The sequence below is a fragment of the Charadrius vociferus genome, unplaced genomic scaffold, assembly GCF_000708025.1.
Source record: "Charadrius vociferus isolate BGI_N301 unplaced genomic scaffold, ASM70802v2 scaffold102, whole genome shotgun sequence".
Classification (NCBI taxonomy): Eukaryota; Metazoa; Chordata; class Aves; order Charadriiformes; family Charadriidae; genus Charadrius; species Charadrius vociferus.
The window spans coordinates 2,362,920-2,428,034 of record NW_009647212.1 but is presented as its reverse complement, the minus strand read 5'-3'; the positions used below and the strand labels follow the sequence as shown (position 1 = coordinate 2,428,034).

The window sequence follows — 65,115 nt, the reverse complement described above, 5'->3', positions numbered from 1 at the left end:
TTAGGGGGTTCTTTTCCAGTAGAGAAAAATATTAGTTTCAAAGTTTGTATCCATATTTCCTCTCAAGTTCAGGGATGTTTGTCTAGATCCATTTCTAGTTTTAAACTGTAGGATGACTTACCATCTAAAAAAAGCCTTACATTTGGGCAATGTGTCTCAAGTCCTTTTCAAATAATTCAGCTTGCAGCTTCCAGAAGCTCAGCCACCTAGGATTTGCTCCATGTGCTGTTAGTAACTGGCAGTGTGTAAGGGAATAGAAGTATTATATGAAATCCTGGTAATGGCTGAATCATGCCTGCCAGCTTTAATAACTTTTTAAAAAAAAAAAAAAAGTTACTCAAGCCTAGCAAATCTGGTGGAATTCCAAAGCTGGAAAGGATCCAAATTTACCTTCTGCCCCATGTTTAAAGCCACTATTTGAGGCCATCTGAAATAATAATAAGAAAATTAGACAACACACTGGTGTTGGAGAGGACTTAAGTTCTATTGCCCCCACTAGACACAACACAGAAAAGCTGCCACCACCACGGCACACCCCCCAGATGTAAAAGATATGTAAAAGATACATCTGGTTTGTTAGACACATAGGAAAACCATGTGGGATGTTTAGCTTTGTAATATAAGGACCTAAGCGTGCTTCCTGCAAGGCAATGTTGAGTGTCCTAAAGAGCTAAGATTATGCAACTATACTTGCAACTCAGCTGAACACATTTTAATTCCAGGATTTTTCTTATGATGTTCCATCTCAATTTTCCTTTGCTTACATTCATCCTGCCTACCATCCTAAATACTTCCTTTCCCCTGCCCCCTCTCTAACAGTTTTTCAGACTGTTATATCTTTCTATTTCAGCATTCCTAAACTGAACCAGATTTAGAATCTTCTCACATAAATCAAACCAAACATGACAAACCCAACACATCTCTCAAAGGTGGGTCCTCTCTGAGAGCTGAACTTGAGAAATTGTAAACCCCGCAGCCTTGGTCTTCCCAAATTAGGTGGAACAACTGTAATGGACAATCTGAGCTGTGCATTTCCTGCCTGTTTCCTCATGAAAACATACATTGATAAACCAATGCTGAGAATCTCCAAAAAGCAGATCACATAGTTTAGCGAGCTAAAGAAAAGGCAGAAGCCTCAATTTAAACACACAAATCTGAAAGTGTTTTTACCCTCTGACTTCTTTTACTTCTTTTGGAGAACAGAGAAAAAAAAAATCCCTTCTCTATTACAGATGTGTGATACTATAAAAATTTGCTGCTCTGCGAGTGTGAAAACACTATGGCATAAGGGGAAGGTGGGAGGTTTCTTTGCATGTTCTAACCTGCTATAGCATATTTATCACATAGACTCTTGGGGTTAAGAAGCTGGCATGTCTTAAACATATCCTACTTGTTTGAGTATCGCAGTATTGGAAAGAGGCATCCAGTGCTCCAGGGTTCTTCTGTACTACAATTAGTTGTAAACCACGCAGGGAGACCAATTACTTCGCCCCAGAGCTATTTGGGTCTCCAGGCTAAACAATCACTAACTGCCTGAGAGCAACTACAGAAATCAAACACACAGCTGGCTCTTTGTGGGTCTTGACTCTAGGCTGGAAAACAGTATGTCCACCCTTGAGCTTTCAAGGAGATATGTGGGAAAACAGTGTGGCAGAATAAAGGAGAGGCATGGGAGTTATTTTGCAAAGCAGTATGATTCTCTAATTGCCCAGGAATTAAGAGGCGAGATGTAATCAATCACTGCAACTAATTCATTGTTTAAGCTTGACAAAGTCCCCAGTGATTGATTCTGTGCACATATTGGGAATATTAGCTAATGCAAAGCAAGAGTCACCCAGATTTTTGAAGGCCTTTCAGGAACTCTCTAAAGCCAAAAGCCAGACAATCTCACAGAGTATCTCACTTACAACTCATTATGTAATGGGTAAAGCAGTCATTTAACTGTAGCCACATTACTGGGTCTCCTCACGATTTCCAAACTTAAGTACCAGTTGCAAAGAAGTCATACCCCAGATCTGAGAGCCCTTCCCACCATCTCATTGTCCCTGCACAGCACAACTGTTGCAATAACCCCGAGGACAAAGCCAGGAAGTCTGTGATACACCCCAGGCCCTGACCATCACAGCTTTAAGCTGAAGAATTTTGAGGGCAGTCAGCCTGGAGCATAAGGATGATAAGTGACTATCATCTTTGTTGTGGGGTATTTGAGTCTATTCAGGATTGAATGCCCAATGTTCTTTTAAAGACTGTTATTTTAGCTCCTTTTACAGTGCAGAAGGGATCATCAACACAGAAAATACCAACACACTTGAGCCAGAGGCTAAAAAAAAAATGCTTCTGCTACAGAATGCAGTAGAAATATGCTAGGAGACATGCATACAAAGAGAGGTAAAAGCACCTACCCTCTTTAAATTTCTTGGTCCCAGCCAGCACATTGGTATATCTGGAATTGATCTGATATAAGCAATATGTTTTTTCAGATTTTGGAAGAAACCATAAGCCTAACAGATATTCACTACTGCACCCTTCCCCTTAAATGTTAGCCCAAGCCTTTGCTAAGAGCACATACCTTGCACTGCATCCAGAACCTGTGTGTAAGAAGATACTAAAAAATAAAACCACTTCTTGTATGCCTCTGCAGAGGCAACTCCACAACTAAACTCTCAGCTACACTGTACTGGAAGCACTAGCATAGGAATCAGAGTCCTTTTTTGCCTTCTGTGTCAGGGGCAGTGTAAACTTACACCTGCCTCAGGTTTAATTTAGCAATTAGCAATTACTTGGTAAATTAAGGAAGGCAGTAGTTTCCTCTCAAATAAGGCTATTATTAAACAAGAGAAAAGCTGAGCACTAGATGAACCGAGCATGTTATTTCTGTCCTTGCAGAATGCCAAACAGACTAGGGTAGGTTTGTAGAGTTTTAGAGTTTAAATTTACAAAGGCATCTTAGTGTCTTCCATTTTCAACTTTGCTAATGTTGTTGTTGACATTTTGCTGTGCAAATCCACATTCTTTCAAAACTTTTCTTCTGCCTTGAAAAATCATAGCTGGCCCAGCCACCAGCACTATTCAATGATCCAGTCTTTTTTCTGCTTAAATACAAAGCTGGCTGGCAACAAGAAGCATGTGTCCCTCCACGGTGAACTGCACAGCTCTGCCCAATCTAACAAAAATAACCCTATAGCACTAATACCTGAGGATGTCTCATTTGTTTGAAGTAATGCACACACATGTCTTTTACTTAGCAAAACCAGTAGAAGACAGTGAGATCACGTTCTGGTTAATACAAGCAAGTACGTTCTGTTGGCAATGCGTAAGCTTCACCTTATCCCTTCAGTGAAAAAAAAAAACAAACAAAAAACAACCAAAACTTTTCTGCCCTAAACGAGGCATTCAATTGTCATGGGGAGAACTCAAAGGCAGGGGTATTCACTGAGTAACAACCCCACAGGAAGGCAAGGATTTAGCATGTCTGATGGGATTTCCACATGTTCTAGGCTGCAGATTAGGAGAAACTCAAGAAACTCAAAGCCTGGCAGTGCATAAGCCAGAAAAGGGACAGGTCCAGAGCCTGCTGCTGTTCAAAGACAAGCAAGCAGCATTAGCACATATTAAGGAAGACAAGAATAGCCTTCTATGATGAAGTGACTGGATGGGTGGATGAGGGGAGGGCAGTGGATGTTGGCTACCTTGGCTTCAACCAGGCTTTCGACACTGTCTCCCACATCATCCTCGCAGGCAAGCTTAGGAAGTGTGGGTTAGATGAATGGACAGTGCCGTGGATTGAGAACTGGCTGACAGATAGAGCTCAGAGGGTTGTGGTTAGTGGTGCAGAGTCCAGTTGGAGGTCAATAATGAGCAGTGTCCCTCAGGGGTCAGTACTGGGTCCAGTCCTGTTCAACATATTCATTGATGACCTGGATGAAGGGATAGAGTGTACCATCAGCAAGTTTGCTGATGACACAAAACTGGGAGGAGTGGCTGACATGCCAGAGGGCTGTGCCAAGTTCAATAAGGGTAAGTGTAGGGTACTGCACCTGGGGAGGAATAACCCCATGCACCAGTACAGGTTGGGGGCTGACCTCCTGGAGAGCAGCTCTGTGGAAAGGGACCTGGGAGTCCTGGTGGACAACAGGATGACCATGAGCCAGCAATGTGCCCTGGCAGCCAAGAAGGCGAATGGCATCCTGGGGTGCGTGAAGAAGAGTGTGGCCAGCAGGTCGAGGGAGGTCATCCTCCCCCTCTACTCTGCCCTGGGAGGCCGCATCTGGAGTACTGCATCCAGTTCTGGGCTCCCCAGTTCAAGAAAGACAGGGCTCTGCTGGAGAGGGTCCAGCAAAGGGCTACAAAGATGACTAGGGGATTAGAACATCTCTCATACGAGGAAAGGCTGAGGGACTTGGTTCTCTTTAGTCCAGAGAAAGAAGACTGAGGGGGGATCTTATTAATGCTTACAAACAGTTAAAGGGAGGGTGCCAGGGGGATAGGAACAGTTTTTTTTCAGTGGTGCCCAGTGATAGAACAAGAGGTAATGGGCACAAGCTTGAACATAGGAAGTTCCATCTTAACATGAGGTTCCTCCTCATGTTAAGAGCTTCTTTACTTTGAGGGTAGTGGAGCACTGAGGGTAGTGGAGCACTGGAACAGGCTGCCCAGAGAGGTGGTGGAGTCTCCCGCTCTGGAGACATTCAAAACCCACCTGGACGCCGTCCTGTGCAACCTGTTGTAGGTGACCCTGCTCTGGCAGGAGGGTTGGACTAGATGATCTCCAGAGGTCCCTTCCAACCCTGACCATTCTGTTGTGATTCTGTAATAAGTCTAAAGAGTTTTCTTTAATGGCCATCACCTGAAACTCAGGTTGTTCTTACATGATTTCCAAATGCTTTTGATTGTGGCTTACAGAATCACAGAATCACATTCTTCGTGTCTCTTTGATGGAGCAACAAGCAAAGCTCTCAGATTCTGCATACTCGGAAAGCCCCCAAAATTCTAATGGCAGAATCTCAGTCCCACTTCCAGTTCAGAAAACCAGTGGGTCAGACTCTTCTGTGAATCTGGTAATTTATGAAGTTACCTGTATGGGAGCAGAATTCTTTAGAAAATCAGCCCCTTAACATGTGAAGGGCATGAGACATCTTTTGATGTATGGGTGTGCATGTGTGTTTGAGGGTAAGAAGTAAATGAATGTAACGTTTGAATACATTGTGCCCAGAATTTAAAAAAAAAAAAAAAGAAAAAAAGAAGCATTGTCAGTCAGTTTCACAAAAGTCAGTTAAAAATAACAAAATCTGTAGTCCTCACAAATGGAGGGCATACAAACAAACAGCAGTACTTCGATCAGTGTATGTGATCACAGGTCCTGGTAGTACTGTTTGTTTTTATGCTGTGGACTACATACTTGGTATGTCTTCTCTAGGTTGGCAACGGTTTTTGATGCACTATTTACCCAGGTTTGGGTCAGGGTTATGCCAATTCCACTTGCTCTGACCTTTCCTCCACATAGAGCTCAGCAGCCAGCGTGACACCCAGGCGGCACTCAGCACAGTATCATCGAACCAGCACTGAGAACCAGCTTATCAGCAGTTGTCCTCTAACCACCTGCTGCAGAAATGCAGCGAGAGCTGGCCCGTGCCCGAGCTTCACGTGAAAGCCCGGAGCGCCAGGACTGAACTTGTCATAAGCAGGACTGAATCCCCCGCCTAGCGAGAACTGGTCGAATGCAAGGAAGGAAAAGGGACTTGCGCAAACTCATATTTTGAAAGAGAGTGGGGAAATACCATTACTCTTGTGCAAGCTTAACAGAAATTCAGTAGTGCCCAGGGTCATCGAGGCCTGCCTGGCAGCGGCCTCCAGACTTGTGTTAGAGGATCTCTAGTGCAATATCAGTTCGGAGAGCACTGTTGGGCAATGAGTATTTACTATACAATATTCTGTCTGAATTACCAGTTTCCTCCAAAAACCTAGAGTGGCAACTTTAACACATCTTGGTTTTTCTTACTTTAAACAGAGTATAAGCTAGCGCAAAGCACATGCTTGTATGTATCCCAAGCAAAATTTGGATGAGCAAAATCTGTATTATATTTGCAAATGGCTCCTGGATTTATAAAAGACCAAGACAGAATGTTGGCTATTGATTTTCATACCTGGGATTTTCAAAATCCTAGGACCACTCTAAACCTTATTTATACATAAGTGATTTTTTAAATAGATTTTGGACTAGGCAGTGTGGTCTAAGGTTTAAAGCAAAGGGCTGAGAAACAGGAAACTTGGCAGAATTGGGTTGGATGACAGCCTGGATAAATGCATGTGGTTTGTTTGCATGATTTTCAGTTAATAACAAAGAAGATCAGATGTCTCAGAAAATTCAGAAAAGGGAAGCAAAGCTTTATCCTGCCAGTTAGAAAAAAAAAAATCCCCAAACCTTCATATGAAGGTAACTGAACTTCTAAATTGTAATGGAAAGTAGTTAAGTGTCTTGCCACTTAAAATGGGAATGGAGAAATTAATAGGCAATGTGCTGCAGGGGACAATCCTGTGCCAGTGTGCAACAGGACATCTAGAAGGGTTGGACCAGTGACTGCAGAAGTGTTGGGACACCATGAACAAAAACAAACCAGTGATCAGCTGAGTGTTCCTGTCCCCTCACTGATACCAACCAGTGATTCAGAACAAGCTGAACAAAATCCCTTTAATGCATTATGGAAACAGTGAAAACCGTTCTTTAGCTGTTTTCCCAAACCTGCTCTTCCATATGGAATAGAATCTAAAGGCATATGAGGTCTAATATGTCTTGTAATTGTTATCCTACCGAGGACAAGTTCAGATATTGAGGGGGGTGGGGGGGTGGGGTGGGGTGTGTGTGCACATGCAGAGCTCTGATCTTTTGAAGAAATCTTGGAGAGCTACCCAAGAGGTTAATTAAAGGCAATGATTTCTTATTAAAGGAAACACTCCAAAGACTCACAAATAAATCTGCAGGAATAAGACATTGAATTATTTGAGAAGAAAGGGCTAATTTCGTAGGTATTCTACTGTTTCACTGTTGTTTCCAAGGCTCTCTCTTCTTTGATCTTCTCTGATGCTCACCCCACTCCTAAACTGCAGATCAACACAAACTCCAAGGGGCTGTAGGCAAGAACAAGGCAAGTGAAGCTCTGACCTTGTGATAAGTGCTGCAGATTTCTTCTTTTTTCTTACCTTTTTATTCTGATATTAGTCCTGTGCTTATGTTTTCATAACAACTTCCCAGTTAAAAAAAACAACCCTGGAATTTTGTCAGTTTGCATGATTAAGCGTGTATAAGTGCACCTTCAGTGTGTCTTATTACTGCTTATTTTCCTTGAGGCTGGATTGCCAGATACTTTATTTACAACCTTAGGAACAAGGAAATCAAGAAGTTATTGCTCCTTGCTTGAGAAACTTTTTTTTTCAGTCAATAATCATAATTTTATATCACAGCAACCCCTTCTTACCTGAGAACCGTGAAGGTCAATCACACAACTTCATTATATGGAAAATATTACTGGGTCTACTTGCCGTCTGCAGAAACTATGCTAGCATTATAGCAGTGAGAAAATAATTTGCCAAACAACCTTTAATATTGGGTCTCTCATGGTTCAGGCTATACAGGCAAGGCTTGGTCTTAGAGGGAAGAGTGCTACCTCTGGAGTCAAACTGGTACCATGTGCTTAACTTAAATCTGATTCACCTAGTGCCTAAGTTCCACGTATTTTCACATGGTGAATTCAAGCCTTTAAATTAAATGTAAAATTTGTTTAAAGGTTGTTTAAAGGTTCAGCCAAACTTTTTTTGCAGGAAACCTTAACAAAAACAATAGAACTTGTTTACGTCACACTGAAATTCAACAGTTTAATGCCAGCTTACAAATCAGGCTTGTGAGTATTGTTGATTAATCACTAAAATATGATTGCTTAAGTATTATTGCTTAAATTTGAGACTTTCTTTTGAGATATCATTATCCTTATGAGAAGGCAATGTCACATGAGTTTCTTCTGAAAACTTTTTGCCTACCTCTCTTAACTTTCTGTCATAATTACCTGAATTTTTTCTTGATTAAAATGTCAACATCCAACATCCTCCTTGACTATTACACTTCGAGTGTGTAGAGTGTAAAAACACACTTCTCAAAGTATGTCCACTTTGGGCAACAACCTTGTTAGGCCATAGGGTTACTATACACCACTGCAGACAGCGCTCATGGATTCCCACCTTGAATCCTTCTCAGTTCCTGGAAGAAGACCTTCAGTTGTGGGATTTTCCTTTTCTTTCGCTTGTTCTTTCATATTCTGGCAACATTTCTGTTTCTCTGACATTATTTTCTAAAGTTACATGAGTTGTGATTTTCTAATCTATAAGAAATATCGACAGATGAAAACAGATGAGTTGAGCAGCTCATGTCCTCAGGTATGTATGCAGGAATGGGGGTGAGGTGTTCCTGGGACCTCATCTGTCCCTTTGTTCAACAGCCCTGGAAGCTCCTAGTGTTTGAGACCTGTCTTTCTTCCCGTCCAATCTATTGGATGAGGGAGAACATCTTATGTGGACTAAGAAGTATATTTGTTCTTTGGTGTCTTTGAATCTTTGATCTGTGTGTATGCTGTGCCTTATTAATACTTAGTGTGGTGAGGTCAATGGCAGCAGAGGAACAGCTAGGACATGAAATCTTGATACTGATGTGGAAGAAGAAAGAAAATGAAGGAAGTTATTCACATATTTCTGCAAGAAATATTTACCGGTGGCATTCTGGACAGAAAAGACCATATCCCCACTGTGGCCTAGGTCTGTCTACTTTCTGCACGTGTCCCAACAAGCACAACTGCAGACACAGCCAGAACATGTGCTTCAGAGTACACAGACCCTGTGTATGCTGGATGTGTTGGCATGTCCCCAGAAACACATGCACAGGCTTTCGCACTGAACAGATTACCTGTAAGGCAGCCATGCAGAATAAGGTGGATGGGAAAGGAAGCGCATGTGTCTCAAAAGGCTCACGAAAGAAGGTGCTTTTTCAGAGCAGTGCAATTACATTTGCCTATTTAGAGATGCAGGGAGACCACAGAATAAAGAAAAAAAAAAAGTTACTTTCAGCAAGACTCTACAGAAATAGCTGGCTAGTCATAACGAGCATTTGGCTGGCCAAGGGGCTGATTTTACCCATGGAAAGAAAAATCTCCTGAATATAGAGACACGCTGGATGGCATGTATTTTCCAGTAGTATTCCTTTAACATGCCCTGGCTTCTTTTGGAAAACTTGCTCTAAAGAAGTCATCCTCCATGTTCATCCAGGCCTTCATCTTTATGATTAGAAAACGGATAAAGTCCTAGCCTGTGGCAAGTACTATCACAGTTTGTATTATGTGGTTGTCTTCCTCAGAAAAACACTCATCTGCAAGTTTTCAACAGCTTACATGAGTATTATTTTTCCTGAAGATTCCTACTTAAGAGTTTTTATGTGGAACATATCAGGTGAAAAACATCGGTCATGCCTGGTATGGCCACCTCCTTCTGTTTAAGACCGATCGTGTCTTTTTCTTTCCATGGGAAAAATATGCATGTCTCTGTGTGGATGTATTTCTATTTACCACATTCTGAAATAGCAATGTAAAATGTCTTGAAATTTTCCACCAAAAAAAAAGCAATAGCAAGAAACCCAACAACCTTGGGATGAGTTCATGCCTGGAATGTTTCTAAAAAAAAAAAAAAATAATAAAAAAATCACAGAATATTATATTTCAAAAGAGAGTGATGAATAATGGAAAGTATGAACTGTGAAGTTCTATTATATCAGTTGTATTTAGGTTAACCACATTTAATTTTTTTAAGCTCATAAATCCTTAAGAAATGTTAATCACATGATGGACTTATTTGTAAATTTACATACTGCCCTGAAGGAGACACTGATTGTTGCATTCTGTGGTGACTCATGAGCATCTCTGGTTCAGGCTGCCAGGACCAAGAAAGCAAACTGAGTAGTATGATCTTGTATGAACTGTGATTAATTTTCCAGTAGAGTTATCCTCAGGACACTCCATAGCATTTTTTAACACACTAAGATACAAAAACTAAAAAAAAAAGGGTAATATAAAGCAGTCTTTAAGTTGAAACTTAGCATTTTTGTCTTTCATTCTGTTGAAACTCAAAATTATGCACTCTAAGCATACATACACACAAACAGGAATAGCCTATATTTTACTTGCCCACTGTATTCAAAATAGTTATTCCAACAAATGCACACAAAAAACCTTTCAAACTGTATGCCAAAGTCCTTTTCATTAATAGACACTATTACTTCTTAATTTCACTTCCAAATTCAAGTATCACCAACTTTACACAACAGTTCTTGTTCTCTAAATGCTACTCTAATCAGAAGTAAACCTGCATGCTTGCTAGATTTTAAGATGTATATATTTTTAAATTGAATTCTTTTTTGCATGTCAATGAAAAAATAAGCCTACAGTAAACTCAAAGCCCTATCAAGTGATGCCATCTGTTTTTTTCTTCTATTGACAAGACAAACAGATTTAGAATACATTTAATTAAAGTATTATCAATGATTAAACATATCATGAGTGAAAATGTATGGTAGTAGACACAATTAAAAAATAGTTAGTTGGGTTCCTATTTATCTGTCAAGTGAACTGATTTATCTGCTGTCCATAAAAGAACATCAGATGTAATCTAATGGCTTTTTAATAGAAAGAAGCTTGACAAAATACTGGCAGATGGTATTCTCGGTAATGATCCAGACTGCAATGATCTCAGTAATGACTTGTTGTATCTATTTACCTGGCCTCAAACAAAGGCAGGGAAAAAGCTAAAGTGATTCAACTAGCATAGGCTGCCCTGGCACTGTAAATGTTTAAATCACTGAAGCAGCCCATTCACTTCTGTAGCGGAAGAAAACATGAAATTGATTAAAACAGCATAAATGCAACAGGAAAATCTTCCTCCTCCGCAGCCACTTTGGGAATGGAAACTTACCTAGTTCTCATGATGCCTTTTTTTTTTTTTTCTTTCCTGTTGTTGCTCTGAAGTGGTCAGTTCAGAGGAAGTTCTGTCCTTTAAAGGAAAAAGACCTCGTAGCACCACTAGGCCACTCCAGCATGCCTCTTCTCAAGGAGTGATGATCCGCTTCCAGAACAGGGGCAATGAGAGTAAGGAAGGCTTTAGGAGTCATGAAGGACTGTTGTGTGCCCTGGAAATCTTGGTTTTGCCTCGCGTTGACATGGATCATGATACAGGGCTTACAATGACTGTTTTTCTGATTCCCTCTACAACTCACAGAAACAAATCCAAACAGATGTCATAAACCGCAAGGAGTGTCTCCTGACTTTGACACAGTTGCACAGTTTCCGAAACCTGAAAAAAATACTTGTGTCCTGTAAAATTCCACTTCAGATATTGAAGGTCCCATTGTTTGATGGTCTAGGTAAATATAAATGGAGGCCTCATGGAAATTTTCATACATACCTAAACATATAATAAGAGAACTCTTACAATTAACATTATATAGTAAGTATATTGGAACAGAAAAGGTCTGTTGAACTTTCTCTCCCAGCCTCAGTCACTGTGATACTTCCACTGCTGAAAACAGCGCTGGGAAACTTGTTGATCTACTGTCTCGGAAATATCCATCCCAATAATAAACAGGATGACTTGAACTTAAAATCAGCTCAGCACCAGTGTCACATGGTATAAATTAAGAGGTTATTGCAATCTGCTCCAGAGGAACTAGGTGTGATGCTGGGCAGTTTGCCATGGTATCGGACAACAGAGAAGCAACATTATACTGAGGTACACAGGTGTTGGTGACAGGAAAGAGAAATATCCTGGGAGAACAGCTAGGATGTTTATATGCACTTACAGTCAAGGCATCCGGCCTAGCTGTTGTCAAGTTAGTCTATAGTAGAGATGTACTTCTGGTTTTCAAGTACTTTGAGATGCCCTTCAAGCACAAGTGGCAAAGCTGTGCTATTTTCTATTAGGTGCGTTCAGTGTTTGGGCAAACTGCTGTGGACGGTTCTAGCACTGTGAAATCCTGAGCCCCCCACAGTGCCATTCCGTCCATCTGTAAAGATCCACAAGGATCACCTAGAGAGAACTTCTGCAACTAGTAAAATAGCTACTCCTTCTGTAGCAGCATCAGCTACAGGACTTGCTTTTCTCATGAAGCAAGTGCTTTTCATTTACAAGCACAGTCCACCAATTTCTGGTTTGGAAGGATTGGTCTAATTTCCTGTGAGTATATGAGAAAACCTCAGAAAGATTTGTCTCATAAGACATCTGGCCAGGTCTAGCGTGTGGCACTCCCAGTGCTCAGACCTTCACCCTGTATGAGGCTGGAGCGTTGGCTTCATGAGTTTTTATGAAGTGCTGACAGACATGAGGAGATACAAACTCTGGTAGCTAGAGCCGAGATTAAAATCTGTGTTTTCACTCCCTTTCAGTCCGCAGGAAGCTAAGCACTTGTTCGTGCTGTTATAAACTGCCCATAAAGCCAGTGTTTAGCTCTGCAGGCTGGCACGTGGCAAATTATGTTTGAAAACAAACCTGCATGCAGATGGTCTGCACTGAGGATACACAGATAAACAGAACAAAATGCTGTATTCTCCCATCTCTCCCTTGATGTTCTGACAACTGACATCCTTTTAAAAGTACTCATACTTGAAATTAAGTCTTCAGCTAGTCTGTAGCCTTAAGCAACCTCCACAAAACCAAAGGCTGAGATGGGGGAATCATCACCAAGGATATTACAGCTTGGAAAGAGCAAGAAATGGGAAAACAGGTGCAGGAAGGATATAAGGGAAAAAGAACAGGGTTAAAGGAAATCAAAGGCTGATTAATTCATAAGGAAGATAAGGCTTTGGAGAAAAATTCCCTTCCTATTACCTGCCCAACTAACAAACAAAGTCACAGTAGCTTTTGTTATGGATAACACAAATATATGCATGGAAATATGGGAAATACTGATTTACAAAGAGTTTCTTTTCCTGCTTGCTACTTCTTTATTTTTTTATAACAGGCACTATCTTGGAGAGAACTAAAACACTTGAGATATTCATATGTTTCATATATATGACCTAAAACGGGTGCTTCTTCTCTAGTCAAGTGACACAGTGAGGCTCACAAATCTTTAAGGCTTTAAGGATTTGAATAGGATGCTCACTCAACATGTTTCCACTTCGCATTAGCTCTGTAAGACACATTTAAGTCAGTGGATTCATTAACATGAACACTAGAAGCACATAGGTATATACAGTGAGTCAAATGATGCATCAAACCATGGAAGTGATATTCACTTTAGCTGAAGTTGATCTGTCTGCAATCAAAGTCTTTAACTAACATTTAGGTCCTTTGTTTGAAGTTTATATTTAGGAAAGGGGTTTTATGCCTCAGGAATACTCTTTGTCAGAAAGTGAGATCTTGAGCAGTAGTCAATCCTCTTGAGATACTGCTCTATAAATAATCCATTTTCTAATATTTTCTTTCCTTCTACGGTGGACACTATCTGTTCCAGAAAAAAATACTCTTACAAATATTTGGGGGTAGTCAGAGTCTAATTTTTGTAACAAGTTATTTATTAATGATCCTATTTTCTAATAAAACTGTTATTGCATCACATCTGCCTTCACCTGATTTATACAGCTGTGAAATAAGAAGCAAGTCCTGAAAGGTGTTTTTATTTCTTCCAGAATATGGAGTAGCTCCTTGTAGCAACAATTGATATAAAGGTCATAACCACTAACAGCCAGATTACAGGAATATTCACACAACTCAAAAGCTTCCTTTCAGCAGTTTTGGGGTTTATCCAGCATAGGCCTATCCAGCATATGGTAAGGAACCTTTCTGCTTGGGACACCTACATGTAACCTTTCCTATGACTTTCCTTTTGATGGGTTGTTTTGTTTTTTCTTGCCTATATTCACAAGCAGTTTTCAGATGCAGGGTCCTATAAAACTTAATGAAACAAAAGATGTCAAAGAAGAGTAAATTTCTAAAATACAACTAAGTCACAAAATGAGTTTGTTTAGGAAGTTGCCAGACATTCTTCCATTTAATTTTTTATTTCCCTGTAACAGCTATTCAGCTATGCTTTTAATTTTATTTTTCACCTTTTGCTTTTTGTGTGTTTGCATGTATAACTGATGCATTCACAACCAATTCATTCAGGTTTCATGTGGTACATACGTCTCGGCATGCTTTCTTCAATCACATAAATTTTTTGAACAGTGCAATTCTGTGCAGACTCAACTGCTCTCCTTGTAGCTCTCAGTTCCTCTCCCCCTTATCTTTCTTAAAAGTTGAGGAGTAGTCAGTTATTAAACTAATCCCACCATTTATAAAGCAGTTTCACATTGCTTAAGATCTAGGTGGAATAGGCTATTGTATTAAATACAGTTTTATGTTTCCTTGGTCTAATGTCAAGATTCCTCTGTGTATTAATAACCGATATTAGAATAAGAAGACACAGAAGAGACATATTTTCCTTTATTGTTTATTATAATACAAGAAAAACAAATCTAGAAAGCACATCTCATGGAGCACCATATTGTAACAAAATTTTGCTGGCTCTCCTACAAAGTGTATTTTTGACATTTAAACAATGACACACACATAGTCAGTACACATAGGCATCTACACCCCGGTGATCTTATTAACGGCCCCAAAGAGACCCCTCTTTCAAATACAGAAACACTAAGGTGCACAGAGGAATGCCAGTGTGAGGGCATCTGAACGCTAACTGAGTTAATTACTCTTTTGTTAGCGATCTTCATAAGCACACAAGCCTTCACTGTCTCACCCCAATCTCTCTTCTCTGAAGCCTCTGAAGGGGGCCCAAAGATCACTGAATATGGATCTGGCACAGATATGGTGTAGAGTTGAACAAAACTGGCCAATATTCCCTACCTGATACCTCTTATTACTTTGGTTATAGTACTGAATGAAGTCTTAAAAACTCTTAAACCTACACTCCACATCACAGAAAAGCCACTTTCACACATACAGAAATATCACCTCCCTCCCCACACACACCTGAACGCATAGCACTGATACCTTTTTGAGAAGCTTTATGGGTTTCCCCACCAAGATCACCTTCATAAAAATGATTGCATTTTGTTTTTCAAAGTGTTCAGAGACTTGTTCAACAGTATGTTTCATAATATGTTTCTTTCTTTTGAATAGGGCACGTTTTCCTGCTGCCTTAAATTTATGTCATTGTCTACACAAACAAGAGCAAAATGCTATCGTTTTCATCTGTACAAAATGTTTTACATTCATTTTATACAGTACTTAATAAATGATGCTAAGCACAAAACAATGTAGAATGATAGCCCGGAATAGCTTCTTACCTTGCTCAAAATGAAAAAGTACTGGAAGTTTCCCACACTAATGTTGAGACACAGTATTGGGGTCTCTATTATATACAGTAGCCTTCCAGAATACTTTCAGGCACCTATTTTGTGAGCTATTGCTTAATATGTATGTCACACTGAAGCACCTCAAGAAATATGGTTTAGCGCCCTCAAACAGTGCGAATAAGAGACAAAAGCAAATCCAGCCTCACAGCAGACTAGACCAATTGTGAAGTACAGTGCTAGCAGGGTAGCAACACTTCTGCCTGGACCCAAAACAACCACTGTTACAATAATTTTGGGTATCTGACATATGGTCACTTCTATCATTAACTGAGGACAATGCATGAAGTTTAATTTAAAACCATTTCTAGAAAATGTTTTAATTTTTTCAACAAAAAAAAAGAGAAGAGCTTGTGCTTCTATCAGCCACTTACAAAAGATATTTTTTTCCTTTAAGCCCATTTCTCTTTGAAATACTTCCCCTGCTTTCTGACCACAAATTTTCTGGGGAAATTTAAGGATTTGCAAAACATATTACAGTCTTTATAATCAGTGAGGCTGAACTATCTTTAAGTTTTGGGCAGAGCAACGCATTCATGTTGCCAAGAAAGAAATGAAGTTATTGTGTATTTTTTCTTGTGGAAAATCCTTGTGGGTTTCCCATTTACAGGAGCCAATTTTATAATTCCTTTATACTGTGTGATGAACAGGCATCTATGAATAACAAGACAAAATAATGGAAATTCAAAAGGAAAGAGAAAATGGCTTTGAAAAATAACTGTAACTTTAGATATGCAAAGGGGTATTAACTAACTGAATTACTAACTCAGACTCTCTCCTCTGAACTAAAGGTATGTTTCAACAGCTGTGCTAAACATTTGGCTAGCATTTCCCGGATAAACAGTTCAGACCTCAACTGTATTAGGGCAACCAAGATGATTGAGGGATTGGAGCATCTCCCTTACGAGGAAAGGCTGAGAGAGCTGGGACTCTTTAGCCTGGACAAGAGAAGGCTGAGGGGAGACCTTATTACTACTTACAAATATCTAAAGGGTGGGTTGAAGGAGGATGGAGCCACACTCTTCTCGGTGGTTCCCAGTGACAGGACGAGGGGCAATGGGTGCAAGTTGGAACACAGGAAGTTCTGTTCCAACACACGAAAAAACTACTTTACAGTTAGGGTGACAGAGCACTGGCACAGGCTGCCCAGGGAGGGTGTGGAGGCTCCTTCTCTGGAGATCTTCAAAACCCGCCTGGATGCAGTCCTGAGTAATGTGCTCTAGGCAATCCTGCTTTAGCAGGGGAGTTGGACTAGATGATCTTTAGAGGTCCATTCCAACTCTGAAAATTCTATGATTCTGTGATTCTGTATGATGGGGAAAAGAAGAAAGAAAGAAAAGACTTACTAGTTTAAGTTTTACAAAGGCTACGGAGTTGCTATGGATTAAGAAAGTTTCAGATGACTGAAGACTAGGATATAATAAGGAAAAGATGCTGTGCTGGGTATACCAATACATATTTTCACTTGGAGTAACATCTACAGCTTGATCACCTGAGTAAAAGGACAGTGTAGCAAAACCAGAAGAGATTCAGAGACAAGCAAAGAATATGAACCTTATAAGAATGTGAATTATTGTTTGGCTTAAGAAACAAACAAAAGCTATGTAAATTCCTATACAGAGTATATAATCACTGACATGCAGAAGAAAAAATAGGGATCACTCCTGTTTATACTGTTTTAGCATATAAGAGCAGGAGATGAGAATGACATTGAAAAGCAGCCAATTTAAATTAAAAAAAAACACATCTGTTTTTATTTGTTTTTCTTTGTTCTTAAACATGATGGCTTTTGATTTTAGTATTTCCCACCTCAAGAAATATTTAGGTCTCAAAACTCAGGATCAGCCTCTCATAAGGATGATAAGACATCAAAGATATCTCATTAGACAAAATAAAAATAGTAAGTGCTGAAGCTAATGAAGATTCCAGAACAAATTATTGCACCTTCCCCTGAAGCATTTGATACAGTCAGAGGTAGGACACCAGATTAAATAAACCACGTCATTTGGCTAAGTTACTGTTTCTATGATACTGGGTTTAAAAATTTCAGGTATATATATCCCAGTTAGTCATGACAATATATAACAATCTTCCACATTGAGCAATGAGTTACAGTAACATTAGTGAATGGGAAGACGGAATAATTATTATTGGTCTTAGACATACACACACACACACACACACACAGAGACACATGACTTCTGAGAAGTGGAGCTCACCAGAAGGTCTGAAGACCATTCTTTACACCCTTCTCTGATACACATTACCAAACTGTGTGTGTGTATGTGTATATGTTTAACAGTGTGTGGAGGAAAATGTGAGAAGGAAGGGAAGCATGAACCTGAATATGGGAGAAATCACTCATGTTACTGTCATTATTTCAGATCTGTGCTTGAAAATACATTTCCAAATTCCTTGTACATTGGCTAAGTTGACCAACAGCCAAGCAAGAGGAAATACACAATATTAAAGGGACATTGTGAAAATGAAAATATTTATGTATGTATTCTCTGTTCTTTCCTGTGTTAGTACTAATACATCATGTTCCTGACCACTGGCAAGAGGAGAAATTAAAAGAACTGATTTGATTTTTGCCACTTACCCTGTTTCATGTTTCATGTTTCTGCTAAAGTTGAGAGAAAACTTGGATAGGCCATCAACTTAAGAGTTTTCATTTATCAGGTGTAATGGGTTAGCTCATTGTAAACTTGCCTTTTCATGAGGCTTGATTAAATCATTTTAGTTTTACAATACCTAAACTTAATGTATACTCGTAAGTTGACAGTATCTCTTTAAACATAATTAGTAATTCCTCAAACCCATTCGTATGAAAATGCTGCCATCTTTTACATTTATTCACATTAATTCACACTATTTGTCTGCCCTGTTTCTCTGGGAAGGCTTTTGAGAACACAAGTGAAACAAACAGACTGTCACCTGATCTGATAGCAGAACTGCAGCTAATCAATTCTGAGGCTGCAAACAACCTAACTTCCAGACAAACTAACCTACCTATAAACCAGTTGCAGGTACTTAAGATAGCAAAAATCAGCATGACTACATTTAACGGGTAAATGACAGGATAGGTTTCCATTTAAATGAGGTAAAGTTGTGTATAAGTTCCCCCATCCCCAAAATATATCTGTAAGGTCATTATCTCAAATAAAAATAAAAGAGAGAAATAAGTTATTTTTTTAAAAAGCTAAAAATGAAATTACCTTTAAGCCTATTGCTAGACAGAAAGAGATCAAGGGCGTGTAAAGAAACAGAGAAGGGAACCAGAGAATATTGATGAATGTGTGTTGTCAGCTCTGAGAACTGAGGGTTGGTTAGCATCAGCTGTTTTGTCTCATGATGCACACTCTAGATGATTCTCGCTGTTTTGTTACAAATAGTCCAGGTTTTTTTTAGTTTTCAAATAGTAATGGGCTAATTTGATCACCTTTGTCTTTTTTGGTCCAACTCCATAGATTTAACATCTTTCTCAGCAGGGCACGGGCCTGCATACTGGATACAAACATACAGATAGGATTACATAGCTAATACGCTGTGCAGAGGCATCCATACAGAGTACAAATACCAACATACAATGTTTCGCCTTGATTTGAGCAGCCAGTCTGCACGAAGGATGCATTGTATGGTGGTTCCTGTAGTCTCTGAACAATAAAATCTGAGGACAATTGCCACACTTCACTGCATTTCTATGCAAAGTGATTGCAAGCCCCCTGGCTCCTCCCAGGTGGCTTGCATCGGCCACAGGAGGCTAAAGAAGCGGCTCTCATGAAAATGCATGGCATTGCCTTTCTGTGGATTGCATTCCAAGCAGAAAGGCTTCTGGGTCACCCCAGGGCCACATCATGAGACAGGTTCCTGGGAGACAGGTCTTATCTCACCGCTCTTTCTCTTCCTGATCGCCAGCAGCACCTTTTCACAGAAGCCTCTTCACCTCTTCTGTCCCATAGCGAGAGCAGGAGTGGTATTTTATTCATACAATAATGTTTCTGCGGAGTTAGTTTTTTGTTTGATTTTCTTTTGCTAGTTAATGTTCATTTGACCTTGCTATCAAATGTATTCTCCTGCAATCATCTGAAAGGCCCTATTCAAACCAGCATATGTTTTCTTTTTTTCCCTTTTACATCACCTTAAAGGGACACATCTGTTGACATAGCTTCTGTAGAGAATGGATTTCATCTTTTGCTGAAATTTTGTTCCAGCCAGAGCCGAACCTCCTGCAGATTGTAGAAAAAGGGGCCTTTGCCTCCCAGGTAGGCAATTTTTTGTCTCTGCACAATGCATACTCGCTCAAACGAAACCCCGTAGGCCACATTGGCATTGTTGTCCATGCAGTCAGCCACCACTTGGCACTGAGGTGGCAAGGAAAAGCGCTCCAGGAGCTGGTGAGCAGCTGCGCATCGGTCTTCCTGGTTCCTGTGTTTCTTAACTTCAAATGAAGAGGGAGAGATTCCAGGGGCAGCCCAGCCATCTGACGGGTGAGCCTCATCAATGTAGACCAACAGAAAGTCAGCCACACCAGAGAACTCCTCCACCAGCTTGCTGAAGGCCGACAGCTGGCTTGTGAACGGTGGTCAGGTAGCTGAACCGAAGTTGACCACTAGTGGCCGCTCGGAGTTGGCAAAATCCAGGAGGTGGCATTTGGTTCCACACTTGCCACCAACGTTTTTTTTTGCTGTTGTTGCTGCCATCACTGCCCTTGGCTATGTGGACTACACTGGAGTTTGGGGCTTCTCCTCCCAGTTTGACCTGACGGCAAAACAGATTAAAACATAGCAAGTTAGTGTGACTTGCTTGTCCAGTATCCTTATGACTACTCTCTTCAAATAAATAGTCACCTGTTCAAAGAGTACACCTAACTACCCGCATGGGCACTAGCATGGGGACATAGCACATCATCAAAAGCAGCATCTTCAAAAAGTTCATCTGGTCCATCTCCACTCACAGTACAGGAAAATGTAGCATTCCTGACAGGTATACTACTTCATTATTGCTAGAAAATTTCATCTGAGATCTGTCTTGTCCTCCCCACTACACACATAGTCCTGTCCACCCTTCTGTATTTGCAGACTCTTATTTGCTTTCAGACCGACTACCTCCAACTTCTAACTTTTCTCTGTGAGCCAAATTTTCTAGACATGATTTTTTTTGACTGCCATCCTCTGAGTTCTCTCCACTTGGTTCTCGTCTACTTTGAAGAGCAGTGTTCAAGACTTCAAAAGAATTTTTACTAATTCTCAGAATAATCAGACAATTACTTAATGTGTATCACAGACTACACCTGTTTATGCACTCCAGATGTTCGCTTTTTTTAAGAAATATCATGACAGCTTTGGAAAAACAGTAGAGTGTTGACTAGGGGTTAGCTAGTGAGAAGTTATGATGCCTAGGTCCCTTTTTCTGCCTTTCTAGTTGCTCCCCATAATGGATTTGGGTACTTCATCGGTCCAGCATGAATTTGATGCTTTGCACTTGGCCCCATTTAACTGCATCCTATGTTTCAAGTAATTTTTCCAATTCTCCAAAATCTTTCTGCATTGTATTCCTGATCTTCACAACACACGCAGTGCCTCTCAATTTTGAGAGGTTTACAGATTTCATACGTGTATATTCTCTTCCATCCTGCAGTCCAAGAATGAAAGTACTCAGAGTACCAAACACAAGAGATATCTCTGCAGATGCCCACTTAATGTATCTTTTTGTTTTGACAGTGGACCATCCAATACTGCACTCTCCAGAAGGTTTTCTAACCACTTTGCAGCAATTCCATCAGTGACTGAGCGACACATTTTTTTCGACTGCAATGTTTCTCAACGTTTCTCTCGAAGATGACTGGGTAAAAAGCAGCAGGAAAAGGGGAAAGTTTATACGATGGTTGAAGTAGGATGAAGTGAAAGCAAACTGTTCCCAGCTCTAACCTCAGATCTAACTCAGACCCAACAGGCAATTGTGGAAAAGTCATGTTGCCTGGCCATTTCTATTTCCCTGCCTATAGAAAAAAGACAGAATAGATGCATCTCGCAGAAGGGACTGCCAGAATAAGGTGGAGCCTGCAGAGGGCTCCAAGATCCTTAGCTGATAACTGCTATAGAACTGCAAAATATTATTACATAAGACAATTAGTTTTTAATGAGCTGTGCTACAGCAAGTTCTATGTATCTGCCTTCAACATCAAGCTCTAGTACAACAATGCAATTACCCTTTTATATTTCCCTGACACTTTCTATCTTTTTCTCCTGTCTATTTGGTTATGTTAAGAAGTGTTGCTTTGAAGGAAACATACAGGGCGAAATTCTGAAGTCTTTCGTATTTTCTTTCTTTCTGAAGCTACAGTCCAATTGAAGTCAATAGAAGTTAACGCGGAATACAAACTGTAAAAACTGAATAAATAACTGATTTTTGGTGCACTTCTATTCTACATTACATTATAGGGTATCCTGGTGAGTTAGATATAGTAAAAAGCTGAGTTAACAGCTGAGTACTTGACTAATGTAATTGTTGCTGCACACAGACCAGAGGCACGTATATTATAGAAACGGGGTCCTCCATTGCTCCCCGAGAAACCTGACTACCTTGAACATATCTACAGTTATTCATGACTCAGCATTATTTCATCAGAACAGCAATAGAAGCAAGAGTCTAACCAAAGCAAAATTTGTAAGACACTGCCCTGAAAGCTGCCAGACTTCACAGCTACATGAGAAGGTCTCACAGCATGTTGACACACGATATAAACATTTTCATTATTTTCTATGGGGCAAATTGAGGCATAACTGTGCCACCATTCACTCAGAGATCAGCAAGGAAGAGAGCCACAGAAAGAAAGACTGACAAAGACCCACAGATCTCTCCCAGCCAAACACAATTGCGATAATGCAACTGGGAGCGAGGGATGTGCAGCTGTAGCTGCACCAGAGGCAAGGGCAGCAAGTGATACCGCAGGAAAGCACAGACCCCTGTAGTCCCTCTCTCTATAAACCTGCATCTGCAGCATTAATATCTGCTACAGCCCTGGTAACAGTTAAAAAAAAAAAAAAAAAAAGCCTTGTGCTCATTTGCCTTTGAAAGCAAGTGAGGTTTGAAATAGCTGAGTTTAGGATCTGCTGCGTGAGTGGGCTGCCCATTGAACTCGAGGAAGGAAAAGAGCTGTATCGCAGCTTTTGAGAAGGAAGTATCTAACTCTCTTTGAGAGTGGCAGCCTCAGAGACTCAGGATGTAGCATTTAAGAAGTAGCATTAAGCATGTTTTAGCTTTTAAGAAGTGCTGCTACAGGCCACCTACACCTTAGCAGGTAATAGGTACTCTTCTGTGCAGCTGTTGAACATGTCATTTCTCTCTGCCATTCTATGCAGTACGATAGGGAAAGCTGGAGCGAGTAAGGTAAAGGGCCAGACTTGAGCAAAAAAGCCATAGGTCAAGATCATTTGGCAGCCATATAATCATCCTGAGGGCTGCATTCAACCCGTAAGCCAGCTAGACAGCTCAGCATTTTGTGATTGAGTTGGTAACTGCCAAAAAAGGGCACATCTCATGAAACAACATCTGCATATCTGCACAAACACTAGATCCCTCTTTACCTAGAAAGCTTAGCTGTTCTTGCACTACCAAGCAAATGCTTTTTCGGAGCTAGCTTGCCCAAAATGGGCCTTTTGGGCAAAGCCTGACATGTAAGGTATCTGTGCTGCACCCACTCCCTGGATGAATAATGGACCTCAGTATTTAGGAGTGTGTGCTCAGCCAGTCAAAGAAAAGAAGTAATAACACGTGATTTATCTCATAAATCACAATTAAGCAACACACTTTGAATTTCTGATGTTTGCTGGCACTCTTCAGAGGAGAAGAAAGGTAAAAAGGATAGAAGCAACTAAAACTCAGCAATGAACAGAGCTGCTCAGGAGATAAGAAACATCTGAGCAGCTGTTTCCCCTCATTCTTCCGGGTTTATTTTAACAAAACTATTATGACTGAAAATACTGTAACCAACACTTGAACTGGGAAACACTATCTGCTTCTTTCTGCTATTTAAGCAGAAAGAGAGGCTATATATTGTAATCTCCTCATTACCAACTCTCCACTCGGGTCTACCAAACACTGCGTTTCCTAGGCAAGTTTGCAAATCCTGAAGGAACAAACTAAGAAAACAACTCCCATCGAACACCAGCATGGGAATGCCCTTCAAGTACTAGTTAACATCGATACCAAGGCTGGCCATGTATTTCGCTGTTCTTCAACAATGCAAGTTTGCATCCTGTCTCTCATACTCCTTATTCACCAAAAAGTAGATGGATTTAGGAAATAAAGTACAAATATCTTCGACGCCACCTTACAGCAGTTTTTCTTCATTTCCCACAGCCATGAAGCAAATCTCATGGCCGCAGGTTACCTATCATTTTAATTTTTGTTTCTAGGAGTGCTTGTGGTGGGTTTTTTTCCCCTTAATGAGACATCCTTGCCAAGCAGGCATTCACGAGGCATTTTCTGCTCTTGTAGAGGAGTAATTAGGTCGGTGCCTTGTTCCATGCCAGTGTCAGGCACTCCAAAAAGCAGCCCTGCCCAGTCGTTAATGCTTAAACATAAGCAGCGGCATCTCCACTAATTGGTCTTGATGAAGCGCTGACGTTCCCATAGGGACTCTTTATTTCACCAGGCTCGGGAACCGATTGACACAGGATGACAATATCATCCTTGCTGATCATCCGCATTGTAGGCCTTGGCTGTCTTCTTTGTTGTTATTTATTGAAAGAAAAAATAGCTCTTGGAAAAGAAAATCAACGCAATGAGAAAACAAACAAAAAACCCCATGTATTCAGCCAAACCGCTTTTGAAATCCTACACAAAGGCAGGCAAAATATAAATTCTGAGAAACAAACTAGCAGAAATCCCCTCACACGCGATCCAGCATTTCTATAATCACGTACTTATGTGCGTGAATATTCGGGCATTCAGCGCCAGCCTTCCGGACGAGGTGCAAACCGGGCGGCGCGCAGGCACCCCCTCCCACGCAGCCTGCATGGGACACGCAAGGTAGGCCAACCAAATCCGTGAGCCAGCCTGGCCATCGGCAAGAGCAAGCACCAGCCCGACACCGAAGCCGTGACTTGCGTCATTTGTGCGAATTCTGTGTTTGCCTTGGTACTGCATCTCCTTCTCTGAGTCTGCACGCAGAGTGAAAAGGGAACAAGGTTGCTGATGCCTTAGCACGCAGACTGCAAAATGAAGGAGACTTAGGAGCAGGAAAGAAAGCCCTATTCATAAACTACAGGCTAGAAATAGCACATACTGCTAACTTTGTTGTACATTCTCCATGAGGACTAGGAAAAGCCCCATGGACAAAACATCGCCTCCTCATTTACCTTTTCTTTTTTCTCATTTTCCTTTTATCAGATTTAGCATAACCCTCCTGGGATCCTGTGCACTGAAATATGGCTTTCATTCCCTGCATGAGGGATTTTCAAACAGTTTGGCAGACTCATCAGGCTGTGTCAACCCCCTAAAGAAAATAGGTGCTGCCAGACAATTAGCAGTCTGTGATATTAGCCATTTAAATATGGACATGCTGTGTTCGGGACTGGAGTCCAGCGATTGGTAATGAACTCAATCCCTGGAGCTTTTTGCTCCTTTTCAAATTCTCTGCTTTGCTTTGATTCGATCCCATTCAGCTAAATATAGCCTCTGAGCAGCCCGATATTTCTCAGTGTTTCATCCAAATCATAATCCTCCTCTGGCTGGAGAATTATAGAAATCATTATTTTTTCTTTATTTACATGACCCAGAGTTGTGCAGTGGATAAAAGTCACAGGAGACCCTTGTCTAGAGTAGCGTACAGGAGTGGGAGCTCTTCGTTTGTCATGGGGAGGTGGCAACTTGCTTTACCAGACTCGATTACCCAAATTGGAGAGCAGAGACTGGAATTGCCTCGAGTTCTCCCAGAGTCCAGAGTCTTTATTTAGGATCAGGTGTGTGAAGCTGAGGGAGGGAAGTGGGAGACAAATTAAAAGGGCACAGTCTAGATAAAAATAACTAGTCAAATGCTGCTCTCTTTATTTAAAAACTGCCAGTCCCACAAATGAGCATGCATGGCAGAGGGAAAGCATAAAGGAGCCTTTTGCCTTGCACTCTTGTAAAAGAAAATGGATAATTTTAGTTCCTCTGATCAAGGAGCATACAGCAAGCTTCTTAAGGGCTTATGTTTCCCTCAAGATGGGAGCAAGGCCTACCACATCGTGGCCTCTGGGCTACTGGCTGCCCTTGTGGACTCTACCTACATGTGACAGAGGCCTTCAGCAGTCTTTGTTAGTCAGCACGTGGAGGACATTTGAAGTTAGTCTGGATGATGATTTTTTTATATTTTTTTTTTTAAACTCAGGTTTAGCACTGTCTGAATACCCAGTGGTGGTTTTGTTGGAGAGGCAGAGCTGGGCACAAGGACAGAGTATGACCCTTTTCGTGGGTGGTGCTCATTAGCTACTTTTCTGTGTCTACCACAGCCGAAGAGGTTTTTTACAAGGGTTTGACAAAAAGGCAAGCAGTCCTTTCAGTCAGCCTTTTGCACATAAGGGTGAAAACGGAAAACAGCAAAGAGGTGGTGTGGAAGAAGTGAAGTTAGATCCGCAAAATGAAAGGGGTAGGATGAGACCCCATGTGGGACAGAAGATGTCATCTTCCTTTTCCTACCCTTTGTCTGCCTTGAGCATTTGAACTGTAAGCTCTGTGGGACAAACTGTCTGCTCCTCTTGTTTAGGACGCTGGCTAGCACAATGGGTCCCTGGTCTAGGTTGGTCTTCAGACACTACTATAACAAACACAATTATATATTAATAATAATGACCATGTTTTAATAATTATGACAATGACAAGCCCAAATCCTGTTGAATTTATGTTCCAAACACTGCAGGAAAGGTTTTAATTGTGGTTTTGTTTTGTTTTTCTCACTTCTTTCATGATTGTTTTCATTTGAAAATGTCAATGAAAACAATTCTGCTAAGGCTGAACTTTGTAAAACCAATAAAATATTTTTAATGCCACACAATGTCTAGTTCTAAACCCCAAAACTATACAACATGCTCTCTTTTGGACAGCACTTATTTCACAAATTCCCTTTATCACTGTCAAATGCAGAGAGAGACATTTCCTTACCTTGCCAGATAAAATAAATACAAATAATAAGTATAGAGTTTATGTCTTTGTTCCAACCTTTAAAAGATTGCTCCAAAAAGCAAAGAGTTACTGGACAGCCGAACAACAGGTAAAGTATGTTGCCTTTACATTGCTTTCCCATATAGCTTTGTGGTAATGCTGTGCAACACGCACTTAACATGACAGTTTTCAGGCTGTCCTGCTTTGCATGCTGATTTTTTTTTTTAGGAATGAGCGATGTGCCTATCAAGCAGGCAGAAGTAGCCAGAAGTAATTTGATTGTGCCTCTCTGAAATCTCAGGAAAATCTCACTGGGTGTTTATTGAACCAGTCTACTTGCTGTTACATCCAGAGCTGGGCCTCTGCTGTGAAGTTAGGATCCTGTGCCAACTGTTCCCTCCATGCTGGGTCTGTCATGCCAGAGCTTGCTGCTGGCCCATTCTAAAGACAGTAAAAAGCTGCACAAGTACGTACACACACCCATCACCATCCATCGCTTGAGATACTGCCATCCTTCTGAGGGCTGCAACGTACGTTTACACACATGTGTGTATGTGCACACGTGCATGTTACCCCCACAGGTGCACCAAGGCATTCCTAAGCATTTGGCTGCTTCAGGGACAATGCCATCAAGGTCTTCCCCCTAAATCCCCAGCACTGAGGTGGAGACGAGGGAGGATTTCCCCTAGGATAATCTTACAGCTCTCTACTAGAGACCAGGAACGGTAGCTCTGCGTTGCTGAAACACAAAGCTCGTATCTGGCCCTGGAAAAGCTCTCAGCGCGAGGCCTCACCGCTGGGCACTGCTAATGGATGCAACCGTTTTGGTACCCATTTTAAAAGCATTTCAAGATAACAATTTCTCACCTTTGGAATCCTAGAAAGCTGATTCATCCCTGTCCTAAATAAAGCACAGAACTTAGCAGGTAAAAAAACCTTTTAGAAGTAAATACAATGTGTTTTTTAAAACTTTTCTCTGGATTTCTGTAAGACATGTGACACATTCAGTATACATGCCGTGGGCTAAAAGAAATGCCTCACTGGCATTTGTACAGATGGCCTATATAAATCATGCAGAAGGCACAGTAACACCCTCCCAAAAGTGTCTTTTGTTTTTTCTCTCTTATCAGTAAGTGCGGTTGCATCCATATCTATACATATGTATACATATACACAAATATATATGTGTACACATATACAGAGAAATGAGGGTGAACTGACTCCTGAAAGCAGATTATGTATGCTTACGTGTGTGTATTTTCGCATTTATACACATACACTTATATGTATGTAGACAGATACACACATGTATATATACAAACACATACGAAAGTGTAAATACCTACACACACATACATCATTTGCTCTTTGGGAGTCAATCTGCTCATTTCTGTACATAAACAGAGCACAGCAGTAAATTAGAAAAACAACATTTATATAAAATAGTTTCACTTTTCAATTATAAAGTTAATGTAACTTGACTACTAGCTCTATTTATCTCTGTTATGACAATTAATCTGGTTCTAAAGACTCCCTTGTTGCAATGTAAGACACGCTTGCCTCTCGGGAAAGAATAGGAGGAGGATGTTCTACAAATCACAAAGCTGGTGCAGTGTAGACAATATCAACAGTGAGCGTGTCAGATACTGAACTCAGAGCTAAGGAAGTAAAAAGAAATATATTAATCACTGATAAAATTTACATAAGAAAATAAAAATAAACAAAAGATCAATCATTTTGATTCCAGTGGGACTGTGAAATGTGGAGAAAACAAGTCATATAGAATCTACCAATAAAAAAAAAAACCACTAAATGTGTTCTACATACAATACAACAAACTGCATTACTTCCCCACTGAAGATGTTAAAATCTTCAATTGCGCTAGGTAATCTTGCGTATGAAATAATTGCCCTAATGAAAAAGTCGTGTGCAATAATACCTAATAACAACAAAAAGCAGAACAAAAGCAAGTTGAAATTTGGGTAAGACATTCAAAAATTTTTCTAGAAGGGAAAATGCATCAGAATAGCTATTTTCAAATGTACTCTACTTTAACTTTTCCAATATAATCTCTAGCACACACTAGTCTTGAAACAAAATCACTGAAAATCACAGTCTGTGTGCTTTCAAGGCAGAGCTCCTTTCCACAATACATTTACTTTAATCCAGAATCTAGTATCTACCCGCAGAGTTTTTCTGGAATGGCTTCCAGCGAATTTTTCTGTGAATAGAAATTTTAGATCAAGTACTTTTGTGAAAAATGCTATGAAATATACTCAGGAAGAGTACTGTGTAAGTGACACAAAACATAGTAAAACCAAGCATAGTTACTGCTCTAACCCAGTCCTCTGCTAACTAGCAGTCTAGCTTTGGTTTATCTCAGATATCTGCAATTCTGGTACTCTAGCTGAAAAATGGTGATTACCTTATAAATACTCCTCAATGGAATGAGCTTAAGCACCTGCTCAAGTTCTTTGCTAATATCTGGCATCACCTAGCAAATTGGAGCAATAAGCAATCACGGTTATGGTATTGACTGCACTTTGCCATGCTGTTTAGTACCCTGATTCCGTAATATTTTCATTTCCTACCCTCAGTAATTGGCTAAGATTAAGATATCACAACTGGGCGGTCCTATTAAGGATTTAGTAAAAGATAATTTAAGGCAAAAGTTGCTTTCTGGGACAGTCTTTAATATATTTTACTATTTCTCATCCTTTTTAAACATGCCACAAACGGGGTATATTTCAATTTTTTTCAACTCTACCAGTACAGCTTTCCACCTGAAACTTTTTTTCTTTCTCTTTCTTACTGAAGCAGCAGCAGATTCTCCTCTGTTGTGGAGGTGGTGACTCTTCTTCTCCTAATATTGCTCCTTGATCAATCCCTTCTATAATTTGATTTCTACACTTATCCACCTTTCTGTGACAATCAGTCAAGGGTTTCCAATGATCTTATGGCCCATTAAGAAAAACAGAGTCTTTCCATGAATTGTTGGTCAATTAGTTTCATCTTAATGATAGGTGGCATAAGTGGACTTTTTCCTCTTTTTGGAACAAGGTGATAAAATTTGGTTATGTTTACATGCATCTTTCTGCTGAATTCACTGAGGCCCAGAATTAATTCTAGGGACCTTAAAGCCTCATTAGCCTGAACAACCTACGTCATTTAATGGTGGTAAGGGAGAGTTTTTAATTACCAAAGTTTGTGGCATGTGTTTCATTGCCAACACCAAAAATAGCAGAGAGTCACCCTCCCAGTAGCTTCTATGGTTGACATCAACAGTCCTGAGGAATAGGCAAAGTATGACTTCAGAAAGTACAGAAGGGCATGTGACATCTTTATTTTAAATCATTTTGTGTTATTTAAGCAAAATGAGATTGAAAAATATCTGATGGATATAAGGTTCCTTACAGCTCCACACCTTCTCCAGACCACAGACCATACACAGGTAGCAAATGTGAGAACTGGAAACTTGTCTGTTTCAGAGCTGTGCCTGAAAACTGCCACTGGAGCCTTGACCAAGTCGTGTGTTAACTGTCCTGCCTTTCCTTGTCTGTAAAATGGGAACAATTGTGTTCACCAGCCCATTTAACAAGGCCACTGTAAAATTTACTTAATGTCTGTGAAGAGACTAAAAACAGAAACTAGAAGGGCTAGGAGAATAGAGAGCTTCATTCAGCATTACGTTATTTGGGTAGCCAGCTGGCTGATTCCTAGGGTGGTAGTAAGAGGTTGACCCATTTGGCAAAAGCTAATGTTATTTATATTTGTCTTACACTGAAAATTAATGTCCCCGTGGCTAGGGTCTGAGGCTAAGCAGCTTCTATTCCATATCACAAAGCCAGCAAACACCAACGCCACCAGCTCTTCACATGTCTAGGTAAGAGCAAATACAAAAGCCATTGGGGGGGAGCAAAAGGGGACTTAGGGGAAGATGATACAAAAAGAAACATTTCAGAAGATACAGAGCTATCGTTTGGATAGGACCCCTATGACCTCATGACATCACATGGGATATGTTAAATTAGATGGTCTAAATAAGACAACACATTAACAGACTTAGCACTGTTTTGGAAGCCACAGGGCTCTGAATCCAGTTTTTCTACTTACTAACTGGGTGGCCTGTGCAAGAAATTTCATGTTTTTGGGTCCACCTTTTCGATCTATAAAAGGGAACTATAACTACCTCATGAGACCTGGGCAGTACCACTGGGTAATGTTTGTAGAAAACTTAAGAGGGGGGAAAAAAAAGTACAAGTTGCATAACTGCTATTGGCTTTATTAACTTAAATCACCAGGCAGCTGTCCCTCAGCTAGTCAAGTTCATTTTTAATCTCTGACATGTCCCTCTGTCACTGCTTTCCTGAAGAAAAAAGGCTCACTGTTTCACTCCATGCACAGTTTTGCTATTACCTGGATGTTTCCTCCAATATAAAAATTAACATATGAGTAATAGAAAACGCCAGTGTAATGACAAAAGTTCATTTCTATCTTCTGCGCTAATTAAAACAATTCTATCTATGTTACATAGGCGACATCCATCTATGTGGAGCTCTATCTGAAGATGCTGTCTTCATACAATCTCCAAGGACCCCACATGCAAACAATTAAACAACAACGATGAAAACCTCTAGAGCATTTTACAATTATTCTTATACAAAGATCCTGAAATACTTTATAAACATGAAGCATATTACTGGTAGCGGTGGGGAAACTGAGGCACAGCTAAACTAGGTGACACGGCCATGGCTGCACAGAGTTAGTGGCAGAGCAGGGAGACAGCAGCTCCCGAATCTCCTGAACCCTTAAAAGAGGCTCTGGAGACTTAAAAAGTACTGCTCCTTTCCGCTCGTACCTCTCCCATCAAACTTAACATCAAATAGGAGGTAGCCCGCACGGCAGAGAGTCGTTCCGTTCCGTTCCCTTCTCTTCCCGTCCCTTCCCTTCCCCGCTGACAACAGAGATGTCCATCACAGCTGACCCACCACAGCCTGCCGGTCCCCATCCCCGCGTACCCACCTGCTTGTAGGCGTCCAGGAGGAAGCTGTTCCAGACGCAGCGCAGCCCCTCCGAGGTCAGCATCCTCCGCCACTCACCGCGCCCAGACTTAGACCGGCTCAGAAATAGCACCATGTGCTTCAGGAGGATCACAGAGTCATACAGCGCAAGGAAGAGGCAATTGGAGAAAAAGACCGGCAAGATCTGAAGCGTGATCAGCAAATCCACACTTAGCAGACCCATCTTCCTTGCTGCTTCTCTTCAGCCGGATGCCTTCAGCTCCCTTTTTTGCCCTGTACCCTCATTTAAAAAAGTAAAGTAAAAAGCATTTCAAAAGCCTCGTTACCCCTCTCTCAGCCTCTCTCTTTCAAATGAGCAGAGAGTTAAATATGAGCAGGCTGGTTAAAACCGTAACTGCATGATACTCATTCAACTCGGAGCTGCTGATTTTTCAGAAACTAAGATGTTAACGAAAATTCTTCCCTTAACCAGGAGACCTGATTTTGTTGAAGAGAGAGGCAGCTGTGTTTCCAGTTCCCTGCAGTTACAAAATTTAAGCTGAGACTGTTAATTGTTAACTTTCCCGCACTATCCCATTGTTTCTCAGCTATTTAAGCACTGAGCAGACCTCTCATTTCTGTGGCAGTAAAGCTAGCTACCAGGTGCAACAATACTTTTTTTTAAAAAAGGTTTATGTACATAAACTTTCTTCCCTCTCTCCCCCCCACCTCCCCCCGCCTCTCTCTGTTCCTGCCTTCCTCCTCTCGCCCTCTCTCTTGCTATCTGCCTATGGTGCAAAGTGCTTTCCCCTCTGGAGTCCTAGCTTGCTTCCCTGAAGCCTTTTATACATTCCCTAGCTAATTGCTGCAATAGAGAAATGAAACCCTAATCTCAGTAAAGATCTTGACGTCAATGTAAAAGAGGGCTTTACTTTGGCCAGGACTGCAGTGAATAGAAAAATGAAATTCTCAAAACTTTTTTTTTTTTTTTTTTTTTTTTTTGGGAGGGGGAGAAAAAAAAAAGAACAAGAAAGCGGTGGAACTTTGCTTTGCTTTGAAAAGGAAAAAGAAAAAAAAAAACAATATGCTTCTGACTGCTCTTAAGAAATGCTTTCAGATTTTGGAAAAGTATTTTCATATAACATGGAAGGTGACACAGCAACGCAGACTTCTGTTGTCAATGGGGTTTTTTTTCATGGCTGTTTTTTTTTTTTTTTTCCCCTTTGCCCTTTTGTCTTTTCCAGGAAGGTGTGTGAGTTGATGTGTCCCAAGAAAGGGCACATTTCTATATATTTTCCTCCCACCTCCATGGAGTATAGTGTTTAAATACCTTTTGTTGTCTTCTTGGTATTTAAGGAAACATAAGTAAACACTCAGCACTGACTTCATCTACTGATGTGTAAGAGGAGAAGATAAGGAAGAGAAAAAAAAAGTTTTTGAAGGATTTGGGGGTTTTAAAGTTCCCTGATTAAAAATAATATGCTACAGCCTTAAATGCTGTTAATTAATTGAGCTTCAAGGATTTTAATATTCTGCTATGATAACTATTTACATCCACTAGTCTAATAAGGTTAACTAACTTTTGGTTAAAAGCTTACAAAAAAAAAAAAAAGCCAGAAAGAAAGACGTTTCCTCTGGCAGAGCCATGTGTTCTTTAACAACCACAAGCATCCCCTGCAGCCCCATGCTGAAGGTTTTCTTTGTTCATTTGCACTTCTCTTTGTTTCACCTTTTTAGTCCAATATTTAGTCCTTTTTCCACATGATTTTTTTTTGGTACAGGAGTCACTTTTTTTTTTTTTAAAAGCATGGTTCTAACTTCCTTAGTAAATATTTCCTGTATCTGATGTTGTGGACATCCATAATCTTGATTTTGGATGTATGTCTTCCCTATGTGCTTATGTACGCTCACCTCACCAGATATATTTCATTCCCAGAGATGCCAGCATGATATCTCACCTCTGTCCACTCACATCCTTAATGAGTAGTACAAGCTTCCTTCATTAATATATCTTAGTCTTCATCAGTCATCACCATCCTTTCACTGCTAGCAACTGCTGAAGGTAAACACCATCAATTTTCCCTACTCTGGGATCTTTCATGTTTAGATATAATAGTATCACATGGGCTGCCATTATACTAGGATGCACACTTCTAGAAAGGCCACCCCATGTCTTGTCTTGGGCTCACCAAAGAAAAGTTTGTTTAGGTAGCATACCATCAGGCATTTGCAAAAGATATCACCCAGACAGGATATCTTCCAGCAAATGTTTACTCAAAAAAATAACTTTAAAAGGTTACGCACATTAAACCAGTGACCTTCTGCATTACTAGCATAAACAAACAAAAAAAAGGAACTGAGTTTCTTTTTCAAACTATAACAAGTTTTAAGTCAAAATGTTGGTGAAGACAGTGTTCTGTTGCCATAGAAAAGATTGCAACCTCACAGATCTGGCTTTATTACTAAAACTTGCAAAAACACGTTATAAGCAGGCATTTATGTATCCCCACACATGGATGAGTCAGCGTGTTCATGTCATGTGAGCACAACACAGGAACAAGGGTCCCCAGAGCTGCAAAACGAGCTTACTGTCTGACCTTTAGGCAAGCATATGTAATCACTTGATTACAAGCACTCTTAAGCCTAGATTACTCTTCTCTAGATCCACCACTAAAACATACATGATTCTGTCTGGGAAGGTCCCCTTTCTTTATTTAGGGAAGGTTTGTTAAAAGGCAGGCCTGGAGACTGTTGGTGACGATGCCAGATGAATCATCAGCCATTGTTTCTGAGAACAGTTTGCAAACATCTCTGAGGACAGTCTAGCTCAGGCTCTTCCTGTTCCCCAGAGGTAAAGTCAGGCAAGAACCTATGCTGGGAACACGATGTATTCTGGGTTCCTGTGAAACAACTGCCCCTACCCACAACGTGCTTTATGGGTGAAGAGGTTGTTTGTAAGACAGCTGGAGACCAGACGGCTATGGAGCTTTGAAGTGCATCGGAAGCTGAGCAGGAAGCCCATGGAGCACAAGCGTGAGATGCTATTTCATATTTCCTCCGTCACCTTCCTTGCCTATAAGGCAGACTGTGTGTATCAAGTTAAAGAGAACTACCTCAGGTTGTGTATTTGAGAGCTTCAGTCAAGAGATGCTCATAACTACCCAATCCAACCATAAAGACAAAAATGTTTTGACGAAATAAAAATGTAAAAAGACGGTTTTTGCCACCGCTGTCTTCAGAAGCAGTCTGTCCCTGCAGGGCACAAGCACTGCTTCTCAGCTTGCCAGTCAAAGTACAGCAGCTCTCAGCTGAGTAGGAAAGCGTAATCCCTGCATCTTCCTGTTGATACTGCTTCTCTCCTTGGCTGAAACAATTCATCTCTGTGTTTATTTCTCTCAGGCATCAAAAATAAAAGGGAAATCACTATTTGCATCTTTTGTGAAAGACGAGTATCTGCAGCATAATCTCAGTGTTGAAGCCAACGTTCTCTTGTTATTTCCCTGCAGACCTTCATGAAGCAAGGAAGAAAGGCTAGGTCTTTCAGACCTCGAGGCATTAAGAGAGCCTTTACTCTCTTGAAGGAAAACTGGATGAATTTGATACGTGAGAAAGAATTAGGCAGGGTTGAAGATATGCATGAAAGAACTGAGATAGGGTTCAGCTAAAGCTCACTTCAGTTACCTGCTCTGCCATACCTTCCTATATAATTTGGGCACAGCCCTACAATGTACCTCAGTTCTCCATCAGCAAAAGAAAATAAAAGTCCTCCCGTAATCTAAGGAGCAGTCAGGTTCAGTAATGGGAAATTAAACATATCATCCATAATTTGTCAAGGTGGAATGAGCAAAGCCAACAACATTAAAGCATTCACTGTTACTAGACCTTGTATGTGGCTAAAGTCAACAGTATCAGTATAGATGTTCATATTCTGTAATGTTTATAGAAATCAGTGCCATCAAAACCGTATCCATGCATAGCTTCAGGTTTCTTCCCAGTTTCAACCACAGCAGCAGGAAGATTAGGACACAGACAGCTAGTAAGTTTGTTTACTGCAACTCTCTTGATAACTGTGCCTAGACACAGGAAATTTGAGGTGTAGTTCCTACTGCTCAGGCCACTTTCTCTGATCTCACTTTATACTGGATCCATACTAGCTTTCTGCGTGTCAGATAGTGTATTTTACACCCTTCACACGGTTGTGTAGGTCTTTACTTGTTTGTGGCTGAACTACCTGTGTAAGCTGCCACAGCACTCAATCACACCATATCTAGGTACCTAAATGCAAGACCCTAGAGCCCAAAACAAGGAGACCGATTGATCTTTTGGTTACTCAGCCCTATTTTCTCAGACTGAACAGGACCTTTTTGAATGCAGTTACTTTTTGCAAGACAGCTGGGAAAGGGTACCCCACAGTGACAGGCAAGCAAGGCTGCTGCTCCCGTCCTACCCCCAGGAGGTTCATGGGAGAGATCATCCCAAAGGATTCAGCACAACCTGTGTGCCTGCCTTGTTGCTTCTCACTGCTTTGACTGCCAAAAACAAAGAATGAAGCTTTTTGTTTGAGAGCTAGTTAGTGTGTCCATGAGCTTATCCCTGGAGAATTGCGCAGCTGCAGAGTGATATGGCTAGAGATGGGGAGGAGAAAGTTTAGCTTAGTTTTGCCTCTCTGGCCCTGGGCAAAATTTGTTTATTACAGCCAAACAAGAATTTGTACCTCTCATAAAACTGCATTTTTTCGCTTTGCCAAAAGAGAAAAATCTTGCCCTTCTCTCAGCAACAATTCCATTACTTAAAATGCCATGGAGCGTTGACTGACTGTCTATTTCCCCTTTTTGATTAGGATCAGCAGAGTATTTTCTGACAGAAATAATATCTCCAACAAAAAATAAAATGTATCAGGCAAGTCTCAGAGATACCTGGATGGTGTGGATTCACCAGGCCCTGCCTTCCTCCGTCACTCCTGCCCGCAGCACCACGTCTGAATGGAGCAACGTTCATCCCGCTGGCACCCAGCCCCATTCTGCTTGCTTAAAGCTGCCTCTGTTCTCTACAGGAATCCGCTTACCAGCCTTTCAAAGGTGAGCGCACTAAATATATCCTTACTGCCTAATTTATTTACCTTTTGTATCAGCCTTGGTTTTGTTTTACTTGGGTTATTCTACCACTGCCATTATGCTGCATAATTGAGAGTTGATTATTCTGTGAAACTGGCAGCTGTGAGAGGTGCTGATTTAACAGCCCGGAAGATGTGATTCCTTAAGTTTATCTGCAGGTAGCGAGAACGCAAACTGCCCACAGGAGCAGCTCTCCATGGCAATTTGGAGGGCAGTCCCTGGAGCAGGAAAAGGAAACCAGCCTCCCTGCCCGCTCAGTCCACAAAGCAGCACTACCATTAGAGGTCGTCTCATCCAAGAGATGCCGAACTGAGACAGTATTCAAGTGAACTAAGGAAGAAAAAGGCCATATAGTTGGGACACTTCTGAACAGGGAAAGAACAGCATATCCTAAGAGATGGTAAGTTATACCTAGATTCTGGGTATAACTGAGGCTGTCTTATAGTCAAGCCACTGTGCTTCAGAAAGATCGAAGTGCACAAGGAGAACTGGGACTGCTGATGTCTCTGCAAAACCTGTTCTGTAGACTTCAAAGCTGTCAGTCTGGCACCTTCTAAGAGCCTGCATTCATTGTATGACAGCAAAGTGAAATAATTGACTCGTGGGTGTGGGTGTGTAATAGTGACAAATTTGAGGCTAGAAGAATTCCCCACATCCCTTGGCTAATGATCCTCAAATTTCTATGCAAAACGAAAATAATCTCCCTGTTTCAATAAACTACAGTGAACAAACCTGATGCTAAAACACACCTGGCTGAGTCAGACTTAATTTTGGAACAAAACAAAACACACTACCCACCCTAAAGATAAGGTAGTTTCTCTTAAGAAAAACAGGAAAGCTGATCTATGAATAAGGACAATCAGGAGACTTCGTCAGAAGAAAAATCAGTCAGCCCAAATAATCTGCATATTGCACAAGGAGAGGAAAAAAGATTTAAATGTATTGAACATGAGAAGAGAACAACTTCATCTGCTTGTAGATTCTGTAAATTACCTCCCAAACTCCCAGGAGAAGCTGGGACTAGAATTTAAAGTCTTCCACTCAAATGACTGTCTGGGTGAAGGATATCTATACGGGAGTCTCATATAGCTGTCAATAAATTATGCTGTTAATGTAAAATCTGAAACACAAGAGAGATGGGGGGGAGTGGGAGGGTGGTCACAATTTTAGTAATATCTCTGTAGGGGTTTCTAAGTAAGGTGGCTCAAAGTTCTAGAAAAACCCTCCAGCCCTGGCTTTCCCAGCAGAGAAGAGGCCATTTCCTTTTTCCCGGCAAACCACTGACCTTTTTCTTCAGTGTATCCCTCTGGAGAGCTCCTAATCCAGCGTCTTTCAGTGGAATTAGATGAGGTGTGTGTCCTTGTCATTCTTGTCGCATGTTTGTACATGAATTGCAGTTGCTGATGATAGCTATACAGGACCCAAGCTTTCAATCTTCCTCCTTCACATCCTGACGCATTTTAAAGATCCACCTTCTGTGGATAATTTTCTGTGCAGGAGTGGAGGCAGAAATGCTGACATACCATGATAAAGGTTCTTTTAATTATATTTCTAGTTAAGTCAGAAACAGAAATTGCCAAGAATCCTGTTTTGTTGAACTTGAATCCTATTCTCTGACCTTTTCTTCCCCAACTAAGACAAGGAGATAGTTCAGATCCTATATGGATCGAGAACTGCAGTTTCCAGTCTTTATCGAAAGATATCCAGTTAGAAGAAAAAAAGGCAGTCACAGTACCTCCTTATAGAAGGTCTAATATAAAAATCGGTGTGCTTTCCATCAAATATTCAATTCCATTCCAATCTGGAGCACTGAAACACAAAAAAATGAAATGCCTTACCGAGACAGTAAGTTATGCAGTAGTTTGCCTTTCAGAGTGGAGGGCTTCTTCTCAAGGGGAGCCTCCTAGATGCAGGAGATTAGAACCTGTATGGTCTAAGAATTAATCAGTCTAGGAAGTGGTGGGTGCTGAAGTGGAAGCCATTAGAAATCTATTATTTTATGGTCATCCTACTCATATTAGATATTAAAGTGGTACTGCACTCCCCATTTTTTTTTTTTTTTAGCTTAATGTACCAGTACCAACAAAAAATTGTGTTTTAAAAACATATAAACAAGCTTATTCTCAGATTGACCTTGTCTATACTATAGGTATAAGCACTAAACTTTCGTATACTCCTTAATGCCATTGCCAATCTGAAGTCAATATCAACAACCTGTCTCTTAGGTTTCTTAATCTATAAATCAGATCCTTTAATCCTGTTACACATTTAGTATCTTACAAACTGCCATCCTAGAGCCCTTACACACTACTTTGTTCAGTTCAACCCTCCTCCATCTTGCCGGACAAGAATGGTGAAATGACCATCCCAGCTGACAGCTATGAGTGGTTTCACCAGGGCTTCATTCTCAGTGGTAGGCTCATCTAAATACCATTTACACTCAGTCAGACAATTTGGGGCTTTTTTCAGTAGGATTTGAATTTCCAACCTAATCTCACTTCTCATAGTTTTGTCAGATACTCTATTATCATCATCTGTATGTCATTTATAAATCACGAGTTTATAGCAAAAATATTAATCTTTTCATCCTTGGGAATAAGGAAAATACCTAGGCCTTCTTGGCTGAGGCAGTAAGGAGTTCACGGGCAGTTTAATTTCCTAAGTAAGGACAGGGAACTTCTTATATCAAAGACTGAAAGCCAAGGCTTCTTTTTTCGTGTCAGCATTTTCAATATTCATGACAGAAACTGCATATCTTTGGATGAAACCATATTGTAATGGTCCAAAACTCCTTGTAAACAACTCGGTTTTGTACATTTGCTTTCAGGCCATTTTAAAGACTGGCATTTCTTTAATTAACTCCTTCAGTTTCCCAGATTCTTTATTAAAGGCTGTTACATGTACATTGGACACGTGCACAATATTGCTTAAAGTCTGCCTGTGCCCCAGGGCTCTAGCTTTTTCCTAAAATGCTCAGAACATCTGGTCATGCTTTTTTTTTTTTTTTTACTATATTTCCTTCAGTTTGAAAAATTGTTCACACAGAACATTTTCTTTTCTACATTAGAAAAAGTTAATTCCATCATCCAAAAACAATCTAAATGATAATGCAAGAAGTATCTACTGTGCTTCTTATAGTGGGATGTTAAATATGTGTAAATTTATGTGCTTTTTTTTTCTCCCCCCATGAGGGTATTTTCCAGACCTCTGGCGACACATGAAACGGAGGAAAATATTTGAAGTCAGTCACGTCTCCAAAAAAAATCCCACTCTTTTCAATAGTGTTTCATTTTCATATGGAAAACAACACTCCTCACATTTCTGAGCAGTATTTCCACAGATAATAGGCGTGCTAGACAGGATACTAACTCAATAATGTGAGCAGCAGAAAGTACCCAAGAACTGTGTACTGTAAGAAAGGCGAATACTTTCTGTCTTCTATTCTGCTGGCACTGACTTTGGGCTTATTCAGAGTGCAGCTTTATGAAAAATTCTGTTTTGATTCTAGTGAAATTTAACTTCTCCACTCCTCCTTTGAGGTGTTTCTTTTTTTTTAATTCACTTTAATCCCATTACCCTTTCTCGTTTAGAAATTATTTAGGCCTAGGAAGCCTTATAAAAGCCTGTTTTTGCAGTTTTCAGTTTCTAGGTGGTCAGAATTGTGTCACACTTTTACAATCCCATGGCTTGTTCCATCCATCTCCTACCAGAGTTGCCCACATTAGGGTCGTGATTCATGTTCATTTCTTTGTGGTCTGTGCGTTACAGTAGTAAATATGATGCTTAGTTTAAATAATCAACTATGCTAAGCCTTGTATTAGTATATATTATAGACAATCCCTGCCTTGAAGGGCTTCAATTTAAATAGAAAAGATCGAAGGAAAGAAGTGGAAAAATGGGTGGAGTCTCAGAGAAATTCAGCAATTTGCACAGTCACAAGCCAGGACTTGAATTCCAGGGTCCTGTAATCCTTTTATTTCAATAAATCTCTCTACCCCTTTTATCAAGGCAAAGAATCATTCCAGCCAGAAATAAATAGAAAATAGCAGGTTTGATTCTCAGGTCTCTATTCACTTGATGCTGCCACGACCAAAGTTAGGCAACGACAGAGAGTAAAGTAGAGAACATACCAACGATTTAATGATTTAATGTTAGAGTACCCCAGAAAAGCAAGTTTATAAAATGAGGCAATTCAAGGAACATAACTTAAAAAACAAACAAACAAACAAACAAAATTTTCAAAACTTTTTCAAAGAGAAATTTATCACAGGTACAGGGTTTAGGTTCTTTACTTCTTATCCCCTCATCACATCCTTTTCTCTGAGTACATTTTGCTGTTTATAGTTGCCTAAATATCTATTGTAGGGTCTGTTATGCCACCTTCCTAACCTAAAGAAGAAAAAAAATTCCAAGCAGCTAGCCTTCTCTTGGGAAAAGTAAAGTCATTATGGATGATGAAAGCTGCTTGTTCCGAGGTTCAGCGCAACAGAAAATTTCAATAACTGCAGTGAGCATGTACCCAAGAACATTAGTCTTCATTTTCTCCTAACAATATTTGAACAGGCATTTGAAAGGAAATGTATTGACTCTGAAAGATAACTCTAATTCCCTTTACATCAGAAGAATCCTGGTGGTCGTTGAAGTAAATGTTTCAGACAGAACCATAGATTAAGAGTCAAAAAACCTGTCCCCTCCCCAGTCAGCAAGCAACTCACTGTGTGCATTTCAATAAGCCACTGGAAACCTCTGCTATGGTTTCTTTTTATATCCGTTTTTACCCTAAGAGTTATATCAGGCACAGGTTTTTATGAAACTTAAGTGAGCTTTTTAAAGTCCTTTTTACATCTTCAGAGGAAAGATGTTGTAAAAATATCAGATATTACTAACAGCAGTAATAACAATAATACAGCAGAAACACAAATTAATGCCTTTGACCTATACGGTTTAGTTATATCTTGGCCTGTTTCCTGTGAGTTACCTAGGCAGTAACCTATTATTGTGTAAGTAACCCTTACACTCAGAGTACCAAGAATCTTATCAAGATTTTATGTGATTTTCTTTATGAAGTCTCACTGCAAGTAAATAAAGGACCCTCATCTTCACTGTGTACAGGTAGGATTAACACTATTAATTTAAGAAATAAGAAACATAGACTATATCCAATTTGTAGCCATATATTTCTTTTAAAAACTCCAAGAGCAAAAGTATTCTTCTGGTCCTTCTGTTACAACCAAACCTAAAGCTAACTAAGAGCTACACAAGTATTTTTGTAGCCTACATAATGCTATGCAACATTTACCTTAGAGCTATCCACAATATCATCTGATCCCATTTCTATTAATTCAAAATATTTGCTTACAGTAAAATTTGTTTTTTACATCAAAACATTGAGGGAGTATGTGGACAAGATATATATATACTTACCAAAGAAAGATAGTTTTATTGACATATTTAGTAGTATACTTTTGTATTTATTACTGTACCTACTCAAGGGGAAACTTGGCAGAGCATGTTTTAGGACCCTATCAAGATTCTAATTTCACAAGAAAGAAGTTAAAGTTGTACCTCTTCCCAACAAAATCAGATCATTTTCCTAACCCCCCCTCAAAATGTCTTTTATACTGAAGCATGCAACACACCTAACTTTAAGCAAGAATTATTTAGTCCAGCATAGAAACTTCAAAATCATGGATTTTCAAATGCAGCTGGCATCTTGCACTTGTACAGAAACCATTTTCTTATGACAGCGTCAGATGAAGTGTCCCATCCTTGAAACACATATGCACAGGCATAATACAAGTGCCTTGCAGGAAGGACCTTCCACTTTTGACTTTCCACTGCCCTGTACCTCTTGGGATCACTGACACCAGTAAAAGTTAGGTGTATAGCTATCATTTTCTAAGGGTGTAGCCGTTTACACGCATGGTGTGCATGAATGCTGGTGACTGTAAAAAGAACAGAGCAATGACAAATGTCACGATCAAGTTCAGCATGGCAAGTCCTAAGTGTGCAGTTTCTTAAAGAAGGGTAGCTACAACTGGCCTCTGTGTTGGTTCAGTTAGTGCTCATGCAATATCATCACTGCTGGAATCAGCAGCAGTAGCGATTTGCTGTGGTTTAAGAAAAAAAGTCAAAGCATTTTCTAATGTTAATTTTCCTTAAGAACTAAGGAGCTTAACAGCAGCTGTCATAGCTAGTTTTATGGGAAACGTAAAAGATAATGAGTTTAATAATAACACTTAGCACTTACGTAGCTCTGTGTACTTTCAAAGTGCTGTACAAATACTAAATAATTAATTTTAATTAAAAAGGCCTTGAAAAGATTAAAAGACCCTTGAAATAAGTGAGAAGTGTTGCTCATTACCTCAGCAAGAGAAAGATCTGGCGCCAAATAGCTTTATGTTTGAAAATTATTAAGAAACCAGCACTGCAACCTTAGCTTAGGGAAAAATAATGCTTAACCACATGGAATAAGCCTTTGGAAATCAGTGAAGTTACTTGCACAAGTAAAAACTGTAAGACCAAACCCTAAATTATACGTCACAGCTTTTCCCTTTTGTTCCTCTTTTTCTTTATTCCATCAATTTCAACCTTTCAACATATCAGCCAAAAGTCCCACTGACTTCATCAGGTGCAATCCCTTAGCAATTTTTATGTGCTTTCTAAGAAGGTGTTTGTCTTTCCTGAATTGTTCCATTTCACGTCAGCTGTGGTGCTCATAGCTGTAAAATGAAGAAACGTGGTGTGGTGGTTGTTGGGGTTTTTTTTATGTGCAAAACCACACCTTTCTATTTCTAAGAACAGGGCTTGTTCTTGGCGCTCCTGCCACCTGCCATGAAGAGAAATGCTGCGCTTCTTATCTGAGACGTCCCTTTTGTTCCTTGTAAGAAGGAAGTTGCCAGTAAAAGGGGAGTACGCTGCACCAACTGACTTTCACAGCCTCATTTTATTTGTTTTTTCACAGCCTCTAGGGCGACAGTTGCATCCCAGCTGCCGTTCTCCCCATCGCACTGGCCAAAATGTCAGGGCTGCATGCAGCAAGCAAGCAAGAGTATGCTTCATCTTCTCACAACTAAAGGCTGATGTACACCTGCTGTACAAATCTTCAGCCTCACCCCGTATCAATTTCCATTCTTTCTTTGCACATATAAAAGCACATATAAAACTAGAGAAATAGTATACCAAAAATAATCGGCAAGTCTGGGTTCCTTTTGGAAGCCAATGTATGTTGTTTGTAATGTTGGGCAAAATTGGGTGAAAGTGTTTGGTGGAATAGCTTGTCTACGTACATTTAGGAGCAGCTTTCATGCAACCAGAGGCTGAATAAGAAACTACTATTCAGGATTTCAGTTCTGCCTATTCCAGCACATGCAAAATGCCAGGGCTCTGGGCTTAAGCATTAACCCATTAATTTTTAGAGGACTAAAGCTTAAGCTCTGGAATACAAATTTTAAACAAGCCAAAGATTTTTACAAGAGAATAGGAGTGAGAAAGGGGCAAAATGGGAGGTGTTCATGTACTTTATGTTCCCAATGGGAAACAGGAATCCCTGTTTTCCAGTCCATGATCTGCAGGGGATTTGCCAACTTCTAAGAAGCCTATACGCCTCACTGTCCCCACCTCCACCTTACACCGTGGGCAACGACTGACTTGCATCAGAGCTAAATGAAGATACAAGTATTGCAATTAAGTTTTTCTTATCATGAAGAGGAGAAAAAGAATCAAATCTGCATAACTGTTTTGAGAAGAGATGACATATATTAGGCAGCTATGTTTAACATTTTTTGCTAGATAAAATTTACAATATCTGCATATTCTTCCTCTTTCACAACCTCTGGTGAAGGTCAGGTATGTTGCAAGTTTAGCACCTCTCCTGCAGGCATCTTGTGGTTAAAAACAGCTGGCATCTGGCTATGGATCTCCTCTGTCATGGATAGCCTGTATGACCTTGAGTGAGCCAGAGCAGACCTCAAGGGAATTACTCCTTGTAGAGAGAATCAACTCACAGCCATCAGGCTCAAGTCCACTTCTTCTTTGTCTCTTGTGATTTTGCCCTTTGGACCTTAGTGATATTTAATACATTGATATTTCTGAGACACTTTTGTATTATAGCATTTCAGGCAATAAATTCAGACAGATCTGGTAGGGTCACAAGCAAATTAGAGCTGTCTCATACATCTGAAGATGTATGAAGTTCAGCCATAGTTCACAGCCACAGTGACTGTATTTTCCAAAGCATCCTATGCAATGTGATAACATGAGCTTTTATCAGCCAGCAGCAAGGAATAACAAGATGTCACTGTGGATGTTATCTCTGAGAGGTAATGATAATTCACTAGTATTTGTGCAGATTACTGAGAACAGGTGTGCAGCAAAGTTGATTCCACTCATTTGTATTAATAAGTGGATTAGGGTATTGTATCTTATCACATTAATTAATTGGAGTGAACTGAATTAAGGAGTTGACTAGCAACTAATTAAAAATTAATGAGGGGCCATGCAGTAAAAAATAATTCTGTATGCTGTAGCAGGTAAGCTTCTAAAATCAGAGCCTTTTGCCCTGCAATAGCTGAGTGAACTCACACAGCACACTGGGAAGGCATTGCTGCCCAGCTTTCTCTAAAAGTTTTAGGCATATTTGAAGACACGAACAGCAACGAAACCAACAAAACCTCCAATTTCAGGTCCTGCACAGAGGCAAAATATGTAAGGAATGAATAAGCATTCCAGGCACCTAGAAGAGCACAGCTAGACTAGCAAACCTGGCTTCACACATTTTGCTTTCCTATGACCTGCTTGCATTACACAGGTAAATCCCTCAAAAGATCTAGAGTATAAGAGAGACAGCTCAAACCGTTTCAGGTAACAACAGTACAAAGCGAATCACCTCCCCCTGATGATAACTGTTTTATTTTTGCTAGTACATTTAAACTGCCATTTTGAGTCATTGTCATGTACAAGTACATCCACATAACGCAAATAATATACTGCTTTAGTAACATGTGTCCCTTTGTGTTGCAATATCTGAATCACAGAAATTTCTCGGCACAGGCAGAGACCTGTGCAGTCCACCTCTATGCCAAAATACTCTGAAAGGATTGTCTCAACTGGTAGAAGTTTCAAGGCATGTGACTTCTGCCACTTCTCTCAGGCAGAGGATTTGACAAACCAACAATTTCTAGAGTTCAAAAGGCTTTTAACCTCTATATTTTCTTCTCAAAAGGTCACTCCATTGGCCTTGCTTTTGCTGAGGAATGCAAAATATGGAAGCTAGTTTTCCCCACAGTTCATACAGTTCAGTTACCTGTAGACAGTTACACAGAATCACAGAGTGGCAGAGGTTAAAAGTGACCCTCAGAGATCATTTAGTTCAACCCCCTTTCTCAAAGCAGGGTCAGTTAGAGCAGGTTGCTCAGGGTCTTATCCAGTCAGATTTTTAGTATCTCCCTGATGGAGACTCCAAAACCTCTCCCAGAAACCTGTTCAAGTATTTGATCACCTTTCACAATAAAATGTTTTTTTCCTCTACTAAAGTGGACTTTCCTGTCTTTCAGTTTGTGTCCGTTGCCTCTTGTCTTGTCACTGAACAACACTGAGAAGAGTCTGGCTTCATCTTCGTTACTCCCCCCACATCAGGTATTTAACACAAGGATAGGGCTGACGATACAATACACACGGCCCCACAAGACCCCTGCCTTCTCTTCTCCAGATTGAACAGTTCCAGCTTTTTCAGACTCTCCTTGGATAAGAGATGCTCCAACCCCTCAATGAGCTTCATGGTCCTTGCTGGATTTGCTCCAGCATGTTGATGCCCCATTTGTACTGGGGAGCCCAGTGCTGGACACAGCACTCCAAGTAGGGCCTCACCAGTCCCGAGTAGAGGGGAAGATCCCTTCCCTTGGCCTGCTGGCAATGCTCTCCCTCATGCAGACGAGGAGGCTGTTAGCCTTCTGCGCTGCAAGAGTACATTATTGGCTCATGTTCAACTTGGAGTCCACCAGGAGCCCCAGGTCCTTTTCTCTCAAGCTGCTTGCCAGAGAGTCAGCCCCAGCAAGTACTGGTGCATGGGGCTGTTCTTCCCCAGGTGCAGGACTTGGCACTTCCCATTGTCGAACTGCATGAGATTCCTGCAGGCCCATTTCTCCAGCCTGTTGGTGTCCCTCTGAATGGTGGCACAACCATCTGGTGTATCACCCCCTCTGAATCTTCCTTTGGGCAAAGAGCATGCATTGGACCATGTAAGTCTGTAATCCAAATTCAATTGAATTACATCTGAGATCAGTCATGGTTTGGTCTAATTTGTGATGTTCCACTGGCACAAAAAGATCATGTTAAGGTTTTTGACAAATGCGCTAGGCCTTGCAAAGGTTGTGATGAGGAGAAGGGCCCTGCTGGCCTAGATATATCTTACACTTATAATGGGATAAGTACCCTTTTATTTATTTTTTAATTCAGAATAAAAATCCTCTCCTAAAATTGCACAGAAAGGAGTGAAAAATGAACTGTTTTTCAAAAGTACAGCAAAATCAGGAAACTAGAAAAATAATGTGCACTGATCAATGGCTCACTTTGTGGCTGTGGGTAAGCCTTTCATCTTCACGTCTCCCATTTGACGCAAATATGAAAGCTGATGAGAAACAGTAATCTTAATGGAAAACAGACGGTGCAGTGTAGATTCTAACTTAGATTTAAAATCCCATTCCCTGAGCATCCCACCCGTCCTGATTCTTATCTTCCACTATCCTACAAGTGGTCAAGTATTTTTCTCAATAGTGAATGCCTTTTTTTTTTTGGCAGCAACATTTTCTCCAACACAGGTGATTCATATTAAAGAAACCATCTGCCTTTACTACTCAGCTCACTTAGGTAGCGAGTTAGTTATACACCTAGTAGTCTTCTGCACCCACTGTGTCCTGGAGGAAGTGAAATGTGTGGGCATATTGGCTGTGAGGGCAGTAGTGGTAGGCCAAGAGATTTATGATCAAATACATCCTACATGACAAATAACTGAGAAAGGCTCAAGTAGAGCCACTACGGAATAGTCTTGGAACTACTAAGGGGCAACAGTAAAGCAACACAGTATGATTCATACAAGACAGAGAGGCTTCCCACACAAAAAAAATAGAACCAACTGTAAAACCGAAACTCTCAGGGTTCATGCCGAAGAGAATGACTCAGCTTTTTCACCTCTTCAAAATACAAAAGATTAGATTTATTATTTCTGAAGTACTTCAAATCGAAAAGTCATAATTTTGTCATGAATCACTAGTGCTATTTCCTGTGTGTTATTGACATTTTCTTGGAAGACATTCATCCAGATACCACCCAGACTCAACTTTGCTTAGCTTTTGAGATCAAACAACATATTGGATGGCACAATGAAAAAGTACATTGTACTGATATGATGAAATGGCTCAGAGCCAATACATACCAGATCCTGGTCAGGACGAACTTCATAGAGAATTAAGGAAAATGTTTCTATGGTATGAAAAGAACAAGTAACAAAAGGCTACAAAGAACCTTATCCTCCGAGGTCCTCATTTACAATGCATAGTATACAAACATACTCCTTGCTTACAGAGATTATAACCACAGTATGTGACAGAGCACTTGAGGAGCCTTCTGTATTCCAGGATAATGCCATAACGCAGCCAGGTATCCAAAAGCCTGCTCTCAGTTTGCTTGAAATCAGACTACAATTCCCATATGCATCGATGGTAAGCAACATCAGAATTGTGGTAGAAGAGACTCTGGGGCTTTCCTTTTGGACCAAAGCTATCAAAAGAGATAAGACTGGAAAGCTGGAGACTGCCCAGGCAAGTAGATACGCCCCTAGGGCTGCTCTGTATACAATGTATATCCACAGTTCACTGGGAATACCAGGTAAAGAGCCTACAGCCAGCCTCGGAGGCATTCTTGCAGGAACGTAACACTGAAGGGCAGTTATTTCAGTCGCATTTTGCCATAGACATCTCTCAGTACAGTTTTGGTATCCCTTTTACTCCAGCAGGTTGCAGCTAAAACATCCTGTTGCAAGATCACTCAAGGACCTGATGCGTGCCGTGTGCTCTCCCGTGTTGAGCTTGTTGTCATTATTTAGCCAATAATAACAGCAACCAACAGCCACAGCTTCATTTCTGAACAGACTAGGATAGCGGCTTCCAAGCTTTTTTTTTTTTTTTTTTTCTGGAAACACCTCTTTGAGCTCATGATATGCTTGTAGTTCTGAATTTCACTTTTGCAACTGAATTTCTAGTTGGCTCCTGACTTATTGCATCATCGCCATAATCATAGGGTTTGGAACTGGCAAGTTCAGGAGTTCGTCTCCAAATGTTCAAGGTCATAAACTAAGAGAGATCTGATAAACGCTAGGCAGAAGTCTGAAACCACAGTGGAAATATGAAGAAAGTACAGATCCTGGAGTATGTTGATGAAAAGGTAAAGTCATAACAGCTCAGGAAGATTCCAAGTGTTCAGCTGGCTAACACAACTGTGCCCTCCTGTCAGCACCTTGCAATCTTGGGATGGGGCAATTAGTAAAAGCCTTTCTATATATTTGCTTTGTTTGTGGAGAGGTACACGATGTTCAGAGATCAAAATTCTGCCATGGCCCTTAAAAAGAAAAAAACCACATTGACTATGTTGGAAAACAGCGCTTCGAAACCAGCCAGGTGTCTTCTTGGCACAGAAGCCCTTTCATGATAAAAATCAAGCTGGAATATTTGGGTGGGTTGGATTTTTTCCATTTTGTTTTGTTTTTAATAAGTCAGTATGACTGTAAGCCAAGATTAAGCAGTGAGAAAGAGCTGAAGCATTCTACCCAGCTTCACCGTGCCTGCAGGCTATGCCAGCTACAATACCTTTCAACACCATTCTATGTCCCATTGTGAGAAATACAAAACTGAAAAGCCGTTTTGGCAAAAGTGGCTGAGACATTAAGGATAAAAGGACTGGTTTTTAGAGAAAAAAAAAAAAAAAAGAAAAAAGAAGAAGAGCTGTGGTGAAACAACCTGCAGCTGACACCATCTGCTCTAAAAGAGCGGAGCCACTGAACTCCACAAAAAATATTTGGGGCAATTGCCATACATAGGCAATGTCTGGTTTATTGAATTGTGCAGAAGCACTGGCTTTTCTTTAAATACTCAGGCTTCTGCAAAGGGCAGACAAGCCAGACATTGACCAGAACAAGGGAGGCCTAAGGGATTTCCTTCTACCACTGAAATATGGAAAAGCATATAATGATCACATTTACAGGAGGTCTTCCAGTTTATCTGGGGATTAGGAAGAACAGACTTTTAGGGGAGAGGGAACACTGTAGACTGAATATATTGTTTCTACTGACTCAAAATAATCTATGTGGATTCTTAATTTCCAAAAAATTAATCTGTCAGAGAACGGATGACTAAAACACACAATGACTGGTGGTGATGGGCACAGTGTGATATAGTTACTGCAGGGAACTGGGAGTCAAGAGATAAGGTCTAATCCTAGCCTTGGCAGGTTTTAGTTTATGTATCTTACTGGTTTCTTTTTGTGGTGTCTTTATCCATTTATCTAAGTTTTCCCATGTGTGAAAATAGAAGATTATTTTTCATAAACCGCTGGATTTTTATTATTTTTTTAATCACTGCTAAGACTTTTGCCGTAACTCTGCCTCCTATTTTTTCCTCTTCTCTGGAGCTACAGGAAGGAATTCCCATTGCTTTTCACCACTTATGTGGAGATTCTTCTCCCTTTGTTTCACAGTGGAGATTTTGAAGCCTAATTTCTCTTTGCTACTGAACCCAGTGTTGGTGCAGCACCTAACACAAAAGAAGCCCTCATCTAGTACAACAATCACCACCAGGACATCAGCTACCACCACAACGGCAACGACAGTGTATCCCCATATGACTGAGCAATCACTTGTATAGTTTGTACTTTCGCCATTTTCACTGAATTTCTTTCTTAAGATTCAATAGAAAAAGTGCTTAAGCAATGATTTGACTGACAGTCAGGATAATTGCAATGTAAGATTAAAGGCATTTTGAATTCTTTAAGTTGTCAGCATACATACACTACATTCTGCTGCCTGTGTGGTTCTCATCTATGCATCCTGTCTACTGCTAAAATCTTTTGATGTGAACAACAATGATCGTTTTAATGGATATTGTTAATTTCTTGTTTGTAGCATAATTTAAGTTATTTTAATTACATCACGTGCATACGCATCCATTAATGGCAGGAAGGTTAAGAGAATATTTACAGTGGTAGAAAGAAGAGCAGAAAAATATGGGGGGGAGAACAAAACACCCCAACACATGTGGGAAACAAGCTCCAGGGCGTTGTCCCTTCCCTGCCCAGGCACTTCATCATGATTTTGTGAGATTGCGCAAAGAGATAGCACCCTTCAGTCTGCCAAGTACTAAATTATTACATTTTATCACTATTTATTTTTCTTTCCATGTGCCCAAATCATGACACAAGCATGAGTGAGAGAAACTCAGCATGTGTATATGTACACATACACAGTATTAATAGGATTATTCATAGTTGCATCATAGTAGTACTGGAGCTGCAGATAAATTAAAGTGTCTTCACCCACATTCACGAGGCAAACGGTCCTAAATCCATAAGTCACTGAAACCAGGAAATCTAAAGCTGGCTGAAGGAGGCCTGTGGCAAGACCAGGAACTAAGCCCAGGTTTCTGGAGGCTCACTCAAGAAATCTGAAGGTGACACTATTCAAGAGAAAGAAGAAAGTTAAAGAAGAGGGGAGGGTTAAGGTATGATGCTGTGTGAACTCAAAGAGGTGAAGGGAAGGCCACAGGGCTCAATACTTGAAGAAATTTAAGAGCATTTAGAATTAGTAAGTTTTTTCTAAGAGCTGGTTTATCATTCATAGCGCTAAGGAGAATGATTTCTTGCAACGAATATGAGCAGATGCAATGTGGCACATCCACAGCTGCTGTCAATTGTCATAGTTTCATATGACTTTGGCGGAGTCAGGCCAACATACATCAGCTGAGGATCTGTCCTGCACTGTGTTCATGCATTTGTTGCTCATATGTCAAAAGCTAACCAGCACATCTAGGCTAGAGAAGAAATTTAATTCTGGATTAGGAAAAGTACAATTTCTCCCTTTCCAATGCAGTGGAAGATCATGCCAGAGATTAACTTGAATCCAACACCTGTGGACTTAATTTTGATCCTAACACAGAGAAACTATGCCATCTTGGAAAGTTGCACAAGTTCAGTCCTTACAATGGGGATGGTAATACTTCTCTGTGTCACTGAGGTATTGGATATATATGCATTTTTGAGACACACAGTTGCTAAGAAAAAAGGGACAATGCTAGCACCTGGAGAAGCTCCCCAGTGACAGTATTTTTACAAATTTAGAGTTCTACACACAGAAAGTAAAACAGTAGTTCAGACACCAGAGCACAAAAAACAAGTGAACCTGGAAATGTAATGAAAAACAGCCAGTGCATGCTTGCACCTTCCTTGTCCTCCTCACACTCCCCAAGATCTCTGCAACATACTATGCAAACACACTCTTCAGTTGTCAGCTGAAGCCTCCTGGTTGGAACAATACTGTGTGGTTGAGTAAAATTTCAAGGCTCGCAAGAACTCATTCAAAACTCATTTCTCTACCAGTATGTGAAAGAGTGGACCTCTGAGAAAATGTAAGATCTGATCCCCTATATCCAGTATAATTTAAAATTATTACACTTACCTGAACTCTTCAGGGTATTAGGCATACCTGGCGTTGCATAATACTGCCTATTGAGGGTGTCCACTGCTGAAGCTTCTGAAATAAAGATGAGATACACCCCCTATTTGCTGAACAGCCATGTTTTTCTGCATATATAACTTTACTCTGGTATCTTATCTCAGGGAAGGAAAAAAAGACAAACAAAAAAAAGTTTGTAAGGCAGCTCTGCTTTTTAATTAAGATATTAATTTAAATAAAATAAACATGCATCTTCTTTTTGAGAAAAGGCTTAAATAGCAAACTTGATGGAAGAAAGAAATGGAAAACATGTGTCTCTGTCTTATCTCCTTCTTTTTAAACACCACAGGTCAAATAGAGTTTATCTGCTGCCTAAGGGCAGGTCACCTCTATTAAAGGTGGTTGTGGTCTCTACTTTCACTGACCAGACCAGTTTTTGTACTAGAATTTGAAACACCTGACTAGTTTTCATACCAGTCTCTTCCATGAATTTGCCCTACCAAGCATTTTCAATAAATTCCTTTGCACACCTGCTTCCCTTTCACCAACCAATGAGACCGAAATATAAAATTACATTCACCGAAATGGAATCAAAGCTTGGTGTAAAACTCATCTTAGCCAAATCTGAGAAAATTGTATTGTTCTTCATTAGGAGTTAGAAACTAATTCCGCAAACAATGGAAAATTAATTTATTTCTATACTGCCGTTGTGAAGCAGTACTGTCTTGTTACAGAAGATGAAGATTGGCACAGAGGAATTGAAGCTCAAAGCCCCGATGGCATGGCAGGAATCTATTAAGGCACTATTAAGGGAACTAGCCTAGTTCCCTCTTACTTTCACCTTCTGCCCTTAAATTAGTGACCCAAACAGGAGATGTTCTGTTTTCCTCACCCTTATCAATTATTTGTTTTTGCGTTTGCTGTTAAGAAGACTGTACCCATAAAGTTCAGAGGCAAGAGACCAAAGCTGTGTGAATTCATGCTCCTCCGTCTTTTTTTTTATTTATTTGCATTGTATTATCTAAAGAATCCACATACAAAAGAAAGCACAAGTCTGCCCATAGAGTTAACCATACAACAGTCAAAAACTAAGCAATGCAGTTGCCAGCATACACTTGCACTGTGTTCCCAAATCCTTATACAGTTGCCTTTTACCGTATCCACTGACTAAACCCTTGCACATGCAAAAACAAAATACAGAAGAGTCAGCATTGTGGCCTTTTGGCTCATTCAGAAAGCACATCCCACATTTGAGTGTAGAAGCAGATGAACAAATGGTGAGAGAAATGCACAGACAGGTCAGGCAGAGGTGGCACCATGACAATAAGATAAGGTGCAAAGAGTAGCTTGCAGTGCTGGCTTTGAGCTCCGTGGCCATCTTCCTAAATAGCTGCTATAGCTGTCCTCCTCTGTAGGAGAGTTAAACCAAGAACTGCCCTGAGGGCCAAGACAAGAATCTCGCTTTTTAAGAAGCTGTGAGAAAAGAAGAAAACAAGTGGTGACATGGTCCAAAAGCAACAGGAGAGAAGCACATAAATAGCAATATTCTGCCCCTTGTGCAAGGATGGCTTTGTAAGTACAGTGGCAGAGAGAAGAAAGTTAGCTGGCTAACATGATCAACCTGATTGACAAGTTTTAATGGTGTAGCCAAATCTTTAAAAACATCTGAGACCAAAGCAAATAAGGACGTGCTGGATTCCGGGTGCTCAGAAACTACTTTCGCCATAAAGCCGTCAATGTTTTGCCAAAGTCATTAGTTGTAACAATTGCCATCTTTGCTCAGGTAGAATGACCTCAGCAGTGTTACGGCAGCAGAGAAGAACGATGTGCAGTGAAATGCCGGCAGGATAAGCTGGCAGCCCTCAAGGGGCTGATTATAATCCACAGTGTGTAGTTTTGCAGTGTAAGCAGTACAGGACAGACCCTTTCAGTCTGTTCTTGCTGTCGTGCGCTCTCAAAACTCCTGGGGTTCCCTGGCAACACTGACTACATTTGTTCTCGATATAGGTAGCCCTTATACACGTAGCTCCATGGAATATTCCCAGCAGTAATGACTACTTTCCCAAGAAGGGTTTGTGGAATCACATGTGAGCTTGACTTTAGCTGAATTATTCATGCATCGGAAGTCAAACACATGCAGAATCATGTCTGCAAGAACTGAGTATCTCTCAGTATCTCTGTTTAGAGAAAAAGGCTCTGTTTGCAGCTCTCCTGTTTCTGTATTATAGGATACACACTTCACGGCAAGTACCAGTGTTCCCTTTTTATTTGACCAAAATCAAAGCTGTTGTACACATTTTGTTATGAAAGGAAGCATAGCTCTTTTGTGGAAGGAAGCTATTATTTCACATTATACCTGTAAGAAACTGGGAAATACTTGAGACTTTTTTTCTCAAAGACATGATTTTCCCAGAAGGTACTAGTGTCTTTTCTTCCCTCTAAAACAAATCTGGATTTTCTTGTTGCCACAACTCTCCAGCCCACCCCAAAACTGCTTTTTAAACCCATTCTTTTTCAGGCCTGTGTTTAACAGATAATAAACAAGTGTTGAAATATTTGCTCCAAAATTAACATTTCCAAATGATAATGGGTCCTTGCTTATAAGAAAAGAAGAATGCTAAATTAGTGAATTCAGGAAACAAAGCAAAAATTTGTGCATTTTGAGGTATCTTAGCACGCCTGCACAAATTGCATGTACATGGAGAAAAATGTACAGAGCCACAGCTGATCTCATCTGAGTGTCCATCCTCTCATTAACTTATGAGGGAATTCTATTAGCTGGCCATACAGAGGCTGTTAACATACTTCTCTGTTGATCTGCTTCCTGTAGGGTACAAAGGAGGAGCAACCTTAAAGCTAGAAATCAAAACAACAACATAAGAAATATTTCTGCTTGACTGCATCAGCCCTTTTGGCCCGTCACTGCAGGTGGATGTGGAAAAGGTGGCAGGAGCAATGGAAAGATGCCCCTTGCTTGGCAAGATATAATATTGCCAAATCCGAGGACAACACAAAATAAGCTCAGGAGATCTATTTCTAGCCTGAAAAGAAAACAAGTCCCAGTCCCTGTGCCCTTGTGCCTTGCATGTTCATTTGTCACATGAGAGAGAGAGTGATGTATTCAATACATCAATAATGCTGTTCCCCATTTTGCTGTTACTACCCCCACTCTCTACCATCTCCCTATTTTCCACGCTCAGATGGACTTCCAAATTGCACTCTGGTCCTGCCTAAAGCATGGCCTGCTTCAGCTGTAGCCTTCACTCCCCTGAAGAGCCACTGGTCACCATCCTTTATCTAATGAGAGGTAATTTCGTGGACACACCAGGGAGTTTTCTCTCTCTTGCGGATTCACAGGCTTCTTCAGAACAGTAAAAAATAGCTGACAAAGTTCAGCTATTTCCTATTCTTGCACTTGCTCAGTCATTTCCCTTTGTGCCAAAATCAACATTATGGATAGACACAAATTCTGCTTATAGTTCTGTTGGCTCTCTCCAAATCTGTCTGTAGTCACTTCAGACTCTCTGCAGAGTTAATCACTTCCTTGTCATTGGACAATACTGGATTTGATTCTCACCACAGTAAAACCCCATTAAAATCCTGATTATTCTATTTTCAGTGTCAACATTAGCACAAATAGGAGCATTCGCGTTTAAGATGAATGACCAAGAAGAAAAATAAGACAACTTCTTTCCATTAATTTTGTCATGCTTGGCACAATGCATGTCTGTGACTCTCTAAATTTACGGGTTAAGTTCTATTGTCTTAAAAAATACTTGAAAAATCATATCTCATTTTTGTGCACATTTATTTTAGGCCATAATACATTCAAATATTACCAGATTCTATAGAAAAATAAATTCTTAAAGGAATCTCTTATGCTGATCATAAAAGAGAGAGAGAGGAAACAAGAGAGCACTAACAGTTTCTAGGATGCTGGAGATTTAAGTTTAGGTTTCTCATTAGAATTAAGCAGACAGCTCTGCACACTGGGCTATCATCTGTTCTGCAACTGCATTTCATCTTCACTAGAAAATTCATTCTGGATCCACAACACCTTCCTAACAAAATTAGAACTGAAAGTAGCAAAAGTCTGCAAAAGCTTTGATTACAACTAATGAATTTCTCAAGTTATTTCTTCATCAGAGAGCAAAATATCTGCATTTGTTAACTTTTCAAAAATGCATATGATTTCGAAATAATGCATCAGAATGAAATACGGTGAAGCCACCATCAATATGTTTCCTTGAGTATTCCAGGTTCCAAAAATTGCAACACACAGGAGATACTTAACTCACGTCTTCATCTTTTTGGTATGCCAATGGGCTGTGCTGACAGACCTGACTTTAATCCAACTCATTTAAGTCTGCCGTGCTGTTAATTCTTATCGGGGTTACTATTGACCATTAGACAAAGTTCACCATTCAGCCTTTTTAGAAACAAACTTTTAAAAGCAGAAGATATTTTGAGACACAAACAGATGAAATGAATGAAGTGGCATGAAAGGTAGATGTCAGCACAAGTGTTTCAGAGGATGCTCCAGATGGAGGAGAAGAGACTACAGTTCTGGCTTACACGGACCATAGTGACCACAAAGCAACTAGCTACTGAAGTGCTCCAGGCCCTTCTGAAGCACCAGATATCTGCAAGGTAGACAATCTGCTCCTTATGCCAGTGTTTCTCATTGGATAGGAACAGCTCACTCAGCATGACATAAAGCTTTGCATAGCTACCTCAGTAGCTTGGTGCAGGCACAGAGCCAGCCAAATATTGGAAAGAACTATGATATCTTCTGCACTATCACTGAATACAAGACACTGCTCAATAAATATCTCTGATGATCTGGAACACAAGCATAGGTTCATGCCAAAAAAGAGAATTGCTGAACTGACCCTGGAGCTCTCCTCCCACTCTGATTTTGTAAGTACACAGGTCAGCAAGGACTAAATGATCAGGAGACCCATGTTGTCTCCTCAGGAATTGTTGTCACCTGTTGTCATTGAATAACAATGCTTCATTTGGCAAATGTAGCTTCAGTAAATAAAAAGGCTTTTGTTCCTCTGTCATTATTTCTTAATCTCTCTTACCTCACACTTTCTGCAAAGCCAGCAATGGCAAAACTTCTTCATTGGACCCTTCGCTCACCCCATTCTCTGACCTTCCTAAAGGCTATCCCCACCTGAGGACTGTCAAAGTTTTCTGACATCTCAAAAACATTCCATACTGCTTTTTCCTAGGTGGTCTTGGAAAATTTCCATTTTCTACCCAACTCACAAATACAGATTCCTATCAGTATTGTCACACCATGCCTTTTTGTAGCACATACTGCTATCCCTGATTTCCAACTTGGGGGTTTTGCCTACTTTTTTAAACTTTCAGCTTTTAGGTTAGGGAAAGTGTGTCAATCTGGATCTTGGACGGTTTCAAACTCACAGTTGATATTTAGCAAGATAGAAATAACAGTCTGCATTTTTGTTGTATTATTATGGGAAGAATGCACACAAAAGGTCAGCGTCTATTGCCCTGCATCTTAGGTCAAGCCTTTAGCTGCCATAGGTTTGCAGAAGCCAGAATCAGTATCACCCAAGGACAGTCTCCCTTCCATGGTAGCGCGGTTCACAGAGAGTTCCAGCCAGGACTCCATCCTGGGGCAGAGAGGCGCCTTTCTCTGAGTATTTCAGCACTTCCTCTTCTGTCTGGAACTTCTAAAGCATCATAAAGAAGGAATGTAGTAGTGGCTGTGAAAGCTGACTGACACATTTTGCCTAAAAATGACTTGGTGTGTCAATGCTAGCTATATGGCGTACTTTCCTTATGGCCCAGGTGATTTGAAGATGTGGCTACCTTAAGAACTGGAAACTAATTTTTATTCTAAATCTTCTGAGAAAAAAGGTCAATAAAGGTTCCTCAGATGAACGTCTAAGGCTCAGAAGACAATGAAAATCTCCCTTCCAATTTTTCTATTATTTTTTATAATGAAGTCATGTGTTTTTTCAACTGACCACAGTTTTTGAGGACTGGTGCATGAAGGCTGGATGTTTTGAGCTGGCAAGGGTATACTCAATAGAAAATAAGCAAAAGTTTGACATATGCACTGATGTGTAGTAGGTCTCCATAATTCCATGGCCCAAAGAGACCAAGAATGCCCTTTGGCATTAGAATAAGAAGTATCTACATACACATTGAAATACCAACAACCAACTATGTATGTGTGCACAGGCTTATCTGGATGTATTTATTTTCTGTAAGACAGATGCCCACATACTAAGTAATAGAGACTTCATTTATATTTCTAATAGAGGAATATTATTGTTGCACTAGGAAATCCCAGAATGTTGGGAAAGTATGATGTAGAAATATCTTCACGTTAGCCCTATTCTGAAATTCTTTTTGCAGTCATAATTGGCCATTGTTAGAGTCACAATACTAAGCTAGTTTTATCAAATATTTTCATTGTTATGGCCTTAAATAAAATTACATTTTTTTGTAGAAGAAAAGTTCTCAGGAATGAATCAGGTTGCAAAAATTAAGCTATATAGCCAGCACTGAAACTAATCCAGCCCTTATAGGAGGTGCTTTTAGGATATTCAGAGCAAAAGTATCACTGATTGTACATGGATACACCAGTAGAGCAAAATACCAGAAGGACTTGGTTCTACAGAATTAGAATTCTTTCTTAGTTAAAGAATGCTGTCATTGTGTATCTGTACACTATAATATGCAGGAGGGTGAGTGGTTTCCTTTGAGCTTCTCCACTTAAGCAGTATAGCAGAGAGTATTTAGCTCACGTCTTGAGAATGGTTATGTCTGTGTCAGATTTTGATTTTCTGAGAATGTTAAAAGGAAAATAAATGAGGTTATACATGAGGAGGATGATCAGTTCTTTCCAGTTCCTTGGGGCATTCACAATTTATTTCAGAAGACAGAGAAATAGCTTTCTGTTTTGTACCTTAGAAAATTATTAGTTCACCTAAGGATTCCATCTGTCCAGCTGGACCTAATTTCAGTCACTAGTTATTGTGGCTGTTTCTTTTTGTATAAGTGGAGTTTATCGGACCATCTCACTTGTTGGATTCTGGTCTGACGGCACCTCGTAGTCTATTTCAATAACAGTATTGAGCTTAGCTCTATAGCTCCCTGACCTTTCTTTGAAGAATATTTGCAGGGATGAACAAATAACACAAAAAAGGCTTGTGATAATGGTACTTGTAGCAAATATTCCAGGGTAAGGCAGCAGGAAATACTCTTGTTTCACCCTCCTGTTGCATAGCGCTCTAGCAGCCAGCTTGAGTGAGGTCATGCAATCTGCTGACCAGCTGGCATTCCCACATCAAGTTTCTTTTAAAAAGTATCATTTAGACTCACGCCAGCTGCTGCTGTCATTACTTTTTTACAGTCATTGCAATTCTGCTTCCAAAGTGAGACTGTTAATTCAAAAATACATGATTTTGATTAAAGTATAGAATTCTCAACAAATACATTCATAAATTCAGAGGTAGAATTGCTGAACTCCAAACACCGAGCAATAGCTAAGAACTTTTAAATACCATTACCAACACTGCTGTTCCATACTTGTTAAATTACTGGAAGATATTGTTAAGAAGCATAATGTCTGCTACCAGGATTATGTGAAGATTTCATGTCTAAATGAAACAAATATATTCATCTATACTGTCTCTTCAGTTTTAAAAATTCTGTTAAGGAATAGCCTGCCTTTTGCAAATGGAACTCTTCTATTTTACATACAACTTTCATATTCTTTACTCACAGTATGATGTTAGGAGTATGAAACTGAAAATATATCCCAATATAAAAGGAGGGGAGAGTTTACACCCTGTTCGTCTCATCAGTGCTACTTCATAATGTCCAGATAACTATAAAAATACATTTTTCTTTCTTTAGGCATCAAGAATTCAGGGCATCTCCCAGTATAATTTCATGTTAATATCAAAGTCAAGCATACATATTTTGCATGTAAAGGAGGTACCTTTCTAATGACTATCAAATGTCAATAAGAAAAGGCATAGCTGATGGCTCTCATGAGGACAACAAATCTACTTCCATAAATCGCCAAATGACTAATTGGTATTTGTAAGGAGTCTACCACTTTCTGTGGAAAGCACAGAGACACGGCACTTACTAGTGACATTTATGGTAGCACAGTGCAGACCTAAAAACTGTGTTCATAATTATTTTCATTAGCTAGCTGCCAAAGATTTCACTTTGATGTAATTATGCTGTGTTCTGGTTTTGTATTTACTTTCATATACATTTCTCTCAGGTCAGTGATTCATCAGTAACAGATTAGTGAGACAATATTTGTATATTGTATTCATACAGTAGGGGCAGGGTAAAAGAGAGAGAAATGCACTAAAGAGGTAGAGTTCCAACCTGGATTAACATTAAGCTTCAGACCAGAACTGGAGTTCAGATTTAAACTGGAAGCTAAGCTCTGAGCAGACTGTAATGTCTTACCCAAGAGTACCCAAAATCTCACGGGCTGTCTTAGTAAAATTTCAGCTCACACCTACAAAAACCTCACAAACTCCTAATATTTTCACTTTCTTGATCTATCACACCTCTAATTCATATAAACCGGCATCACATTCTAAAATTAATGAGTTACATCAATGTACACTAGTCTGGAAAACTTACTTAAAGAAGTAAATTTTGGATTCAATCAGAAACAAACATTGAAAGTAGATTGGATCTGTACTGATTAAATAGAACTGAAATGCCATTCTGCCCCATTTTCCTGCCTTGGAAATACCCTTTTCTAAATTCTGCTTGAACATCCTGCCCTTAACAGCATCCCTGAAATACAGAAACTGAGGTTAGAAGAACATCCTCTTTTGCATCCTGGAACAGCCCTCAGAAGCTGCCATTGCTTTTCCACTTTCAATTGAAAACACTGGCTTTTTCCTTGCCTCTCTCTCCCTCTGGAATATTTTAATTCTGTAGCTATGTTATTTAACATGGTAAAGTGTTTGTTTGGGGCAGTACGTGGAATGAAAGACATTATAGAACTTAACATTCTATACTATTGCCTCATACTTCTCTGAATAGATAATATCTTTGACATAAATGGTTGAACAAAAAAAAAGTCATGAGAACTGAAGATGTGTGGGCACTGAAATATTTCAAGAATTGAATAATGCTTTCCTTCCTCTGTTTAGTCTGACAGATGACAATATGTCTTGAACACTTTAGGACTGAATGATGAAGATGATGAAAAAGCCATTTGATAGATGCCTTTCTAATTCCAAATACTTCACTTTGCATTTCACGAGTGTGCCCAAGTTGGGCATAATATTTCTTTCACTTATGGCAATGTATAATCCACAGAAATGGTGCTAGTCACAATTCAGTCCCATCCTCCCTTCCCTGCAAATAATGACTGCAGGTTTAAACTGGTCTTTGGGAATAGTGATCTTCAGGAAATGTTATTTTATTGCAACTTCTAATTGTGAATTTCAGTGATATTTGTAATTGGAGAAGCCTGTGGTTTTTCTTAGGACAGGGAAATCTCTAGTGTTTCTAGTAGCCAAAAATCTTCAGACTTCTAGGAAATGTCCAGACTTCTTTAACTGTGCAAACCAGGGCCAGAACATGAAACTCCTCCTTGAGTGAAGCCAGCAAGACTCTGCTCACAACAGGAAACAATTTACCAGTATAAGTTGCTCAGATCTGGTCTCTTAATTTTGCAGAAGTCCAGGAAAGAAGAAGATAAACATTTTAGCTCTATTTGTTCATTGCAGCCCTTGTCCTCTCCAGTGCAGACCATGGTGCCCTTAGGGCAAGCAGTGGGATACGTGTGGTCCCCTCTGCACACATGGCCTGGGAACTCCGTGGCTGCCTGCAGCACCCCATGCACGAGCTGTTCTTCACAGACAGTCTGCAAGGTGAGTCAAGGGCAGAAGGTGTGGGTCTTGTCCTCACTCATTGAAGATACACAGAACAGCAGCCGAAACGAAACATAAAAATGGCCGTTTAACTGCTGAAAGTGCAGCAGCAATGGCTGGAGAGCAATCATTGCTGGATGTACTGGATGAAGATCTCCATCCTCTCTGCCCAAATAGCAACCCATTTTATGGTTTTTTTAGCATTCCCATTCTATCTAAAGATAACACATTACACTACAGCAATGACAGGTGCAAATGTGTGCAAACTCACAAAGATCCACCCAGAATGAAGGACTCTGGAGTAGTAAAAATCTCATAATTTTCAAATACAGTATTTGCCTGAGCCACACTGAAACCAACATCTTCTTAGGTTTCTCACAAGCTCAAAAGTCCAAACAAACGTGTTTGGAAAACACATTTTCTGTGCTGCCTCTAAAAACATTCTCCCTGAGCATGCAGCTGCTGAGTGAAATTGATATTCCAAGCAGTGCCATCAGCTGGCATAGGCTGATCCAGATGGATAGGTTGCTCTGAAGTCTAATAGTCCAGAAACCTCTTTCAGGGGTGCCCCATGAGAGGGAAACTGGAAGTAAAGGGAATCCTACTAGAGACAGTTGTCCCAAGGTCCTCTGAAAGGCTATCTGAAATCAAGGTCTTTCAGACCTATTGTGGTCAATTTTAATGAAAATTCCCAGTAGTACAGGCAAATTTTTAGATTGAGGAAAGGGAAATGTTTGAAAAACTATGTGAATTTCCCTTTCAGACCAAATATATTTTGTCCTTGATAGGTCATTTACTATACGCTTAGCAGATGTTCCACATCAAAAATGTTACAGAAGCCATAAATGCTATGAGTTATTTTAAAAATTCACCTTCAGTTTGGCTAAGACTTTAATTTCCTAGCACCCTACAATATATCTCAAGGATGTATCTATTTCAAGATACCATTTTTTATAAAAGTGGCAGCACTGTGTTTGCAAGAGTTACATGGAAAGGCAGATCACCTTGCTTGAGATACGTCTTGTAAAAACAGCTGCTTTTCCTTTGCAGTGCGGCATGCAACAGGGACTGGGCGAGTCAAGTTACAGAAATTTTCCTTTCTCATAAAATAGAAGCTTGACGTGGAAAATTATCACACGAACAAATGAGAGCTTAGAGCTTAGAAATCTTAGAAAGATTTCAAAGAACTCAGGGAAATTGCCTGTCCTATTCCTGAAGACAAGTGACTAAAACCAAAATAATACAAATATATTTTCTTATGAGTAAATTTGTAATGATTTTAAATCGCTTTAAAATGCATGGGTAAAACCTATTTTTAAACAAAGACATCTCTAAAAACTTTAGACTTGTATGTTGTAGTCCCTTGCTACATGTGGTCAGTTTTAAGTAGACTATACTCTGTTTTAATATGACCACGCACATTGCTGACATCTTAAAAGCACTGATTACAATCATTATTTCTGGTATTTCAGCAGCATTGACAGAATTTATAAGAAATAAGATGTTTTTAATTTAAGGGACAGGCAAGGCCTTATAAAATAGCTAATCTGACATCTTTTTTTCTGTCCCCACGCCTGGCTCCACAACAAGAAGCCATGAAGGGACTCTGTCATGGGACAGAGGAGTCCATGCCTACATGGTCCTGTGCTTGAGTGGTGGCACAGGCCTGCGCTTCAGATCCAAAAAGCCTTTTTTTGGAAACAAAACTTCCAGTGCTGTAAGTCTTGGCTCCACAGTAGGAGGCCGAGACCCCTTCCAGCAGGGTGGTGGAGTCCAGTTGGGCTGCAGACCCGGAGTACGCAGCCCTACCCTGGAAACACTCCTGCGGCTACCTAACCCAGAGCCGCAGGCGCTGCCTGGCACCGTTACATCTGGCCGCGTCCTGAATCCAGGTCAGGTTCAAATTCTCTGAAAGTTTGTCAAATCTGAGACATTTTGGACAAGACATTCAAGACTCAACAAAAAGGCATTTTTAAATTAAATTCCTTCACTGTGCAATTCACAACAAATACTAACTGTGAGTTAGCTCATTATGTAAACAGCAAAGGGTTGAATTTTGGCTGCTTTCAGTACCTCTAGTCTGTTGCTCTTTCTAACCAGAATATCAGTCTCTAGTGTGGCGATAATTAAGCTTCTTTTTCTCTTGATACTTAAGTGAGTGTTATCATGTTATCTGAATTTTTTTTCTACAGTCACTAATAGATACTATTCCCCACAAAAGCTTCTGACATGGGAAAATAATTATCCCCATTTTGAAGCCAAAGAATAAAAACATCAGCGGTAACCTATATGGTTGGTACAGGACATCTGCGGATGCACCGGAACATTAACCTGATTTCTGGAGTCCCCATTCCTATCAGCTACGCTGACCTTAGAACCTCTGTTTCCATCTTTTTCCCCTTACTGCAGCAGTATAGTCTCAACGCCACATTTTTGTCTTTCAGCTGCATGTATTTAATTATGAGTCACTATCCCAAAAGAAGAACAAAGTGATTATACTTCCATGTGAATTTGCAGAATGTTTATCTGGTTACAGATACACGAATGAAAATAATGTATGAGCATATAAATAGAAAATAAAAGCTTTATTGTGGCTTCTTTGAAAGTCTGGAATGCATCTCAGAAGACAAAAAGGAAACCAAAAAAAGTCGTTATTCCAGCTGATGAATGTTTGTTCTCTCAAGTTTTTAATCCATGGCAGAGAATGATAATGAAACAAGCCCATCACCAGTGGCTCAATCTATTAGCTCCATTTTTATTTTAGGCATAAGAATATTCAAAATATTAATCCAAAAGTGA

General features: G+C 40.1%; 1 protein-coding gene across 1 annotated transcript; it reads right to left on the bottom strand.

The window, feature by feature from the left end:
• Positions 1–19,579: 19,579 nt before the first annotated feature.
• Positions 19,580–31,829, bottom strand: DIO2 (deiodinase, iodothyronine, type II). Its single transcript, XM_009895895.1, is given in 3 exon segments — positions 19,580–20,122; positions 20,124–20,198; positions 31,608–31,829. Coding segments are annotated over 3 exon segments (840 nt in total).
• Between the last annotated feature and the right edge of the window lie 33,286 nt (positions 31,830–65,115).